Raw genomic sequence first — 70,487 nt, forward strand, 5'->3', positions numbered from 1 at the left:
GCTGGCCCCTTATTAAGAAGAGGCACTAAGGAAGGCCGGCAGAGGGCACTGTTCTGTTGGTGACAGTGGCCTCTGCAAAAGCACACAGGCATCTGGACAGGGAACAGGCAGCAAAACCCAATGCGTTAGAATCAGGAGTGGGCTGTCAGCCCCCTCAGCCCTGTGGCAAGCCCCAAGCCCAGCATCTCAACTGCAGCAAACTGTAAGGAATTCCAATCCTCCCGTGGGGTGGGGTTTGCTCTCAGGGAAAGGTCCTTCAGGGATGGTGGGACCACGTGTACGACGGGCACCAGCCCCCCACGCGACGCCAGCCGGTCCACGTAACCAGCCTGACTCCAGGGCTGCTCTGGCACCGGCAGCCAAAGTGCAAAATGGAAGCAGGATTGCCCCCACCAAGAATGGAAGGAGCTGCTTCTCCATCTTCTCATTTTATTTAATGCTCAATTCAGCCTCCTCTCGTCTTCCAGGGAGATGGCGCACTGCCGGGCCGCCAGCAACACCCCAGCCCCTCACACCAGCGCATGGAAAACCTCCAGCTTCTCCCGGTACAGCTCGTGGAACTGCCTGGCCAGACACTGGAAAGGGGCTTCGTAGTTCTCCATCTCCTTCTGTGGAGACAGGTGGAAGAGCAGGTAGTGTGTGTCATCACAGAGCACGCACTCCTACCTCTCGCCGGGAGCTACACACAGTCACCTCATTTGACCTTTACACCATTTGGGGATGTTACTATCATTGTGCCCATTTTACCAGAAGGAAACTGACACGGAGAGATTAAGTAACTTGTCCAAAGCCACACATCTGTCAATGGTGGAGCTGGGTTTGAACCTAGATCTGTTTCTACAGAGCTTGAGACAGGATGTTAAAAGACTTCTTTCTGGCCCAAAGGCCACACAGCAAAACAACAGACAAGAAGGATCCCATACTCCTAAGGGTGGGCCGGACAGGACAGACCAGTGGCAGGCGGGCCAGGTGGGAATGCCAGCCAGGAGCTGCCTTAATGGGACTGCAGGGACAGCTTCCAAGAGGATGATGGGTCCCGACAAGAACAGGCAGCCAGGCCAAGGCTGCAGCAGGGGAGAGGAGGTATCCTAGCCTGAGGAGGTATCACCTGTCAGAAGGAAACTGCAGGTGAGAGAGTGCCACTGATGGGGGGTGAGGGGGTATCTCTGAAGTGCTCATAGATCATCAGCCTGAGACACCTGGCATGACTTGAGGGGCCACAGCAGGTCCCAGCAGAGATTTCAAGCCCCCATCTCTCTGCTTTCCCTGCAGGCTGTGAGCTGAGCTAGGGGAGGGCGCGGGGGCAGAGACGCAGAAGCGGCCAGCCTGGCCCTGCTTCCCACAGCGGCTGGGGGAGGTACTGACTCTAACTCAAGTTAGGAATTTTGAGTCACCCAGGACTGGTCATCTTAATAACCGAAATAATACTTTTTGTGCCCAAAGGACTTTCTCTCACTCTCTGTGTGCATATACATTACTTAAAAAAATTCTAATTCCATTTATTTAAGCTAAAAACAACAACAACCAGTTCACCCATTTTTCCCACTCCTGCCTCTGGTAATTGCCAATCCGTTCTCTGTATCTATGAGCTTGGGTATTTTTTTAAGATTTCACATATTGGAGAGATCATACTATCCTTTCTCTGTCTGACATTTCACTAGCATAATGTCCTCAGGTTTCATCTATGTTGTTTCAAATGGCAGTTTTTCCTTCTCTTTTATGGCTGGATAATATTCCATTGCATATTTATATTATATATATCATAATTTCTTTATCCGTTCACCCATCGATGGACACTTAGGTTATTCCCACATCTCGGGTATTGTGAATAATGCTTCAATGAACATAGTGGTGAAGATAGCTTTTCAAGTGAGTGTTTTCATTTTCTTCAAATAAATACTCAGAAGCGGAATTGCTGGGTCATATAGTTATATTTTTAATTTATGAAGAACCTCCATACTGTTCTCCATAGTGGCTGTATTACGTGCACATATTTTTAATTTTTTTAAAAGAAATAAGCTGGCAGGAGAAAGAACCCACTACTTCCAGTGCAGCAGCTCAGCTAGGAATCAGTTTTCAGACAATCCTTAGCACCTGGCAAAAGTGCAGCCTTGATAAGAGGCAATGAACTATCCCCAATGAATGGAAGAATTTCCAAACCAAAGAATGTGACAAAGTCACCAAGCTCATTGTGTCACAGACAGCAGTCTGGGGCCTCAGGCCTAAGGGGTGCAGGGGCCCAGCTGGTCTGTGCAGAATCCAGCCTAGAATTCAGAGCCCCCAACTGAGAGGAGCAGCCTCCCTACTAGGCCAGCTGAAAGAAATGCACAAAGGAAACCACTTCCGGTGGAGAAAGTTACCTGGACTGTCTAGCAAGGGAAATAAACCCCAGGGTGGAGGACACAGCTGGCCAAGAGGAGGCAGATGTGGCAGTAAGGGCTGAGTGTGATCAGGACACAGGATGGCTGGTAGCCCAGAGAAGCATCTGCACTAAGCCCATGACTGCTGAGGACAGGGAAGCCGTCTCTCTCCAGTAGGACATAAGAGAAATAACTCTGTTACACCTTCAAGGCACTTGTTGTGCAGAGCATCAACTCCTATCCAACGCTAATGTCAGAGAAATTGGACCTGTTTTACACCGTTCACAAAATTAACTCAAAATGGATTAAAGACTTGAACTTAAGACCGGAAACCATAAAACTCTTAAAAGAAAACACTGGGAAAGAGCTCCTTGACATCGATCTTAGCAATGATTTTATGGATGTGACACTAAAAGCACAGGTAATGAAAGCAAAAACCAACAATAGGACTAGGTTAAACTAAAAAGCTTCTGCACAGCAAAAGGAATGATCAACAGTGCAAAGGTAACCTATGGAATGTGAGAAAATATTTTCAAACCACACAAATATACTGCTCAAAAAAATTAGGGGATATTTTATTGCTTCATATTCATTTTGAAATATCCCCTAATTTTTGTGAGCAGTATATAAGGGGTGAATACCCAAAATATATAACTCAGACAACTCTTTAGTAAAAACACAAATAATCTGATATAAATAAATAGGCAAAGAACCTGAATAGACATTTTTCAAAGAAAATATTCAAATGGCCAACAGGTACACGAAAAGGTGCTCAACATCATTAATCATCAGGGAAATGCAAATCAAAACCACACTGATCTCACCTCCTGCCCATTAGAATGATGCATAAAAAAGACAAGAAACAACAAGTGCTGACAAGGATGTGGAGTAAAGGGAGCCTTTGTGGTGGGAATACAGATTGGTGCAGCCTCTATGGAAATCAGCATTATGCTAAGTGAAATAAGTCACACAGAGAAAAAAATAGCATATGATCTCACTTATGGGTGGAATCTTAAAAAAAAACCTCATAGAAACAGAGAGCCGATTGGTGGTTGCCAGAAGGGTGGGCGATATGGCTGCAGGTGGTCAAAGGGTACAAACTTTCAGCTTTAAGATGAATAAGTTCTGAGGTTGGAATTACAAAAAAAAAAAAAAAGTCAAGCAATCAAGTAGGCAGGCACCACCTTTAGGCCTGCCTGCCACCTGCGCTGCACTCAGGAGAGAGGAGATGGGCTTGGTGTCAGGGGCTGGCCATGTTGCAAACAGCATTTGGTTATATTTCCTCTTTAATTACAGCTTTCTTTTTTTTCTTCTTTTTTTTTGTATTTTTCTGAAGTTAGAAGCAGGGAGACAGTCAGACAGACTCTGCATGCGTCTGACAGGGATCCACCGGCATGCCCACCAGGGGGTGATGCTGTGCCCATCTGGGGCATTGCTCCATTGCAGCTGGAGCCATTCTATTGCCTGAGGTGGAGGCCATGGAGCCATCCTCAGTGCCTGGGCCAACCTTGCTCCAATGGAGCCCTGGATGCGGGAGGGGAAAAGAGAGACTGAGAGGAAAGAGACGGGGAAGGGTGGAGAAGCAGATGGGTGCCTCTCCTGTGTGCCGTGGCCAGGAATCGAACCTGGGACTTCCACACGCTGGGCCGACACTCTACCGCTGAGCCAACCGGCCAGGGCCTAATTACAGCTTTCTTAACCACGCTGCCTCAGTGGGGGTCTAGTTAACTTGCACAGTTAATACCAAGTGCGTACTGCAGCCTTGCCAAGTGCAGTCTATATCACCCGTGTCCACAGCGCAGCACAGAGCTCAAACCGCAGCTCAGTGGCCTCTGAGGAATGTGTTGGGATGGGTGTTAATTTTTGAGTTCCATCAAGAGCTCTGGGGAGTATGGAATGGTGGGGTGAGGGGGCAGTTTCACAATATGCATGTTGGAAGGAGAATACTAAAATATTGTTTGCTGTGGGTAGTAAAAGCTCTCCACTGTAAAAGCTCACTCATTTGAACTTCATTAATTTAGCAATTGTGATAATTGGGCCAGAGGCAAGAGTGGCCTTTGTTTGTACACTCTATGAACTCAAGGATTTAGTAAATAATAATAGTATAAGATTACTAGGGGAGATACTTATACTGTAAAAAGCTCACGTACATCGAGTGTTGACTGTGCACTTTGTGCTAAGTGGTTTCATATTCACCATCTGACTTAATTCTCATGTCACTACTCAGTGAGGGACATGCCTCATTATCCCCACTGCACAGGTGAGGAGCCCGACCACCCTTCCCCGTCTCTTTCCTCTCTGTCTCTCTCTTCCCCACCTGCATCCGGGGCTCCACTGGAGCAAGGTTGGCCCAGGCACTGAGGATGGCTCCATGGCCTCCACCTCAAGCAGCATGCTGAGACCCATAGCTAGTTCTGCCACTCACCATGGAGGGCTGAGCACGGCCTGGACTTGCTACCCCTTCCTTAGAAAACCATGCTTTTGGGGGAAGATTTTAAAAGTTCACATCTGCACAGCAATTTAAAAGCAGCATTTGTCAGGTTTCGTAGATGCAACAACAGAAGGGCCTATAGCTTAAGTAGATTTCAAGTAGAAAATAACCTCCAGGTTATTTATTATTTGGGCCACTGACTCTTCTGGAAGGCCAAAGAGTCAGGTCCAGAGGCCTACGGCCAAGAGTGAGGTCCTGGTTACAACCATGGATGTGCCGGGTCTCCAAGTCTCCCCAGCAACCCTGCAAGGGGCACTGCAGCCAGCACCTTGGCACTGCAGCCAGAACCCTGGCCCTGCTAGCTCTGAGATGATGTCCCTGGGCAGCTCCTGCAGGGGTATCTTCATTTCACCCCCCTCTGTGGAGAAGTGTCACACAAGCACATCTTGCCGGTATAGCCTGGGTCACATGCTTGCACCCTGGCTGCGGGGAGGCTGGGACCTAAAAATTCCCAACACAGGAAGAGGGCTCACCAGTACTGGACAGAAAATATCATGAGAGGTGTGTGCTGAGGGTGGGTAAGGAGGGTGGCCTGGAGTTACCAGGGCCTGCAGCAAGGCAGGACAGGGAGCACTGATGGGAATCAGAAACTGGGGATCCTAATCCTGACTCAACCCTGTAATAGTCATGTGACCTTGGGCAAGTCACATGCCTCCTCAACATGGAAGTGGGAACTTGGGGACCAGCTCCTGGTTCAGAAGACTGAACATGGGGGTCTATGAAGTAATGTTCCAGCAATACCTATCCCACAGTATCTCATGCAAATGTCCAGCATCACTGTAATCAAACACAATCCACTTGTATTTTTCACTAATTGAGATACAACTTTTCCCAGGGCTGACTTGCTGATCTGCTTTATTGAAATTAATGAGTGACTCTTGCTATATTGAGAAAAATTCTTGGGCTAAGAATGTAAACATCAGTTCCAAATTCATCTCTGCATATGGTAGACTAACAACTGATGCATGTGAAGTCATGTGAAAAACCACTTCCAGCAGAGGTCTACTCCCAGCTTGGTTACGGAGAAAGGAAAGACACTTACCACGGATGTTTCAAAACATTCCAGGCCTTGGCTCAGCGCCCACGCCTGGGCCTGAGCAGATTCCACCACTCGTCTGCTGGCCAGGTCTGTCTTGTTGCCCACTAACACACCTACTCAGAAGACACAACCAAAGAATCACAGTTAACTGGCAGCCAGGGGGGCCAGCTGGCGAGAGAAAAGGGCAAGCAGACTGATTTTGAGGGCGCAACTAATCATCTCAGAGGCTGCTTGGTTCAAGGTGGTGAGCAAGACAGGGACAGGAAGGTTCTGACCCTAGGGCCACAGTGGACAGGAAGGTTCTGACCCTAGGGCCACAGTGGACAGGAAGGTTCTGGCCCTAGGGCCACAGTGGACAGGAAGGTTCTGACCCTAGGGCCACAGTGGACAGGAAGGTTCTGACCCTAGGGCCACAGTGGACAGGAAGGTTCTGACCCTAGGGCCACAGTGGACAGGAAGGTTCTGACCCTAGGGCCACAGTGGAGCTGGCTCTGCTCTTCACACAGCTTTTGCTCGGCCTCTTCTAGACTCCATGCACATCTGTTTGCCTTGTCTCCTAAGGCTGCAAGCGCCCTGGAGGCGAGGGCCAGATTTATGCGCACATTTGTGATAAATTCCTAGCTCGTGGAGCAAACTTTAAAAATGGTCATTAATACTAATCTAAGGACTGGGCTCAGAGTCAGGGATTCGGAGGGAATTTAGTTCTGTCCCTAGCTGCATCCGCTGCAGCTAATTTTTGAGCCTTTCTCTGTAGATCGTTCTCCTGGTCTATAATGAGGAGAATTTGTTGATCTCACTTAAGGGTGAAAAATAAACTGATTTAAAGCATTCAGAAGTGACAACAGGAGTCGCATGTTTACTTCTGCCCCACAGACAGGAGAAAATGAGGAATTCTTCCTGGGTGGGCTTTCTGGAAGTAACAACTCACATTCCTACCACAGCCCCTTCCCCTGCTACCTGAGTCTCCCCACCACTGCGAGGTGGGTATCATCATGCCCATTTTATAGACTCAGGTGTGTGAGAACTCACTGAGGTTTCTGTATATAAGCCATATCATTCTACTCAAAGCCCACGGCACCCACAGCCAGCTCTGCAATGACCCTGTGCTCTTGAACTTGAAGGACAGAGAGGTGCCCAGATGCCTGCAACTCCTACCTGGGAGGGGGGTGCCTGGAACCTGTGACCGTGCCTTCTCCAGCCATTTGCTGCAGTTGCTGAAGGACTCCTCACTGGTCACATCATAGACAAGACACAAGACATTGGGGCTCTCCCACTGTGCAAGAGGGACAGGATGTGCACCTATCAGTAACAGGGAAAATGACTTCTAGGCTGGGAGAAAATTGGGCCAGTTTTCTGGGAAGGGACATTTGGATGAAGGGACATGAAAGACTGTAAAGGCCACAGATGTGAGTCAGAAAACAGCCATACCCACAGAAAAAAACAGTTCACCCAGAGGCATGCATGGCAGGCTGGGCTAGGCACAGTGATGAAGTCCATCAAGGGCGAGATTTCATATCCATGCCAGGCTCTCTGCTGGGCACTCTGGGCATCATTGTGAAACCTCCCAACTTTGCCAGGCTGGTCTCAATGTCCCTACTGTGCAGCTGTAGTGTGGGGTGACTGACTTGCCCAGGTCAGATATGCTTTCAACACCAGGGTAGGACTGCTGCTTTTCTCCACCTTGAAATGCTTTTGCCTGCCACTGGCCTCAGGAATTCATTCTTCCACTGTTCTTACTGACGGCCCGCTATTATGCAAGTGGTATGCCTTTCTGCTCTGCAGGCCTAGAGCAGCATCCTTTCTTCCATCAGCCAGCTGCCGGATGCTTGTTTGCTTGCATCTCCTTAATAAGGGCTGGCTTTTCAAAATGCAAAGGATGCTTTCTGCTTCTCCTGCAGTGGATCAGCCCTAATCCCAAGCCAGACCACTGGACAGGGCTTACTGTCCCAATCAAGAAACAGGGCTACGTTCTTGGGGTCTGTCACCTTCAGGGGATCCTCAGAGTCCTGGGACATCTGCTGCTTGGCACAGGGCCATAGGAGAGCGCTACCCAGGCTTTGATACATGTGACTTAACTCATGGCCACGCCTTGGTCTCTGGAGACCCCTGCCCTGCGCAGTGAGAGCCCGGTTTATTTCTGGGGTGTCATCACCTCCCAGGTGTAAGGGAGAATCCTTTTCCCTCCAGTTGTCCTTGGGAGGTCAGCCCAGAGTCGCTCTGGAGGGCTCACTTCCCTACCCCCAGGCTACCCTGGCTCCCAGAGGCCTCCAGGTCAGGGAGCACAGACTAAACGGATGATTCCTGACAACTTCGCTCCACAGACTAACTCAAGAGCTTGCGCTAGAGCTATAATGACCACCCCGTTAGCCTGCAGGAGGCTCCTCCTTCCTCCAGGCCTCAGTGAGCGATCAGGACAGATCTGGGATGGAGCTGAGCTGAGCTGTAGTGGGGGAGCCTCGAGTCCAGGTGGGAGCTGATCAGGGCCCTGACCGGCTGGGCACACCTCTCTTCTGCCGAGAGGGCAGCACCCAGTGCCAGGCTGTGCACTTAGTAGGCTGGCAGGTGGTAAACATGATTGATGCATGAGGCCAAGCCTGTGTGAACCTACAATCATTAGCTCTGTTTCTCTCAGACAACAAAAAGGGGGCAGAGAGCAGTTTCCATTAAAATGTAGCCGTTCTTGGAAAGGCAGCGGAGGGCTCTTGAGAGTGCAACCCTTCTAATTAGCTCAGTGGCCCAGATTAGCTGAACCGTTACCTGGGACAGTACAGCAGGCGGGACCCTGACAGGACGACTAGATGGGTGTGTGGAGTCCTGGGCGGAGGGGGCATGGCCCAGAGCCAGGCCCATGGGACCAGGGTGTGACCCGGAAGGGGAGCCACAGGATTGGCCTCTGGGGCACCCCCACCCCCCAGGGAGGAAGGAAGTGTGCACTCCTGCTCCGGAAGGAGCTCTGGGAGGTTGAGGAGGGGGGCTGAAAGGACACCCTTAGGAGGCAGTTACTCAAAAGAAGGGAAGCCCCAGAGTGGGCGGCTACAAGGACTGAGCCACAGAACTCTGGCACATTTGGAACCTGGCCATTCAGAGACGAGGGCCGGGGGGAGTCACATGCAGGAGCCCAAGGGTAGGAGTGCCCCTTGCAGAGTTTTGCCACAATAGCAGCTCTGGGCAGCCAGGGTGCAGTGACATTTCTGTGCGAGCATTGTAAGGGGGAGGTGGTGGTGGTTAGGAAGTAAAACTGCATGCTACTTGCCAATTTATCCAGCATTTCAGAAAACACCTCTTTGCCGGCAGAGTCAAAAATGAAGAGCTCCTAGAATCAGAAAGGCATGTTCCAAGAATGTCTGGGGGGTGGGGGGGCATGGGCACTGGCTGCGAGTCAGTGGTACTGCCCTCAGCTCAATGCACATGTGCACACACACTCACAAGGGCTACACCTTCTCCCCAGGGCACAAGGAAGATGATGGGAAGAGGAGCGACCCCCAGCACCTGGCGAGGCAGGACTGCGGTTTCCCACACCGACCAGCACTTTCTGTGCGGCGCTCACCTCTCCTAACCTCGAGTGCAGAAATACCAGGAACAAGCTGCCTTCCCACCTGGCAGAACAGAATGCTAAACAGGCTGACAAGTGCTCTGGTTTCCAAAAGGTCATTCTGCACTTTGTTAACCAAATTGATTTTCAAATCTTAAAACCATTCTTTTTAAAGGAGGTCACTGAAAAGGCCTGGGAAGGTGTGTAAAGTAGGACAGTCTGTCATCATTCTGGATGGCTAAGGTGTGTTTCTGATGGAGAACACAGGATGACCCTTGCTGCCCCAGTGCCAAGCCCATGGGAGAGCCCCTCCCCCATGTTGTCGTCTAGAACGTCTCCCTAATTTCCCCCTTAAGCTCCCTCCAGGCCCTGGACAGCCCCTGGCTGGCTTCCCACATGGGCACATGCCGTCTACACATCAGTGCCATAATCGGAGCTGCGCACAGGTTATCTGTGCACTTGTCTTACCCCTTCTCACGGCATTAGGGGTACTTAAAATTGTTTTTTGCTCATGGATCTCTTTAAGAATCCGGTGATTCTTAAACCTTCTCCCCAGAAAAGCACATAAACATAACATCTTGCAACTCAATTTCAAGAGTCGGGGGGAACCCAGGTAAGAATCTTGATGGAGAAGTTCTTCCGCCCTCCCTAGCAGGCTTCCCCTGTTCCACAGTTCTGTTCCCAAATGCTCAGGCCATGTCCTTGTACCATGTCTCTCGTAGGGAGGATGATGGTGACCATGGAGACCCTGGGCCAGCTGCAGGGGTACGAAGCTCCCTCGGGTCAAGGGCACCACTTACCACACTGTCCCCTGTGTCAGGAACTGGCACCGTCTTCACCACCAAGTCTACCCCTGTTGTCTGCCAAGGAAAACCAAGAATGTGTGTGTGTCAGAGGGCCCCCAGCGGCGTGCTATAGGGGGACATGACAAGCACCTGATGCCCAGGAGACAGAACCCCAGCTCAAGCATTTGTGTTCTGGACTCACTTTTGGTGCAGATGTCAGAGAGGACCAACTAGGCTTGTCCAGCTCTCTGCCCAAGAGCAAGCTATGCGTGGTGACAAGGTCGACCACTGGCTGGTCTGCTCTGCACAGACCCACGCCCCCTGGCTTTTGGAAAAACAATTCACATGTGGCCATTCAAGCAGCCTCTTCAGACCCCTCAGGGCTTCTGAAGCCTTTTTGAAAAGTGACCTCAGGGTTATCTGATTGCCTCACAGGCCGCCCGGTCCCGTGTCTCACCAGGGTGTAGTTCTTCTGGAAATGGGCTCCATCGCTGCGGAAGATCTGCGCCAGGGCAGTCTTGCCCACTGCTGGGTCTCCTGTGAGGATAGAGCATGAGACAAACATCACTTTCACCCTCATCCGACTCTAGAACGCTAGTCTAGAAACCAGATACTTCACTGAGTTTTCAGGGGAAATGTACTTGATTCTCATGGGAACGTCTCTGAGGTTGCTGGCAGGGCAATGGCTCCATGAGACCAATCTTTAAAAGCTATGGTGGCCAGAGTCACATTTCTTCCAGGCTAATCCTTTTGTCCAAAAGAACTGACCCAGAAGGTAATGGGGTGTAAGGAGGGCTTCAGATCCCTGGAAACATACCCTATGGGAAAACCTGTCACTTTCAAACTGGAATTTACTTTGAAGTCTTGAAGGTAAAGAGGGGTGACCAGGCACAGATAGGCTCAGCAGACTGAGCCAATTTGAGTTTAGAGCTTCCATACTTAGGACCCTGCAGACTTTTTATGGTGGGGGTGGGAAGTGGGAGGGTTTCTGCATTTATGGGAAACAAAGAGATGCTACACGCACCATCCTGAAATCCATTTCCGAGGGATCTACTGCCCTCCACGTCGGTGTGCCCATCTGTGACCAACGTGGGCCCATCTTCCCAGGGGCCAAGGCTCTCTGCAACAGCCACCTGTTTTCTCCAAGCTTGCCTCACACTTAACAGGCTTACCTCCTCTGCGTTTCTGTTAGTCGAGAGCCCCATAACTTGGTATCTCAAAACTAAAGGTTTATGTCATAGTTTGAGTCTGAGATCTGGACATCTCACAAGACTGTTGGGGGCAAGTTAATTGGGAGTTCCTCCTCCTGTGCCCCGAAGGGAGCTGGAAGCTCTTCCGTGCCCATCCTTAATTGCCCTGTGCCACCCTCACTTCCCCACCGATGGTTCTGCTTGGCCTCCTTCGAAGCACTAAGACCTTCTCCACCTTGAGAGTCTGACACTGCTTCTCCACCATCACCCAGCCCCCCAGCAGGGCACCGTTTCCGCCTTCTCCCCACAGCGTTCGCATCCCCCTCGACTTGACTCCTTTGGTGCAATCTCTTCACCTACACTTCCTATTTCAGTCGTTTCAAAGTTTCTCTTTACTTGGCTTCTCGATAGCCTGCCACACTGTTCACTTTTCAGTTAGTTTTGACTTTTCTCACCTATAATTTTCTCTCATGAGACAATGATTTGACTATTCATGGCATTTCATTTCATGTTAATTCCTCCAGGTTTGAGCAAGCTATTCAGGTCTTGCTTTTCTATTTGCCACCACGTCTTACAAAGGAACCAGCACATGTGGAGTCTCCCTCCTGAACCCATTCGCACAATCTCATTCAATTCCTCCCTTCCCCACCAGGACGGTCATTAACTCCATCTGACAGGTGAAGTCCATTGAAGCTGGGTAACCTCCCCAGATGCTGATGTCATGCGCTCTCAGCCAGACCCCATACCTCTCCTTGAGCTCAGGGACCCCTCTGACCCATTAACACTAACCCGACAGGTCCTCGTCACCACAGCCTTTCATGACACTGGGGGCAACCACAGGCTGGAGTGTCACCTGGAGTACCCCCAGTCTCAGAGCAAAGAGCACACCACTCTCCTTGTGTTGTGACTGCATCCACCCTCCTGACTCCGATCTGGTTTCTGAATCCCCAGTTGGAAACTGGCTTTTCCCGGTTGTGAAATTCCCCACAGATTTGTTCTGGTTAATTTCATAAATCTTTCTTCCGACTGCCAGTCAAAGTCACCCACACTCATGAAAAGCCTCCTGTGTCGGCTGAGGCATCGGAGCACAGTGAGAGGAAGGAACTGATAAACACATCTGCAGAGCAACAAGATGACAAGTGCAAATTCAAACAGCACAAGCTGAGAACCCAAGTGTCTGAGGGCACATCAGGGAAAGAATGAATGAGTCGTTTCATCAGTGGGCAGACTTCCCAGGGGCAAGGCTGAGCCTGGGGGTGATGGCAGGGTGGGTCACTGCTTGACAGAGAAGGTGACAACTGCAAAGGCACAATGCAAGGGTGACCTCACCAAGTCCAATGGCCTTTTTCAGTCCTCATGTTCCTTGACGGAAGAGTCGGCCTGGAGCCCTCTGGCCCTGGTGTCCCCGCCTGGTTCTCCTGCCTTCCAAACAGGGGCGCCCCTGTGGGTCTCTCCTTGGCCCTCTGCTCCCATCTGGTCTGTCCCCTGTACTCTCATTACCTTGACTGCCACTCCTGTGGACGTTTCTTGGAATAATGGGTGTAAGTCCAGGGGCTGTCATCATGGCCATTCATATGAAGGTTCGCATTGAATTCGGAAAGATGGTAAAAAAACAGTGAAGCCAGAGGATGGGGGGCCATTCCTTTATTAGTCTTGCACCAGCCCACGAGCAAACAGGCAGGGAAAACACTTCCCTTTCATTCATTCAGAGCCCAAAGCCCTGACACATTCTCCAGTTCCACAACTAGGAGAATCTTCTCCGGTCGGTTCCTCCTAGAATCAAAGCCTCACCAGTCTCAGTGGAGCTCGCAAAGCCCCTCAGCTCTGGTTCCCCATCTGCACTCCGTCTCTTTCCCTGCCAGCATGGCTTCCCCTTCAGCACCCTGCATTCTCTCTGCTCTCCCTGCAAAACATGGCTTCTTTCTGCCTCTTCTCCTCCTTCTCTTTTCAAAACTTTCTGGCAGGAAAACCTCTCCTCCAGCAAACATCAGCCCTTCCCAAGCAGGAAGGTAATTTGCAATTTCACAGACCACATATACCTGGCGCTGCCCAGCCTCCATTTTCTAACAATAAAAGTGAGCAAACTCAAAAAATACAAATTTTACAAACTCATTTGCCCAACAATGGGCCTTCACCCAATCTCAGTTTTTCTACACTCAGGGTCAGGTTGTGTTCCCCCCAATCTGTACCGTTCATAATGTCACCATTTATTCTCACTGTCCCACAGTCATCTCTGACTCTCCTCCTTCCTTCCACATTCAACCAGTCTCCTCTTCATTCCTGACACCCTTTGCTGTATCTTCAGCCACATGACCTTGGTTGTCACTGCTGACACGACCCTGGTTACCTCACACCTGGGCTTCTGTCACAGCCCCTAACCCACCCGTCCAGGCCCTGTCATGATGCTGGGGCTGGAACAGGGTAAACATGACCCTCCCCTGCCAGGAGCTTCCTGTCAGGCCCTGCCGATGCACGTGCTACAGAAAGACTGGAAGGAGGAAGGCGGCCTAGCTCCCACACACGTGCTTGTGGTTTCTCTTCACAGCAGCCTAGCGATGGCCTTCACCCCAGCAGCACTAGTTAGCTGCTGTCCCCAGGTTTTGTATTCCCAGACCAGTTTTATTACATCCCCTCAGAGCTACCAGTGGCCCCTTCCCAGAGGTCTGCCTCTCAGCTCCCCAGGATCCTCCTGAGCCTCGACGTCCTGAGGACGCCCCTTCCCTGTTCCCCAGCCCTGGGGCCAGGATACCTTCTGCAGTGACTCTAGGTTGCCCCACTGTCCCCCTTTGTCTGCCAAGTCCTCCATTTTGGATGAATGTCCCACACTAAATCCTTACCGCTGAAACACTTAGTGCAGTTTCTGCGTTTGGCCTGGACCGACTTCTGGAGCACTTTGGTACCAGGAATGGTCCTCAAGCCCTCAGGATGGTCTGAGATTGGTTCGGTTGTGTCTTGCCCTGAACACATGGCTGAGCTCCTTGCTAGTGGGCAATGGGTCCTAGTGATCTGTGGCATAGGATGGCTTCACACGCCAGTGACTGAATTCCTGAGGTACCACATGAACTGGGCAACCTCCTGAGGTCTGGATCCTGGTACCACACGACTGGGCAACCTCCTGAGGTCTGGATCCTGCTCTGGGGGGGGTTCTCAACCCTCTGGCGACCCATCTCTATCTACCAGTTCTGTGTCACCTCAATGTTTTCCTCCTGTTTTTTTAGGTCTTCAACACTTGTTGAACCCATTCTATATATTAAAATTTCTCTGGTGACATGCCTAATGTATATTCTGTTTTCTTGGCTGGGGCTTGCCCCAAAACACTACCCAACTGGCCTTCTCTCCCTTTTGTATCCTCCCCGTTTCGGCCCACCCTGAGCTCAATGACAGCAGATGGACCTTCATGACATCACCGTTCATCCTGTCACTCTCACACAAAGCCCGCCCAGGGTTTCTCCCACCACACACCTTCAAACGGAGGCCAGGCTGGAGGTCAGGAATCACTCAGGCACTGGCTGAAATCAGGCGAAACAGTACTTGAGGGAGTGGGTGCAAAGAAGGGTGAAGAGTCTAGAATCAAGGCTTGTGGGCAGTGCAGCCTGGGGCCAAGAACAAAGCCCTGGAAATCAGATCACCCGGGTCTACATCCCAGCTCTGCCACATCCTGCTGTGTGGCCCAGGGCAAGTGCTAACCCCTCTGGGCCACATCCACCCAGCTGCAAATGACGATGACAATGAAATTGACCCCAGAGAGTTGTGTGAGGCTTCGGGGAGATGACTTCAGTGAGATGGCTGCAGTGAGGGTCTAGCACAGTGCTGGCACGTGGAAAGTGCCCAGTAAGTTAGCTCCAGGATGGAAGTTGAATTAAAAAGTAAGAAGAACAGCCATAGAAGAAGCCCATTAAAAAAAAAAAAATAACTGCCCTGGATGGGGAGGTCAGTTAGTTAGAGTGTCATCCCGGTATGACAAAAAGTTGTGGGTTCGATCCTCAGTCAAGGTACATACAAGAATCAACCAATGAATGCATGGATGGGTGGAACACAAATCAATGTCTCTCTCTCTCTCTCTCCCATTCTCTCTCTAAAATCAATATATAAAAATGTAAAAACTCTAACTTCAGAAAATAAAAACATTTCCACTTTATCCCTGAGGAAACTGAGGCTAAGAGAAGTGCTCTGTCCAAGAGGACACAGCCATCGAGAAAAACAGGATTATTTTTGTTGCGCAACACTGCCTCCCCTGGAGCCCTGGAAATGAAAAACCTCTCTTTTGCTCCAGTATGATTTGAGTTACTGTTGTCAATCATCTTCTATGTTACCCTTTTATTTCCAAGTTAGAAAAGTCATTAAAAATATCATCTATTTCAGTCTGGAAGAAATGAATAAAAAGAAAATCTCTTTTTCTTCTTTATAATTTCTCACTGCCTCTTTCCTGAGCTGGTCAAGGAACCCTGGAAAGATCACATGTTTCAAGAGTAACACAGGTTAAGAGTTTTGGAGTTGGGCAGATCTGTAGGTTGAAATCCTGCCTATGACAGTGCTTCACTAGGGGTGACCTTGGGCAAGAGACTTCAGCTCTTAGCACCTCAGTAAGATCAAAACAATACAGCACCTATCCTAGTGTGCTACTCCTCTAGTGTTAGAGGATGAAATGAAATATGTGCGCCCGGCATGCAGTAAGGACCCAATAAAGCACAGATGTATTCTGTGGTCCCAGGTCTATCATCCAAGCAAATGTCTTTCTAAATGTGCAGCCTGATACAAAGACAGCACCACAAATGTGAATGCCACATATTCTCATTCATTCTACAAATACTTACTGCAGACCTACTAGGTTCCAGATATTGTTCACGGTGCTTGGGCTGCATCAGCCAACAAAACAAAGACACTTGCCTTTAGGGGATTCAGTATTTGACCCCCTGAGCATGGGGCAGCACAGGAGCTTTGGGTTTTAAAAACACACATGCGCTTTTTGCAAACTTTGGTCAACTGTACATCCCTCTCTTTAATCCCTGTTATCAGAGAGGGTCAGGAAACATCCCATAAGAAATGAATAACCAAGTCACTGATGCCTTACTTTGGGGTACAACACGCGGGTTAGTTGGAGCACCTTTGATGTGCTTAGTCTGATGTTTAACGAGTCTACGCCTCCTGAGTACAGCTCAAACTGGTGAAGGTGGTCTCAAAGTACGACAGGGAGCCGGGAAAATCAGCCGGAGCTATCAGTGTGCTCTAAAAGATAATTCGTCTATGCCTAACGGAATTTACACTATTAAAAATTGCATTAAGTTACCGTTGGGAGAGAGAAAAGAAAAGAGGGTACACAATTTACGTGAACAAAAGCTCTCGCTAACTTATGAGGTCTCTGGACTCCGGACACTATATATTTCAGACTCACCTGCCAGAATGCATTTGGCTGCCAGTTTCACCATGGTAACCAACCACCTCCACGGACCAGACAGGGGAAGAGCGGCCGCTAGAGGCGTTTGGGGCCTTGGCCGCGGTGAGGACGGGGACAGATGGGGCCTGGACCCTTTGTGCTGGACGGGGGCGTCTATCGGACGCTAGGGTTGGGGCGGGGGCATAGGGGAGCTCCAGATGGGGCCCGGCTCAAGGCCTCAATAGGCCGCCTGGAAGGTGCCAGCGAGGTGAAGCGGCTCTTGTTCCCCGCCTAGCCCCCGCCAGGTGATGATCGTCAGAAAAAGTGACCCCGCAACCCTGAGCTCCAAGCACCGCGCCAGACGCACCAGCCGGGTAACCACCGCCAGCCTGCCCCGCCTCCTCTGCCTTCTCGTTGACCCTCGATTGGCTGCTATCAAAAGCTCCCACCCCGAAAACTATCGAAGACCAGTGGGAGGAGGGGGCGGGGATAACACGCTTTTCTTCAATACAATTCGTAGTACTATCTGCTCCTCAAGCCTTTACCTCTTGGCTAATGGTTTTTGGAGATGTCAATTACTTCCAATTCCCACCCCTCCGCGCTGCCGGGAAGTTCAGGGAAAAGGTGCTCCAACATCAAGTAGCCAGAGCGGTGATAAAAGAAGCTCTCTGATTGGCCAGAGGCTGGCTTGGCCCGTCTTCGGGAGGAATGGGGATTCGCCGTATCTCCTTCCTTCCTGGATGTGGATTCGCCTACTAAGGGTCCCGTCGAGAGCGCGGGAGACTGGGGTGGCGCCTGCGCAGTAGACGAGGCCGCAGTTACTGAAGCGGCTTTTGGAGCGTGTTTGACGAGGTGAAGGTTCGTGTTGCTTCCCCAATTCCCAGGTTCTGGGGAGCGCGGCCATGAAGTGCATCAAGAAATCCAGTCCTTGCCCCGCATCCCGCAGGGAAATTCCTTTTTAAAAATCCAGGGATGTTATGCGCTTTAATATCTAAAATATGAAAGTATTTAAAGTGATGTCACTGAACAAAGGGAGAACATGTGAACTTTGATGGGATTGAGTGACTGGACTGAGGACCTCGAAGTTCCTTTCTCTTAGCCAACTCCTTTCTTGTAAACTAGAGAACGTATGACACCGCGTAGTGAACGACAGCAGGCATCTGGGACAGTGTGGTCACACAAGGGAGATTCCACTTGCTTGGCGGTAAGGAAACCTCATCCCTGAGCCTCTTTCCTCATCTTGAAAGATGGGCTAGTGGGACCCACATCATCGGGCTATCCTGAGGCTTAAAGAGAAAGTACGTAAGTGGGACATAGTAGGTGCTCCACACTCAATGGGTGAATAAGAAGAAATTTATCTGGATGGATTTGGTTTGTCGCTGTCATGACAGGTTGGCCAGGTGCACCCACCCCTGTGCTCACTCCCGCTCCCCTCCCCCCAGCGGCCGATGCTGAGAGAGGGGAGAGCGTAGGCGCAGAAGCCTGCATTCAGGATTTGCCACCACATGTGTTTCAGTACCTGGAACGTTTTGCTCTCTCTCGGCTGCACTGTGTCTCAGTGTCGCCACCAGCCCTGGGCAGGGGAATGAACACACGCCCCCGCTATAAATGGCTGTGGGAGTTTCAGCCCTGAATCCGCAGTAAAACAATGCAAATTGTCTGGAATTCTCTCTTCTTGGGAAGTATTTCTGGTATTCTGATTAAAGTCAGTCTTTCCTTCATTCCTTTTACCTATATATTTATTTCCTTTGGAGACCTCATTTGCCTCTGTCTCAGACACCCCAGGCCTGGGTGAGTCAGAAAGCCTCTGCCTGGTCTCCTGCCTCCCCCTCCAGGCTGTCCTGTTCACTGACTTCATTAGTCCTATAATGGACCTCTTGAGTGAGTCAGCCCTCTGAGACAGCTCGATGGAGCTGAAACACTGAGGCATATCTGGGGGTCTCCTCTGAGCCTGTTTCCCCGGAAGAGGGTAATAGCACCTGCCACACAGAGCTGCACTCCACTGCACCACCTCCCCTCTTTACCTTTTGTGGCTGCTATTCTGTGTGCTTTAGTCAGCACCATTATAGGACGTTCTGGGTCTTTTCAGAGGAATGGCAGACGCTGTACACTGAATTCTGCTCACCTCATCCCAAGGGCCTCTTGATGACCAAGTGACAGCTGTGTGATTGAGAGTCACTGGCTTTAAGGTGGCCAGAGAGTTTTGGCACCATGAAAGGCCTTGAGAAATTCTAATCTGACCCTTCTCTGAGCAGCATGAGAAATTCTAATCTGACCCTTCTCATAACAGTGAGAGCTGGCATGAGTTGAGCACGTGCGGAACGCTAGCCCCATTCTAAGTACTTTAAAGGATTAAGTCATTTGATCTTCATGCTCATACTTGATATTCGCAATAACCCTAGGAGGCTCATATCATCCTGGTTTGATAGATGGGGAAACTGAAGCCCAAATGAAGTTAAGTCAAATGCCCAGAGTCACATAGCTAGTGAAAGGCAGAACTGGGGATTGAACACAGGTAGTCTATGACCCCCCCTGACCCCAGCAGGGACCTCCCCTGCCTCTGACGCCTCTCACAGTTCCTCCCATCCCGGAGAGTAAATATGGATTGAGTCCCTTGCAGTAATAGTTTATGCTGATTGAACATTATTTGCCAGGCGCGTGCTAAACACTTCACATCCTCTCTCTTGTTTGATGTAATGACCCTGGGAAGTGAAAACTGTTCCTTCAATTTAACAGGCAAGGAAACAGAGGTCCAGAGAGAGCCCACGCTCATGCAGCAAGTCAGCTAGAACAAGAACCAAGTTCAGGTCACCCAATGTTTTTATTTTTTAATTACCTAGAGTATTCTTTTTGGTTTCATTAATAAGATTTTCCTGAGTGCCTACCCTGGACCAGGCAGGGTGCTGGTTTCTAGGGCCACCAAAGTGAAGGTGACAGAATCCCAGGCTACTCTGGCAGATCATAGCTATATGAAGATGTTGGCCCCAACTTTTCTAGAGGAGCATAGCATCTGGATTTTTGTGTGAGATCACCTGATTCTCAAAATTTGGCAATGAACTTAAATTTAAAACACTGCAATCCCAGTAGTTGACTGTTTTACCCGGGGGAGGATACCCAAACTGTGACCTCTAGTCAAGAAGGGAAGACAATTGTATGAAAATATCCTTGTGACATGAGTGGATACAGGACCCCAAAGAGCACTCCTGAATAGGGGGAACGGTGTTGGGAAGTAGATTAAGGAAGGAGCCGTGAAGAATAGGTAAGGAGGCCCTGGCCGGTTGGCTCAGCGGTAGAGCGTCGGCCTGGCGTGCGGGGGACCCGGGTTCGATTCCCGGCCAGAGCACATAGGAGAAGCGCCCATTTGCTTCTCCACCCCCCCCCTTCCTTCCTCTCTGTCTCTCTCTTCCCCTCTCGCAGCCAAGGCTCCATTGGAGCAGAGATGGCCCGGGCGCTGGGGATGGCTCCTTGGCCTCTGCCCCAGGCGCTAGAGTGGCTCTGGTCGAGGCAGAGCGACGCCCCGGAGGGGCAGAGCATCGCCCCCTGGTGGGCAGAGCGTCGCCCCTGGTGGGCGTGCCGGGTGGATCCCGGTCGGGCGCGTGCGGGAGTCTGTCTGACTATCTCTCCCCGTTTCCAGCTTCAGAAAAATACAAAAAAAAAAAAAAAAAAAAAAAAAATAGGTAAGGATTCACGAGATGCACAGAGAGGAAAGGACATTCTGGGTAGAGGAACCAGCATGTGCAAAGGCATGGATTTGTGTGGGCCGGGGAGTACATTGAGCATTTGAAGAATGGCAGGTGACAATCTTTGCTTGGGTGGGAGATTGGTAAGAAATAGGTCTGACCCGGTCACTTGCCAAGTACACAGCAGAGTAAGGAATTCATTCAACAAATATTTTATTGAGTGCTTAGCTGAGCACCATGGACAGACCCTCTATCCGTTCTCTGGGCACATTCAGCCCAGTGGAGAGGTACGTAGTCAAGCAATGACGACCTATGACTGATTGTGGTGAGTGTTGAGCAGGAAGGGACTTGTAGCCTTAACACTAAATACCCTATGCCCTGGTCCCTGGACCGACCAGTGGCATCACAGTGACTTTTTAGAAATGCACATTCTTAGGCCTCACCTCAGACAGCTGAACACTGGCAAGGGAATGACACTCTGTTTTCAGAAACCTTTCTGGCGAGTCTGGTGCATGCCCACGTTTAAGAACCGCTGCTAGCCTGGCCTGTGGTGGCACAGTGGATAAAGCGTCGACCTGGAAATGCTGAGGTCGCCGGTTCGAAACCCTGGGCTTGCCTGGTCAAGGCACATATGGGAGTTGATGCTTCCAGCTCCTCCCCCTCTCATCTCTCTCTCTCTCTCTCTCTTTCTCTCCTCTCCTCTCTAAAAATGAATAAATAAATAAAAATTAAAAAAAAAAAAAAAAAAAAAAAGAACCGCTGCTGTTTGGTCATGCCTGGACCTTTATCCACTTTCTCTGGTTGTTTAACTGTGTGTCAGTCTCTCCCAACCCCCTCCTATCTCAGGGCTTTGCACTTACTGTTCTCAGCGTGGCTGCAGGACACTTTCCCTCACGACCTTCTGACTCAGGCTCCTTGGAGAGGCCTCCTAAGCACTCACTTTAAAGAATCGCCCCCAATCTGTCAGTCTCAATCTCCTTGTCTTACTTTACTTTCTTCATAACACTCACCACTGCCTGATATTATATTCCATATTTATTTGTTTTTAATATATCTGTTTCCCTCCACTACAAGGTTAGCTTCATGAAAACAGGGACTTGGTTTCTTTTCTCCCAGCATCTAGGATAGTGCCCAGCATGGTGAGACACTCAGTAAATATTTTTGAATAACTGAATGAAATCTCATAGTGTTTAACTTTCTGGTCATTCATTCATTCATTCATTCAACAAGCACCAATTCCTGAGCACCAGTTCTTATATACGTAATGGGCTTAATGTGGTGGAGAATGGAGGAAAAGGTGCCATGACCATTTACATAGGGCAGCCTGATATCTGGGTCTTCCATCCCACTCCCTCAATGGCACAGCCAGCTTCATACCCATAGAACCTACAGATTCTACAGAACCTCCGACCGGTAGGCTCCATGGAGGAGGAGGAGGGGTTAACAGTGCTGCTCCCTAAAGCTGGGGACTGGGCTGTTTGGGCTGATTTGGAAGTGCAGGCTTTGAGTGAGAAGGAAGCAGAGAGGCAGCTGCTGACAAGTTGTTCCCAGGGACTGTTCAATCATCCTGGGGTTGAATGCTTCCCGACAGTGCTGACAAGCAGCTTGCGTCTGAGATGTGGCTCAGTGCCAGGGACAGCCGTAATATTCCACGCCGGGTGCCTGGGCTCATCGCGCCTGCTGCAGACACAAGTCCCTCCGCCATTGCTCCGGGGGCTTCTCTTCCGCCTGGGCTGCTCCTCAGAGCCCCATCACTTGTGGAGTGTGTTAGCAGATTTGTTGGACCACACAACGACCCCTTTGGGTAAATAAGAGGCTTTAGGGGAAATAGTGGGAAAAGATCTCAGCATGAATCCTCAAAAAGAATACCTTTCACACACTAAAGCAGATTTGACTAATGCCCTCATGTCAGAGGGCAATGCAAAAGGGAAGGCTAGTAGAGTCATAAGAATTTTATATATTTATATTTAGATCAGGGTTTCTCTACGTTGGCACTATTGACATTTTGGATTGGATAATTCTCTGTTGCAAGGGCTGTCCTGTGCCTTATAGGATGTTTGGCAGCATTTCTGGCCTCTACCCACTAGACGCCAGAATCACCTCCCTCATTGTGACAAACAAAAATGTCTCCAGGAATAGACAGACGTCCCCTGGGGGGCAAAATCATCTGTGGGTGAGAAAGACTGACATATGAGTAGGAAATAATGATTTTAGAATTGAAATTTGCAAGGACTGGGACTCAGGCTAGCTGGGTTTGAATCTCTCTTTGCCACTTAAGCTCTCTGTGTCTGTTTCCTTATCTCTGTTCCCTGGGAGCCCGAGGGTCAGCGGCATTAACACTGGTAAGGGGTCTAGAACAGCACCTGACAAATAGTAAGACCCAGGAAACACCAGCTCTTAGTAACAGGAAACAACAGCTCCTACTGGGAAGCTGTTGACTCCTCCAAGGGTGATCTTTAATGCAGTGGTGGCAGCTGTTTTACAATTTTCTATAATGCACTGTGTCGCATCTGCTTCTGGTGCACTGCCTTCTCATGGTAATGACTTTGCTGTTCGGTTTTCCACTGTTCACGTGGGCCTGGTTGTTTATGCCTCCGCTGATGCAGTGCTTGGCATGGCCATCACAATAAAGGGCAGAGGAAATGTGACTGACTCACCTTCCATGCGCTTGGAATGCAAAGTGAAGCCCTGAGCCATGGGCTCAGAATTGACGGAGGCTGTGACATCCTGATTCCGTCAGCAGGGGGCAGCAGCAGCCGGAAAATGTCTGCTGCCGAAGGGAGCCAAGGGCTGACGCGTTTTGATTTACTTCGCAGCTGCCTGTATTTAAAGTTGAGCAAATCATCCCTCCAGAGTCATCCGAGGCCTCCTTTAACAGCCCGCAATAGCTCATCTGCAGGAGCCAAGAGCTGCTTTTCTAGAACATTCCACATTTAGCATGTCTGTTCATTTCCTGCTGGTTTAGTTTGAACCTAGGCCAAATTCAGCTAGGGGCCCAGTTAAGCTGGTTCCTATTGCTCTAGGTTCCTTTCCCCTTACTGCTCACCCATCCCCCCCAACCCTTCGCAGCCCCAAGTCTCATCCTCTCATAATTTCCCTGAATCCACTCTTGCCCCCTGCCTTGCATTTTCCTCCCAGCAGCCACATCATTTCTAAAAATTTTAAACCTAGGCTCTTCCCTAGGTTTAAAGTCTAAACGAAGGAGACGAGCATACAGAGAACACCTCCTCCACCCCTGGCCGTGGGCCCACATTCCCACCCCCAGGGGCTACCACACTGAGTAGTTTCTGGCGCGCCTTTTCAGAGATATTGTACATACATTCCGACAAATGAGCAGGAACATTCCTTCTTATTCTTCCTCTCCTCCTTTCCCACATAAATAGAAGCTGTCACACACACTCTTCTGCACTTTGCTTCTTCCACCTAACAATATGCTTTAGAGAGGTTCCATGTCTGCACTCACAATGTTCCTCATTCTTGCTTAAAAAAAATTTTTTTAATGACTGTGTCCTATTCAATTGTATAGTGTGGTATTTTTGAATCTTGTCCCATTTCTACTGCAACCCCTCAAAGACTTCCTAGTGTCTTGGGTGGGGAAGTGGGGAGTCTGCTTTCCTCCAAAGAGCTGGCAAGCCTGGTGAGTGGGCCACCTCCCATCTCCAGCTCCATCCCGTACCTGGTGCCTTGGGCAGGCTGGCATTTCCCCATCCGCCTCTCTTGCCCCAGGGCCTTTGGTCCTGCTATCCTGCCCTAACCTAGTTTGTGACATCACTTGCTCCATGTGTCTGGTACGTTCGAAAGCAGCGCTGACACCGCCTGCAGTTGCTGGCTGTGTAGCCCTGGGATGAAGTCATGGCCTCAGAGGCCAGACTGTTGGGGTTCAAATCCCAGCTTGGCCATTTCATAGCTGTGTGACCTTGGGAAGATTGCTACAGCTCTCTGCCAACTGGAATGGGAGCCATAATAGAGCCTTTGTCCTGTGGTGAGGATTCAAGGACTGGTGAGTCAGCACAGAGCAAGGCGCCATGACCCTGGTGATTGGAGACCCCTGAGGGCAGGTGCCTCCTCTGCAGGAGTCAGATTCTAGTGCCTGGAGTGGAGTGGGGATTCTGTAAGTATGAGCCCCACCTACTGGGGTATTTCCACATTAGAAAGGTCTTAGCAGGAAACATTGTCTTGACTCAGTCTTTTTAAAATCGTGCCCCTTGTGATATTAGTTAAAATAGTAGTCAACAATAATTGACCTGGTGCCAAGCTCATCCTTACATTATTTCATGCCATTCTCACAATGGTCTTGATAGGTAGGTAACATCATTATCAATATTTTCTGGGTGAGGAAACTGAGGTATGGGAGGTTAAGTAACCTGTCAGAGGTCACAGGGGAGCAGAGCTAGGAGTCAAACCCAGGGAGCCTTCTAAAAAACAACATTTGAAAAACATATCTTATGTCAGAGACAGTTACCTCTGTGGTTGAGGGTAGGCTGTGCTCAGGGGTCCTCTTCTCACCCATCTTTGCCTTTTTCAATTCTGGGCAGGTTTTGAGACCCAACTCAGATAGCTAACTCCTTCCTCCAACTGGCAGCCCATGTTCTGATCTACCGCCGGGCCCTCAGGACGGGGGTGGCCAGTCCTTTACCAGGGATGGGACTCCCTGCTCTCCCCTCCTGGCTCTGCTCTGGTAGTTGTCCCTTCTGGCTCCTGGGCCTTCCGCTTCCACTGCCCACTTGCTCCTATCCCCCACCCATGCTGCCTCCACAACCTCAAGTCCTCCCCGCATTCGCCACACCTCCTGTCAAAGCTTGGCTTCTCCAAGAGCCTTTGCCCATTCCTCCTTCCATCCCCTCACCTCCCATGTGTTCCATTATCTACAGCAAACAGCCATCACTCTGAACCTGTGTCAAGGGTCACACATGGCTGAGTGGTCAACTGTAGTGCCAGGCTGCAGGAATCAGGTCACCATGCCCTTCTATACCAGGCCCTCGATAAGCACTCAGCCTCATGGGAACCTCGTGAAGCAGGGACTATTGTTACCCCATTGTATAAAGGACAAAGCTGAGGCACAAAGGGTTTAGCAATGCGCCTAGGATCATACACTTGAAACCATGAGGCAGGATTTGAACCACACTCGTGTCCAGTCTGCTGCTCTGTCTCAGATGGGGCATCTCCGCTAAGTTGTCACTGCCCACCTCTCCTCCCTTCTGGCCTTTCCTCCACCTTGATCAGTGACGCCCTCTGGTTCTCCTCCTGCCCCCTAGCTGGTCTTTCTCCAATACTTTGGAGGCTGCTCTGCCCCCCCCCCCCCCGAAACAGTGGTCACCTAGGGCTCTGTGCTCCACCCTCCTTCTGGGCTCTCCCAGGTAAGTGCACTCAGGATGTGACTTACCTCCCACTAAAGGCCACTTGACATGGCTGGACTTGGGGACAACAATGTCCCATTCCCTTTTCTGTTAAAGAGTTACAGTGAGGGTCAAAATTAACACAACGTGTTACCTAAGACACGCCTTGCAAACTGTAAGGGCTGTCACTGCTCGAGCATTCATGGAGCATGTCATCAGCACCTGAATGTGGCATCCACTAGTTGGAACCCGGCAGCCTTGAAACAGACCAGAAGTGGTTGATAGCCATTCAGACTGAGAAGTCGAGGGGCCTCTTCCAAATGGAACTGCAAGGTAAACACAGGCTGCCAAGCCTGTTGCCTGACTAAGCGGCCTCCTGAGCCTCTGGGGCTGGAAACGGGCGCGGCTGCTCCTAGACACAGGCGTGTCGCAGATGGGAAAGGGAGCTGATGCGACACGGCAGCACAGAGCCTCTCGACTCGTCACCACTGAGGGCAGTGTGCCCTGCGGTGCCACAGGAGGGACAAGAGGGACAGCAGGACTGACTTCTAAGTCAGCAGAGTCTGACTCTAAACAACAACTACAAAAAGGTATCTCTGGTCCATCCTCTCAGTAGGGTGACCCTCAACCTCCCCAAGACAGTTCTGACATCTCGCTTACTGGGACAGACTTGAAAAATCTCACTCGTTTAATCCTGATTGGGAGGGAAGTAACCAGTTTTGGGAAATGGGAAACTGAAGAGCAGATACCAGATTGTGTGGAGTGTCCCTCAAGGTGCCGGCCCTTCACCTCTGCTAGCCCTGCTCTGTTCTCTGCAGCTTTAACAGTCGGGACGCCCCTTTTCCAGAGGAGAAACCAAGGTTCAGTGAAGACGCATCCTACACAACAGGGATAAGTAAGAAGGGAGAGAGGGACCAGAATTCAGATCTCTTCAAATCTGCTCCACTACTTCCTAGCTGGGTGGCCTTGGGTAGCTCATAAACTTGGCTGAGCCTCTGTTTCTTTGTCTGTAAAATGGGACCAATGACCTATCTCCAAGAGCTGTGAGGATTAAATGCATCTAAAGCACTTAATGCAGCCGCAGAGTAAAACTGCCAAATACAGGCAGCTGCTACTACTCTAGAGCTCTGAATTAATTAACTAATTAATGATTTAAATGTACTCCTGCCATCTACCAGAGAGAGGAAGACTTCCTTCCTTACAAGAAACCCAAGAACCAAAGGCAGTTTTCTTTCGATGGAAATAAAGTGCCCACTGAAGCAGTTTCTTGTGGTAGAAGAACCGGCCATCACTTCCCCTGCATTATTCATATTCTTGAAGGATCCCCAAAGCAGAGAAAGCGCTGGCCTCCCGGAGCGGACCATCCACCACAATCCCCCTGGCGATGCTGACAAGGTGGCGTATTGGATGCAAGAAACCATCCAATAACCGACCCTCCACTCCAGCAAAAGGCTTTGAATGTTGAAGAACTGCTGGGCCATAGCAATTTCTCGCCTGGCGCTGGCCTGCCCAGAGAGGTTCGCAGACATCCCTGAATCATCTCTGAAGCACTCTGCCGGACTGATTGCCCTCTGCTGGCTTCTCCAGAGCGAACAGATGTGAGCGTCAGAGGAGGGGGTGACAACTGGCCCCGAGACCTGGAGGAGCTGGAGTGGCGAGAGAGGGCAGGTTTCCCGCTGGAGCGCGGCCAGGCCGGCCCGCCGGCACCTCGGTGAACACAGAAATGTTAGAAGGCTCTCTGTTTCAGCAACACTGTGTCCAACAGTGGCAGCAGCCTGGTCCCCTGGGCTGCTCTCCTACACATCCTGCTCTCCGCTCAACCAGCCAGCTGGCTCTTTCTACTTTGCGTCCCTAAATATGGGACTGGGACGCACATTGGGCTGTTATGCATATACCCCACAGGGTAGAGGAGTTTAGGGAGTCTGAGGTTAGGCTCTGAGGTGGAATAAACCAGGGATGGGCCTCAACTCCAACACTGTCTTGGTCTGGGGTTCACCCAGAGCAGACCCTGAGCAAGGGCCTGAGTACAGTGGTTATTGTGAGCCGGTTCCTGGAAGCACCACTTGGGTAGTGGGGACATGAGCCAGGGAGGGGAAAGGAAGCAGGAGGGCCTACCACTAAGCCAACTGCCGCTCTGGGCAGCCCAGCCCTGCCAGGGACTCGGAAAGACTGCGTGGAGGGCACCTGGAGTCACCCCAGCTGAGGGCTGAGGGAGCTGGCAAGTCCTTATCCAACTCAGCATCCGGACAGGGGCACAGGGCGAGGGCTGCTGTCCTTACCCGCTAAGCAGCGGCCTTGCCCTGTGCCAGGGCTGGTCGTCCACAGCCAGGGACAGAAACCCCTTGGACAGCGAGTCACAGGTCGTCAGGGTGTGGGGTGTGGGCAGGGCAGCATCTGCTCCACCACTCCCTGCCCAGCACCGTCGTTTAAGCTCTGCGCCAGTCTCCCGAGCTGTTAGGGATGATGGCAGCTATCACTGGGACTGGAGGAGGGGTTCAGGGGATGGGCACAAGACACTCAGTAGAGAGGGCATTTTCAACAGCTGTAGCTGTTACTATAATTATAGTTTGCTACTTGTGTTTTTAATTTTTTTCAATTACAGTTTACATTCGAGATTATTTTGTATTAGTTTCAGGTGTACAGTATAGTGGTTAGACAATCATATACTTTACAAAGTACTTGCCTCCCAACCCCCACCCCTGTATTTTCAGGCACCGAACATAGTTATTACAATATTATTGACCTTTTTTGTCTTAACCAAAGAACTCTTATTTGTCTTTCAAAAGCACAGCATTGTTGTTGCATCATCTGTGACACCTACTTTCCTGCATATATTGTGTCCTAGGGTTGCCATAACAAATGACTGCAAACTTGGTGACTTCAAATGACAGGAATTTACTCTCGCACACTGCTGGAGGCCAGAGAGTAAAGGTAAAGCGTCAGCAGGGCCATGCTTCTTCTGAAAGCTCTGAGGGAGAATGCTTCCTGCTCTCCGGCTTCTGGTGGCCCCTGGTGTTCCCTGGCTGGTGGCAGCATTGCTTTAACCTCCGTCCTCACATGGCTTTCTTCATCATGGTCTTCTCCTCTTCTATCTCTCATGATGACACTGGCCATTGGGCTTAGGGCCCATGATAATCCAGAATGAATTTGCCTCGAGAGCCTTACATTAATTACATCTGCAAAGACCTTTATGCCCAATAAGAAACACATTCTGAGGTTCCAAGTAGACATATCGATTCAACCCATTACACTACATTTTCTCTAACTCCTATTAAATTTTCTTTAGCTACTATAGCATCAGAATGCTTTTTGTTTCATGTACTAACCACAGTGATTTAAACCAAATGGGGGCTTGTTTCCTCTGTCACAAGCTCTCTCAAGACTGGCCACTTCCACGCTGTTGGGCAAATAAGTTTGTAACGTTTGTGTTGTTTGGTTTTGCTCACTTTTATTAAAAATGGTGCTGCCCACGTAGGGCAGCTGATTACCTTCATGCTTGGGAAGGGGCTTGGTTATGCTAATGTGTGCTGGAGGAGGGGGTTGTCCCGACAAAAAGTTTTAAAAGGAGGAGCTAGGAGGCCATTTTGAGAGGAGACCAGTTGTTGCAGAGAGGAGGAGGAGACCACGTGGTTGTAGGGAAGAGAGGCCACGTGGTTGCAGGGGAGAAGGCAGCAAGATGGAGGCATGCAGATGGGGAAAAGGAGGTGGCTGAGACTAGTGGGGCCTTTGATTCTAGGAAAACTTGGATGTGTCAATAGCTTTGTGCGTGCTGAACGAGTGAGTTTTTGAGCCCAGTGTGTTTGTGTTTACTCACTTGCCGAGTGCAAGCTAGGGATAAAGGTAATGGCCCACCAGTTCTTGGCTCTGTTGTTTCATTATGATCTATCTGAATTAAATGGGAACCTGCGCAGGCCAGGTGTCTGTGGTGGTGGCCGCGGCTACTGGCTTATACACATGCTCATCAGGGACCAGTGTCCTCCGAGCTTTCTAATGCTGCTGTCACCAGCTGCGTCTTTAATTCCCATAGTTGTAAGGAGGCGTCCATCTTTGCACTAAAGCTACATCCTAGACAAGGTGAGGAGGAAGGCCAAGGCCAAAAGACGAAGGGGATCTTCTTCTCTAGAAGCTTTCTGTAAGCCCCGCCCAGGGATGTATGTTTGCCTCTCATAGACCAGCACTGCATCCCTGTTCAGATGAGTATTTTACACGGGGTACACTGCTGTCCTGCCCCCCAAATGGGATTGTGATAGAAAGAAAGAGGGAGAATTAGTGCTACATAGGCAACTATCATGATGAGTAGACAAATACAATATTATAATAAAATATGATGTAATAGATAATATAATGTATCATCTATCACAAATTAAAAGTCACATCATAGATCTCTCCCCATGTTATTTTAGAATATCCACAATGTCCAGTTTAAAGGACACAATAGTACGATGCCCCATAACTTTTCTCAACCTTGTCCCTCCCTGATTTGCAGGCACCTCTTTTCTGGTCACCAGTGCCTCGCCCTGAGGGACAATGGGGCCAGGATGTGGGAATTCAGTTGATCCCAGTGGAGCGACAGCTGGTGGCGATGCTGACAGTAGGTGTCAGTGCTGGGGCCAGCAGGGGGTGAACACACCAGGGGACAGCAGTGGGGACATTAAATGAGCTTGGTGACATCAGCACATCAGAACCTTCCCAAGTGGTGTTCTGAACACTGGGTCAGATGGGAGGGAGGAAATAAAAAGAATGACCTGAAACTTCTCTGCCTCTTTAGGACATGGCACCCTCTTTGGATCCTTTCGTGTGACATCTGTGCTCAATAAATATCCAGTGGATGATTGATTCAACAAGGTAGCAAGAAGCCAGCAGGAGGCTAAATGGATTTCTAATGGCCTGTAAATAGGCTCAGATTACAGCATTGCAGAGTTGGAAGGGACTGGCTGTCTAGGGGAAGTCTCCTGCTGATGCATGAGTTCTTTCAACAAGTTCCCTCCATTTGAATGCTTCTCTTGACAGGATGCTCACTGCCTTACAGGACAGCCTATTTTACTGGGCAGCATCTCTGAGGGTAGACAGGGCTTCCTGGGGTTTAGTCAAGAGCTGTTGCCTTGTTAATCCCCTGAGTTGGTTTGATTTTGTGCCTGCTGAATCACTCAAAATAAACCCAGGTCCTCTTCCAGCTGCATGCCCTGCCCTTAGTTTTGGAAAGGTTTAACATTCTCCATATATGGATGCTTGGCTTTCTTTTTCACTTGTGAGTGTTTTTCATTGTTTTATGTGTTTATTTATTCTGCAAAGATGTATTAAGCACCTCTTTTGTGCCAGGGACTGTATTAAGTGCTGGATTCATAGTGGTGAGATAAACGTGATTCCAGCTGACACAAAACCCAACAACCACCTGGGAAACATAGGTGATGATGACGATGACGATGATGATGATGAAGGGAAATTTACATAATATACAACTAACCATTTTAATGAGCAATTCAGTACATGTAGAGCATTTGTAGTCCTGTATAAACACTACCTTTCTCTAGTTTCAAAAAGTTTTCATCAGTCCAGAAGAACACTCTGTACCCATTATATAACCACTCCTGTTTCCCCCTTTCCATCTATTCATCCATCCATCCATCCATCCATCCCCTGACAACCTTTGATCTGCTTTTCATCTCTATGGATTTACCTATTCTGGACATTTCACATAAAAGGAATCTTACCATATGTGACCTTTTATATCTGGCTTCTTTCCCTTAGCATAATATTTTCCAGGTTCATCTGTGTAGCATGTGTCAGAATTTCATTCCTTCTTAAGGCTAAATAATATTCCACTATATGAATATACAACATTTTGATTATTCATTCATCCACTGATGGACATGTGGCTCATTTTCACCTTTTGGCTATTATGAATAACGCTACTATAAATATTTGTGTACAGGTCTATGTTGGCCTTTCTTTTTTTTTTCTTTTTTTTTGTGTGTATATTTTTCTGAAGTAAGAAGCACAGAGGCAGACAGACAGACTCCCACATGCCCAACCAGGATCCACCTGGCATGCCCCCTAGGGGGTGATGCTCTGCCCATCTGGGGCATTGCTCCCTTGCAACCAGAGCCATTCCAGTGCCTGAGATGGAGGCCATGGAGCCATCCTCAGCAGCCAGGCCAACTTTGCTCCAGTGGAGCCTTGGCTGCAGGAGGGGAAGAGAGAGACAGAGAGAAAGGAGAGGGGGAAGGGTGGAGAAGCAGATGGGCGCTTCTCCTGTGTGCCCTGGCCAGGAATTGAACCTGGGACTTCCACACGCCAGGCCGATACTCTATCACTGAGCCAACCAGCCAGGGCCTATGTTAGACTTTTTGAGGTACCGCCAAACTTCTTTCCACAGTGACTGCACCATTGTCTTCTCACCAGCAAGACCAATTTCTCCACATCCCTGCCATTAATTCTTTCCATTTTTTGGACTATATCTATCCTAGTGGGTGTGAAGTGCTATCTCAATGCAATTTTGTTTTTTATCTCCTTAATGAGCATCTTTTCATGTACTTGTTGGGCATTTGTATGTCTTCTTTAGAGAAATGTCTGTTCAACTCCTTTGCATATCTTCAAATTGGGTTGTATGATAGTTAATTTTATGTGCCAACTTGACTGAACCATGAGGTGCCCAACATCATTCTTGGTGTTTCTGGGAGGGTCTTTTTGGGTGAACGTAATGTTTAAACTGAATAAAGCAGATTGCTCTTCCTAATGTGGGTGGGCTGCATCTAATTAGTTGAAGGCCTGAATAGGATAAAGAGTTGAGTGAGAGAGAATTCTTCAGCCTGATCGCTTTCAGACTGGGCCGTTGGTTGTCTACGCGCCTCCAGACCTGAACTGGAACTGCACCAGTAGCTCCCTGGGTCTGCAGCTTGCAGGCCTTGGGACTTGTCAACTTCCATAATCATGTCAGGTAATTCCTTGTAACAAATCTCTTTATATATCAATATTGATATCTATATCTGTATATCTATCTATATCTCCTATTGATTCTGTTTTTTTCTGAAAAATCCTCACTAATACAAGTTAGTTGTCTCTGTTGTTGACTGGTAAGAGTTCTTCATATATTTATGATGCTAAACCCTCACCAGATACATGATTTAAAATTATTTCTATCCCTTCAGGAAGATGAATTGTTAAAAAATAAAAGCACTAAACAATAAGTAAGTGGAGAGGGTGTTGAAGGAGACATAAAGCACAAAGCAGGAGTCCCCTGGAATGAAAACTCCATGAAAGTAGGTCTCATCTCGTTCATTTATTGTGGGACCCTCATTAGGCCTGACACATAGTAGATGCTCAATAAAGAATTATAAGTACAAATGAGCAACTAAACTTGGTTATCAGTGGGAATAGAGAAAGCTTTGGAGAGGCAGCCTAATTTAGCTGAGGCTTGAGGCTTGCATTGGATTGGCCAGACAGGGAAGGAACGGTGGTCCAGGGGAGGGGAACAGCCTGAGTGAAGGCCTGAAGGAGAGAGAGGACATGGCGATGTTGAGGACTGGAGCATGCTATCTAGTTAGAGCAGAGAATGCAGGGAATGATGTAGGGTCGGGGGTCTCAACGATGGAGGGAGAGAGGAAGATACAAGCAGATGGTAAGAGAAAGGAATAGCGAGATAGGAAGGGATTGGACATGAAGGGCTTTGTGGGCTGTTAAGGAGTTTGGAGCCCTCTGAGAAAGAGAGGCAGCACAAAGCTGTGATGGGTGAATGAAAGAGTGGGAGCCACAAGAAGGCCCAGGGATGCTTCCAAGGCACCCTGCAGGGGATGGAGGGGAAGCAGAAGAGCATGGGGTCTGGCTTAGGATCCAGCCTCCTTGAAGTTTGAATCCTGTCTCTGTTCCCCTTCAGGCAAAGTGTGGGGTCAAGAAAATGAGTCCTGGGGTAGCTGCCAGGATACCTAACCTTAGTTTTTTTTCACTTGTGAAATAGAGACTGTTCTCTTCCTTGGAAGGTATGGTATGAACCAAGAGGTGGTATAACTAACCATCTGGCAATCTGGCACTAAGATGCTCTGGAGACAGAGGCAGATTGGGAAGGCAGCTCTGTCCAGCAAGCCCGTGGTTGAAAGAGGGGAGTCTCCAGTCCCTGCTTTTCTCATCCATTCCTCCCCACACTGCTCCTTCCTCCCGACTGCTCTCACCCCCCCTTCCCCACTTATCTGCATCCTCTCCTTGCTTCGGGATATTCAATCCATCATTCCACCCTCTGCCCACATGCAGGCTGATCCCGCTCTTATCAAAAGCCACTCAGGAACAGATTTGCCCGCTCCTCCTCCTGCCCCGCTCCCCTTCCCTGCTCCTAGCCTCTCCCGACAGAAGTGGGACTGAGATAATGAATGAGGCTCCTCTGCGCATAACAATGGAGAGGAGGAGACTGTTCAGCCGAGGAGCAAGCCAAAATGGGGTGTGTGGAGGGTGGGGACAAGGTGCTGGCCGATGGAAACTGGGAGGCTGGTGGGTGCTGGAGTCCAATGGCACTTGGCCCCTGGAGGGGGTGCTGGGCACGGAGGGCTCCCCATGCCCTCCTTCCTTGCTGAGTTGGGAGATTGCTGTGTAGGGATAGGAAGGAGGAGGTTGGGGCTCAGTTCTTGTTCTTCTTTGCACTTCTTTTGTGGCCTTGAGCAAGTCCCTGGCCACATCAGGCCTCTGTGGCCACATTTCAGTCATGTCCCCCTTTTGGGTGCCAGGCTCTGGGATCCAGCAGGGAACCCCACAGATGTGCCCTGGAGCATCTTATGATCTCAGGGAGACAGGGCTGCAAATTAGATTGTCACACCTTCCCCTCCCATTTCATCTGTGACAAGTACTTGCTGTGGTGTGGGGGGAGTGGAGGGGCTCTAACCCAATGGGGGACATCCATTCTGGGTGACTTTGCTGAGGATGAATAGGACCGAGCCAGGGACAGGGGGTGGGGAGGCAGGGAGAGCAGAAAGGTCCGGGCTGAGGGAACAGATTGGAAGGGAGGAGTGCAGAGGGAGAAGGCCATGATGGAGGCTGGGTGGGAGACAGGGGCTGGGTGCCCTGTGAGCAGGGAAGGCCGTGCCGGGATTTTTATGCTATAAAATGACTTATATAATAATTCATTATAAATATATTATAAATAATAAATATGATTATTTATTCTATAATGGGACAGTTATTAGACAGTTTTAAGCAAGAGAACAAAGTAATGGGGTGTGTTTTGGAGAAAGCCCTGGATTGGGGAGGGCATGGGGAAGTTAAGGGCTGGCTAGGAGGCCACACGCTGGTCCAGGGTCTGGTGCAGCTCCTGTGAGTGAGCATCTGTCAGAGCCTGGCTGAAGCCAGGCCACCTCCATAAAGTGGTGAAGGTCCCAGTCTATGAACATGTCAAACCTGAGTTATAAACAGTGACCAGAGGTAACACCTCATCTGAAAAAATGCCCCACATCCCGACCTAGGCTGTGGTGGGGCTTGGATCCCAGGGGTCGTGGAGGAGAAGGAGGGCGAGGGAACCTGGGAATGGAGAACCCTGTGGGAGGCAGGAGGAGGGCTTGGCACTGCCTGCGCTGTCACTGGCCGTTATACACCCTCTGACCACAGCACTGTTTCCCTCCCACCCCACAGGGTGCCCCGACCCGTCCTGACCTTGTCCAGTCCAGGCTCCGAGTAACTTCTTTCCCAATCGAGGGCTCTGGATCCAATGTTCTGTGTCCCAGGGGCCCTGCCCTCAAACATGCTGGGCTGCCACGCTCACACTGCCCTAAGTCTGGACTGCAGTGTGCGGGCTGTCGTCTGGATGTTGGGCCTGAGGGACTGACAGCCACCCGGGCCACGGGCAACAGCAGCTGTCACTGTTGTCCTGACCTGCCTGTCCTTGAAAGCTCTAGACTGGTTTTCAGGGGAGACGCTCTGGCTGTCCAGCTCCACCCTGCCCTTAGTGTCCAAAGGCAGGCCCCCTTAGACCCCACCTACAACCCGGGTCAGTCCTACTCCCAGAGTCGGATGAAGGTCGATTGAGGTCCCCTACACAGAAGAAAATATTGGGCCCCGTACATTAGAAAAAAGCATAAAGTTGGGGTTTTGTGGGGCCCTTCAGAAGTCCGGGCCCAGAGTGTGTGCCCGGTGCGCCCAGCGTTAAATCTGCCTCTGCCTGTTCCTGACTGTTGTTGCAGCGTGTGGGTATGCATGTGCCCTCTCTCCCGCCTGCCTACTCAGACGCGCCATCTTTTGTGCCCTACCCTGCAGCTCCCACGGCCTCGCGTCCGGCTGAGCCATGGCAGGGTGGCCCTTCGGGCCTGCTGCTGCTTTAGCCCAGTTCTGGCCCCCAGGCCCCTCCCAGGCCTGGGCTGCTGGCTGTTCCTGCCCCTCAGCCTGAATCCTGGTGGGATTTCCCACTCTGAGCTTTGCCCTCAGTGAGGGCCTTCCCTGACATCACTGCCAGGGCGACACCTCGGATCTAGGGGATGGGTTGGGTGGCAGCATTCTATGTGGGGCCTGGAAATCCAGCACGTGGGAGGGAGAATGCCATGTCTGCTCCTTCTCCAGGGTGTTGTGGGAAAGAGCAGAAACCACCCTCCCGGGCAGCTGCTGTGTTCACCACTAGGCTTCCGTTCCCACCCCTGCTTTCCACTGGGATGTTCTCCCCAACTCTCAGGCCATGAGCTGTCAGTGTGATTGAATCCACCCGTCTCTACAGGTGGGCAACCATTGGAATGGGCCAATCAGGGCTCCCATCTGTGACCGGTTTGGGGAGGGACACAGGCTCTGGACGTGGCTGCCAAAGCTAGAGTTCTGGCTGTATCATTTACTCACGAGGGGATCTTGAGCAAACATTTGGCTTCTCTGTGCCTAGGTCTTCTCATCTGTACAATGCAGGTACTCATGGTCCCTACCTCATAGGGTTGTTGTACAGATGGAATCATGGGGAGGGCTCAGCACAGAGTAAATGCTCAATGAACATTAGCTACTGGTGCTGATGGGACTAAATTTGGGGCCTTCTGATGGAGTGAATGGGAAAGAAGCTCTTTATTTTATTTTACTGGCATTGCTTAATGTACACCTGGAGCTGCTGGGGGAATTATCAGGATTTAATCCAGAATGAAGGACAGCAGTGCTCAGAGATGGGAAAGAAGGACTTAATCCTGAGGTATCACTAGAGTCCCTTGATCCAGCTGTTCCTGTAGACCTACCCCTATACTATTTAGGTACTTAACCAATTAAGTCTTTGTTTTTTCTTCTCTTTTTTGCTTAAGTCACTTAGCTTTGGGTTTCTGTCATTTGTAACAAAAAGAGTTATAGTGGGCATCCATCCATCCATCCATCCATCCATCCATCCATCCATCCATCCATCCACAAGTCCTACCTGTGTGAATTTAGACGAATCACTTTCTCTCTAAGGATCTGTAAAATGGAAGTTCTGTCACCTACCTTATGGAGTGGTTTCAGGATTAAAGGGCAACTCATGTGGAGTGCCGTTCTCAGTAACCCATGCAGGGGAGAGGCTCAGGGGATTTTTCTTCTATCCCCTCTTTCCTGTCTGAATCCTGCCCCCACCCCTGTACAGGTGTGTCTGGAAAGCCAAGGCAGGATGCATGCGCCTCACCCCCCCAACCAACCTCTTGCCCTGGACCCCCCCCCCCAAGCAACAGAATCCAACTGGTACAGCCTTTATTGTTTCTCCAGCATTTTTCAGAAGAATGGTGTCATTTGAGGGCCAAAGGGGAACAGGGGGAGTAAAAAATAACATAAACAAACTGAACAGAAACGCAGAAGGGCAGCAAGAGGGATTAGGGGTTGGGAGCAGAGAGGTGGAAGACCTGGGGAAGCCAGAGCCTCTTAGCTTTCAGCCACCAGAGTGGAGAATTCTGCAAGAGAAAATGACAAAGAGCTGAGTCAGAGGTGGGCCGTGCAGAGAAGACTGGCCATGGCCCAACTGCCGGGCCCCTGCATGGGGCTTGCTCTTGGCTCTCACATCTGCTGCAGAGGTTCTGGAGTGATGGAATGAGTGAGTGTGGGCATGAATAAAGGGAGGGAGGAAGGAAGTAAGGAGGGAGAGAGGGAAGAAGGAAAGAAGGAAGGAAGAGAGGGAGGGAGATGGGAAATGGTGAGCCTACTATACTTTTATTTCATGATGTCATGCAGCCCACAAATTATTAATAACTACAATAATAATAGCAACGATAATTTTCTGGATGTTTATCACATGCCAGTCGCTATTTTTAGCAATTTACATGCAATATATTATTTGACTGTGGTACTAATCCTATAATGTGCATTTTAGTATTATTCCCATCCCACAGATGAGGAAACTCAGGCTCAGAGTCCAGCACTTTTTATGAGGTCACACTGCTAGTAAGAAGTAGGGCCAGGATTCAGCCTTGGTCTGTGTGACTTCAACTGAGCCTTTTCTTGGCCACCTATCCAGTTGTTCTCCCCATCAGGGTCACCAGCATCATCTAAGAGGCCACGGACTCCCAGACCCTTGCCTTGGAATTTCTGACTCAGAGGATGAGTTATTTTATTTGTTAAAAGGTGATTCTGGTGAGTAGCCAAGTTCAACAACCACTGCATGTTCCTCAAGAGGCCAGAGCAAGACTCTGGAGCACCCTGAGCACGTGATGTCTCCGCACAGCTCAGAGGAGGGAGTGTGTACAGGTGCTCAGAATGAGTTGAGCTCTGTCTTCCGCAGCTCCTCACTGAACATCACAAGTGCTTGAGAAACTGGGAGGTATTCTCCCCACTTAACAGGAGGTACAACTGAGGCCCAGAGAGGAGAAGTGACTTTGCAGAGCCTCCAGGTGAGGGGAGGCATAGGGGAGCAGGATAATGTCCCTGCCCATCAGGAGCTCCTTTGTCTAGAGGGGAGGAAACCCTCTTGGCAGGAAGGGCTCTGAGCTGCTGGCCTTTTCTCTGAGTCTCAGGAGTGCTGAGGGCATTCTCACCAAAGGGCCTTTGCACCTGCTGTTTGCTCCACCTGGTACAGGCTCCAGACTTTCCCACCACTAGTTCCTTCTCATGTGCTTGGTCTCAGCCCACACGTCACTTTTCAGGGGCCTTCTCTGACCACTCTTGTGGAAGCAGTGGTGCTCTTTGCTGGCACTGCTTGTTATATTCACAGCACTTACACTCTCGAAGTACTGTTGAGTGTTTCTTGCATACTCTTCTGTTGTCTGCCTCTCCACTGGAACATAAAGAGCTGAACCCACTCCCTTGCTCACTGCTCTGTCCCACCCTGACATTGAGGGGCCGTGGGTATTGTGAAAGGTCAGGAGAGGCAAGGAGATGTCACTGTCACGGGGAGAAGAGGTGCCTTCTATTCTGGCACCAGCAAACCTTCAGAGGGAAGGTAGTTTTGTAAGAGTCCTGTAAGCGGACGCAGGGTCCCCACAGAAGAAAGCAGATGGAGGGGACGGGGTCACAGGTGGGGCTCAGAGTGCAGGAAGCAATAGGGTGTACTTAGGGGAAATCCAGAAGCTGTCCTGGGCTTCAAATCTGGCTCTGTCGCTTACGGGCTGTGTGACCCAGTCTCTCTGAGCCTCATGTCATCCTCCATAAAGGGAAGAAGAATCAGCCCTGCTTCCTGACTGGGAGAGGGTCAGAGAGGTGGCGTGGTGCTTGGGCTCCTTGGCCCCCAGCGTGAGCCCCGCAGCCCCTGTTCCCATGCCCTCCCAAGTGCAGGTTCTTGCTATGGTGGTTAGAGGGGTGCTGCTCAGCAGCCGCTCTTCCGAGACCTTCATTTGACATATAGGGGACCCGGGGAGTGTCTTCTCTGTGGTTTTTCTCCCCAGGAGACAAGAGAGAACAAGAAGGAGTTTACCACTCTCTGCCACCCTGTGTCTCTGAGATGCCATGTCCCCAGCCTGTCAGAGAGTGTAAGGCCCCAGGTATGTCCCCATCACCTCTGGAAAATACAGTGTCATGATGTGAGGACAGCTTGGGTGGGACCAGGAATCCAGGTTCCAGGCCTAGCCTGGCCCTGCGTGTACTTCCCTAGTTGGGAGTCAGTTGTGTGCCCCCCCACTTCGTGTCTGTGGAGTGGAGGGGTAGGGACAATTCCTCCGAGAGACAACAAAAACCTGGATGGGAAGTGGCTTCAAAGAGAGGCCGAAATAAGTGTCTGGTGCTTCCTGGAGGTTTGCCCTGCCCTCCTCAGACTTTGGATGAAGTTCATACTGGTTTCTTACTTTTCACCACTGGACTATGGTTATGTCAAATGCTAGCGCTAGGGGGTGCTGGGTGAGGGGTACGTGGGACTCTGTCCTGTTTTTGCAGCTCTTCTGTAAAGCTAGAGTTACTTCCAGGTAAAAAGTGTAAAAAAAACCCCAGCCAGACCACATAAGTGGGACAATATGTGCTATCATCACGGAAATAACCTGGCACTGACCCCCGCCCAGTGGGAGGACCTGGGTTCCTCACCTGCTCGGGGGTCTGACCTGGGAAATGGACAGCACCCTCTCCTGTCCCGAGCTGTAAAGGCAGGTGACCAGATGTGGGGGCCTGGGTATCTACTCAAGGTGGGAGAGTAGGAGGGTCCTCCAGCTGTTCCTGAGAATCCCCAGGGTCATGGGCTGGGCAGTAACAGCCAGTGGCAGTGATAAAACCAAACTCTAAAAATCCCTCCCACGGGCCAGGTGTCAAAGCTTCCATTTTCTCAGCCATCTGCAATCCTGCAGTGCCCGGGAGGCACGTCGTTATTTGGAGAAGTCTTTATCATTAGTAGTTTGATCAAGGTCTTTATCATTAGTAGTTTGATCGACATAGTCCATTTTTATAGAACTTAAAAATTCTTGTTTATTGAGTGCCTACCTAGGAAGTGTTTTGCATATATTATTTCATTAAGGTCTCTCCACTATCCCACGAGAGAGATGCTTCTGTCTGCATTTTACAGATGGGGAAACTGAGGCCCAAGGGTGCAGTAGCGCGGCCAGGATCACACAGGAACATGATTCAGGCTGCGCTCTTAGGCTTCCCTTTGCCCTGGAGGTTCCCGACCTACTTTGACCTAGGTATAGAGTGACACCAGAGCCAGCTCAGATATCGCCACCCCCATGACTTGTCACATCAGCCCTTTTTTATTTACTTCTTGGTACTTAACACTTTCTGAAATGATCTTATTTATGTGCTTATTTTTATCAGTCTTCCCCTACTAGAATGTAAATTGCAGGAGGGCAGGGAGCTCTGTCTTGTTCACTACCCTCCTAACAACAGAACAGAACTGGCCCACAGCAGGTGCTAATAAACAAATGCCAAATGGACTGATGGGCTGATGGATAGAGGGGTGGGTGGATGGGTGGATTGTTGGAGGAGGGGATGGATGGGTGCATGGCTGGCTGGCTGGCTGGCTGGCTGGCTGGCTGATGATGATTCCTCCTTAGGGGTCAACAAGTACTGACTTACCTCATATGTTTCTCACGTAAGTGGGACTATTCCCATTTTAAAGATGGGAAAATGGAGGTCTGAAGAGGTAAAGTATTTGTGCCACGCAGAAAATAAGAGGCAGTGGCAGGATGTGAACACCCCTTCTGTGAATGGGCAGAAACCATTCCTGATGGGGCCAGCATCTCAGATGGACTGGAAGCATGAACTCTCTCCAGCTTTAAGCTACTATTTAGTCTGGAAAACTGTCTGTAACCAGTACATCCTGTCCTTGGGCACTGTCCTGGCATAAAGGAGACACAATCTGTCTGCTAACGCCAGCTCATGGAGAGATTGTCAAAAGGGGGACTTGGTCCTTGGTCGTCTGACCTGCACTGACCTCCCTGACCTCATCCTAGAAATGCCAGGTTCTCGGCTGCTTATCAGTATAAAGTCCATTAATCACCTTGACACTGGACAGTATTTGGTGCAGTCAGAGTGAAGGGGACCGAGGGACGCTGACCAAGGAACTCTCCAGGGGTGGAAAATCAGGCCTTTTGGAGTCTGACGAGAGAGATATTCTAGATGCTTGGGGTTTTTAAAAGCCTATGAAAACAGACCCCACTGCCCACCCTGGGCTCCATCCTGAAGCAGCTAGGGTGTCACATGGCCACACGCCCTGGCTTTTGCGGAGAACACAGGATTCTAATTTTATCCTCCCAGAACCTGGAGAAGGGCACTTTGTGAACAAATTGAGGGCAGGGGTCACCTCTTCTGCTCAATTTGCATCTCCCTCAGGGCAGAGCTCTTTGGAACCAGCCAATTAACAAACTGCCCCCCTATTAAAAAAGGTCTCCTCTAAAATGTCCGCATCCCTCCTTAGCAAGAGACAAATGAGCAAACATACAAAGATTCTGCAAAGTCTAGGTCAGCTGACCTGGCAGTAGGATGCTGGTTTGCGGAACGGGGTGTCAGAGGACGGGCTGAAGTCTGGCTCGCTGTTACTCATGTCCCTGGACAGGACCCTTCACCCTTCGGCTCCTGAAGCAGTCTTTCCCATCCTCCCACAATGTCCGGAGCAAGGGAACTAGGAGTTGACCCCCGATTCCCACTTCTTGCCTCTGTGACCTTGGATCAGATTGTGCCGCAGCTTCCCCATCTATAGAAGGTGTTCTTTGGGTTGTTCAGAGCGCCCAGCAGGAAAGTTCTTGTCCCAGAACATTTGGGAGCTGTTGTTATCGAGATGCTTCTACAGCTCCAGCTACCTTAGAGCCAAGCTGGGCTACTGCCTGGCGTGGAATGGCTACAATCTTTACTTCTTGGCCTTGTTGCCCCTACCACTTCTTGCCCCTGCCTGGCACCTGTGTACAACTATCCAGCAACCTTGGAGCTGGCTCTGAATCTTGTCCCATCACTTCCTGGCTAGGTGGCCTTAGGTCACCACTTTCCTCTCCGAGCCTTGGTTTTCTCATCTGTAAAGTGGGTAGGATAATACCCACTTGCACACCTATTGGGAAGACCAGCTGAGCAAATACAGAAAGGGCACCCAGGACGTGGTCTGTACATGTTAGTTCCATCCCCTCGGATCTCCTCAGCATAACTGACACAGGTTGGAGCTTTGAAACACAGTAATAACCACACAGATCCTGAAACCAAGACAGGAAAGAAGTAAACTGGCAGAGGGCGTGGGAAGCCCAAAGAGCAAGCCGCTGACCTGGTAGAAGTTTCTGACGTTATCTATCCAATCTGAGTTAGGATCCCACCTCTAGCCCATCCATGGAAACTCAGTCTCTGACCCTCAGTTTCCACATCTGTAAAATGGGCCTGCTGAGAGTATCCCTTCGTGAGGTTATGGTGAGGGCTACATGAGATCATGAAGGAGAAGTGCCTCGTAGGGTGATGCTGACATAGAGAGAGCACAATGAAATAAGTCTTATTGTCAAGGGAGAGTGTGCCTCTTGGAGGGATCCAGGGTCTTTCCTCTTATGAGAATGCAAGGACAGCCCTGCCTTTGCTCACTGGGGCCCCTGGGGCCAGCTGGCTAGGTTCTTCATAATCCAGTCACAAGAGATGAGAGGAAGGGGTGGGGGTGGGGAGCAGCAGACGCAGGGTCAGAGAACCGAAGGACTCAGTTCTTGCCTTTGCCTTAGGAAACTGAACTGAGCCTAATTAGGTCTGTCCCAGTCCTGGGTGCTGTGGGGATTGGACAAATTTAGCAGTCATTGACAGGTGAGACCAGCACAGGCTGATAGCCCTAAGTGAAACTGAGACAGACATTGAGTCAGCGCCTGGAAGGCTGTTTCCTTCCCTCTGTCGTGATGACCAGGACCAAGGCACAGGCCTCCTGGTTTATCACCTCGCCTCTAAATAGCTCCCAGGCTGGGTTTCTTATAAGTTGCTATGCAAACAGGGATCACTTTCCGAGCCCAGGAGAACGGGGAGGCGGGATCATCCGGGGTCACACCAGGTGGCCTGCAAGGAGCCTTCGTAAACAGTTCTGGGGGCCTGGGCCATTCCAGCCACTGTCCTGTGTATCAGCCTGTGTCATCCTCACCCACTCTCTTATCCCCATTTTCCTTACAGGGAAACTGAGGCTGAGAGTCCCTTAGCCAGGAGGATTCTAACTTAGGCGTGGCTCAGGCCAGGGTGTGTGTCCCTCTCAGAGGCTGGAGTTGAAGGGTCCTGGGTTCTGACTCAAGCTGTGTCCCACAGAGGCCAAGAGGGACCAGGGGTGAGGGACGGCCTTCTGTCTGCCCTCACGACTGCGCCTGTTTACAGGAGGGCAGTTACATAAGGAGTTCCATGCCTCTCCCTCTGCTAAACCGTATCTAGTGCAGCATGAGGCCAGGCTTAGGGAGGTCCACGCGGGAATTAAAGCCAGCGTCTTGGCCAAGCACAGAAACCATTTATAACTCGTATGGCTCCGTTCGGCCTGGTGAAGGGAGGGGCAGAGTTGGAGACCCGGTTTCATCCAACCAAGGATTTACCGACACTTACTGTCTTACTGAGCCTCAGTTTCCACATCTCTCAGTGTGCATCACAGGCTGCATGGGGCTGGTTGAGAATGCAATGAGATGGGACAAAACACTGCACTGTAGGGCCCTGCCATCAGGACACAGATCATGGCTTGGAAATCGAACCCCAGAGGGGCTGGAAGGCTGGAATTACAGGGAGGTGGGCGGGGGCAGGTGGACTCCTTCCATCCTTCTCACTTTCCTCCTGTCTCAGACTCAAGTTCATCTCCTCTGAGGACTGGTATTCCACTACTTCCAAAGAGTTTCGAGGTGGCTTGTGAGAGAAAGCATTCACATAAAATGAAAGGAATCATTTCCAGGACACTCACTTATTCGAGCTGCCACCTTCTGAGGTGGGTGTGTGCAGCCCGCTTTGGGTTGCCATCTCTGCCTGCCTTCAGGGGTTTCAGCCCCAGCTTCCTCCCGCACTGCACTCCCGCCTCCCTCCTTAAATAGGCTTCTTAAGGATAAAAGGGAACAGATTTTGCCAGAAGGAAGCAGAAAAGACAAATGCCTTGAGGCACGTGAATGGGGCGATTGCAACTGCAATGGTTGCGTGATAATCAGAACTACAGTTTTTAGTAACAGAAGCAAAAAGCAAACCACGATCTCTCGAGTTAAAACAGGCCTGGAGCACAGGAAAAGGGGTCCGGTTTCAAGGAAGAGGTCAGCGGGATTGCGGGTGTGTGCGTGTGCACACCTGCACGCGTGCCTGTGTCTATAGGGTGTGCATACTCATCTGCAGCGTGGTGGGGAAGAGTGAGATATTTGGAGTCAGGGTCAGCGTTTGAATAGCTTGGGCACCAGTGCTGAATAGCTGTGATCTGGGTGAGTCGCCCCACTTCCCTGAGCCTCAGTGTCCTTGTCTTGTGCAGCTATTGTGAGGACTGACCAAGCTAACAGAGGGAAGGCCCACGTGCAGCCCCCAGTGCATAGGCAGTGCCACCCGGATGGTAAGCACTGTTTCTATCCACCAGCACATTCCATGTGGCAGGCACTGGGGCGGAGGGCCCGGGCTGGGGACACATGCCTGTGTGAGGGGCAGGGTGGCAGAGGGTCCTGGCTGGAATCGTGAACCACAGTCCTGCCTATGCTACTGAGTGCCCCTGGGCATGTTATTTTCAGTGCCTCAGTTTCCCCATTTGTAAAATGGAAAGAGTAATGGCACCTACTTTCTAGGATTATTGTTAAGGCAGTGGTTCTCAAAGTGTGGCCCCCAAATTACCAGTGTCACCTGGGGACTTAGTAGGAATGCAAACCTGTGGGCCCCACTCCAGACCTAAGGAACCAGAAACCCTGTGAGTGGGTCACCACTTTCTGTGCTGTGAAAAACATTCTAGGTGATTCTAACTCGGGCCCCACCATTGCTCAGGACAAGTACTTGAGAAGGAAGCTGCCACTTAGTGTCATCTACTATTTGTGCCCACAATTTGCAACTGCAGCTGGGTTCCAGGACAGCCGCCACCTCCGTTCAGCCTCTTTTCTGCCTCAAAACACTCCTTTACCAGTTCTGCACTTGGGTGGCATTTGCGAATCAATCAACCACATCTATAAAAGTCTGAGATTCCTGTAAGTAGTTGCTCAAAGATGGGAGTGCAAAGGATTATTATTAGAACTTTGTCTCTCCGTTCCCTCCCTGAGTCTGGGATCCCAGAAGGAACATGGTAATACTATTGCCCTGCAGAAGGGCAGACAGCGCTGGAGATGGCAGCTGTCCCTGTGTCCAGAACCCCCGCACCTGCTACACACCAGCCCCCAGCCCACACAGGGCTCCAGCCTTCACCAGCAGACCATTCCCAACACACCATACTTCCTCATCATTGCATCCCAGAGCTAGATGTGTAGTCATTAACTTAAGTTTTCATTCAACAAACTTTTCTTGTTCTATATTTCTAGGTGCTGGGGACAGAACTAAACAAGACAAAGTTCCTGCTCTCATGGGGCTGACAGGCAAGTGGGGGAGAGAGAAGCAAGCAATAAGTCAGTAACTAAGTCCTCTTATGGTAGAAGCTCATTACACTTTGAATGAATGAATAAGGCAGACAGACCTGAACTCAGACCTTGTCCTTGTCTCTTCCTAAGCATGGAAGCTTAGGCCAACTCTTAGCCTCTCCGAGCCTCAGTGTCTTCATCCATAAATGTGGATAGTGATCGTATCCACCTCAAAGGCAGCTGGGGAGATTCAATGAGCAAATCGCTAGGCACTGTGCCTCACACACAGTAAGTGTGCTGTGAGCTAAACGTTACCGCTTTCATTATTCCAGGTGGCACAGCTGAGCCAAAGAGCCAAGCTGGGCCTCCTCTAGAGGTGTATTCACTGGGACGCTCATGGAGTCCCCAGAGCTAGAGGGGGCCCCAGTGATTGGTTAGCGATCTGACTCCTGATTTTAAAGAGCAATCATGTGAGGATCAGAGGGGTTCTGGGACTTGCTCCAGGCCCCAGCAGGAGTTGAAGGCATCCTCTGGTGGGTGAAGACCCATCAGTCTTTAGAGGGAGCAGGTGGCAAAGCAGAGCACCTGAAATAGACCCTCTTGGGGCCCCTGAGTGGGCTCTGCATCCCGGCTTGCTGCCGGGGCCAGCATCATCACACTCCTCCCTCCCATCATCCTCCAGTATAAGTTCTGTGAGTATGGGTGGAAGTGAAGAGGGAGAGGCAGCTACATTTTTTCACCACAAAAGCGGGGACCCACTGCCACAGGGTGATCTGCTCTCTCTGCCTGTTTTATCTCTTGCCCCCTGCTTTGTTCTCTGCTGACCCTCAGACCTTCAGCAGGTTGGCCCAAGCCTGCACGGTGCTGGCAGACAGACCTGGGTTTGAATCCACTGTCGCATTGGCCACTGGCGCTGCTCTTTCTGTATCTACACTTGTGTCCTCTGTCATCTCAAGGTCAAATGAGGTTACAGTTGTGCAGACCCCAGCACTGGATTGGGCACACATTACACACTCTGGTAATATTTTTCTGGTCAGATACCACTCTGAGCAAATCAATCATCTTGCCTCTTTGTAAGGATGCCCGAGACTTCCCAGCCTTAATGCCTTTGCTAGTTCTAATGCCCTTTTTGCGTCTCCCTCGCCTGGCCCTCCCAGCTGGCAGATTCCTGGCCACGGCCTGTAGACCGGCCTGCGGTCTCCCTCTGCACAGAGCACACCTGCACTTCCCCACCTCTGCCTGGTGTGATCGCTTGTTCGTGTGGATACACACAGAGCTGTGAGCAATGTGCAGGTAGGATAGAAATAGACCTCAGTGCCCTTTGCTGAGCACTTCCTACGTGCTGAGCACTTCACTCAGCACTCCCAGACATCGTGTTGTGGATGCCTCACAAACCCCCAGAGAGTTACGGATTATCGTGCCCAGTTTACAGACGAAGAAACTGGGGCTCAGGGCCGCTGAACTGCTGCAGGGATGCTGCCTCTGGGAGTAGAGCCTATTTAACTTTCCCTCCGCCACTGACCAGCACAGGGGGACTGCCCAGTAAACGTTTGTTGGAAGAGTTTAGTGAGATCTTTAAGATCTGAAGAAGGAAGGGAGGGGGGAAAGCATAAGGGAAAGAGGGAAGCAGGCCAGGGTCTGGCCTGGTTTTTCTCCGGAATTTAGGCTGTTGGTGAGCAGCCAGCCATGAAGACCCTGCCGAGGGCTTCTGAGCTGAGGCATATTGGCTGCAGATATAAATAGGAGGCTGGTCTGGAAGCCTGGGCTGGTGTCACGTGGGGAACACAGGCTCGGATGGAGCTATCTGGTAAGTGGCCTGGCAGGGATGGGGTGTGGGGGAGATGGGCCACTTTCTGGAGTCACCAAGACCAACCACCGATTTCTCTTCATCACCTGCTGCTCTGGCTCCTTTAATGCCCGCTCTCTCCTACCCGGCCACAAAAAGGGCAGCTGGCATCACAGCCCAGACAGTCACTGCGTCTGACCTTGCTAGAGGTTCTCTATTCTTGTTTCTGACATAAAACTTTAATAAACTATATCCACGGTCAAAACCCTTGTACCTTTTCCAAAGCAATTTTCTGTCTATAGCCACTTAATTTCCACAACGAGCCCAAGCAGGTCGTAGGAGAAAACTGTGCATCCTAGTTATCTGGCCAGGCGACCGACGTGGCCAAGGTCACAGCTGGTGAAGGGCAGAGAGGAAGCAGAGCATGGGGGGGGGTTGCTGCACTTCACACTCAGGCAACAGATGTTTATTAAGTGCCTGCTTTGGACCAGGTGTGGGCTAGACACGGATAACAGGATGAATACAATTAACAAACACTTTAAGCACTTACTCTGTGTCAGTCACTGTGCTAAACACTTTACACATTGACACATGTAATCCTCATGACAGTCCTGTGAGATAAGAACTATCATTATCCTCAGTTCAGAGATGAGAAAACCGAGGCCCAGAATAGTTACTTGAATTGCCCAAAGTCACACAGCTAGAAAGTGGCGGGGCTGGAATTTGACCCCAGACAGCCCAGACCTGGAGGCAAAGCTCCTACACACAGTTTTCACTTACACTGGCAGAAAAGATGGTCCTAAGAGCAGGTGTTGCGAAGAGTGTTGGAAAGAATTATTTAGACCTGGTTTGAAATCCCTGTTGCACTACTTGTGTCCCAGCTTTCTGAACAGACTAAGGCACCTCAAGCTCAGTTTGCTGCCTGCAAAATGGAGATAACTCCGAGGGACATTGTGATGCTAAGAAAGAGAATGGTGTGGGGACGTGCCCTGTGAATGTGGGTTGGATCTGAGTGGAGAAGGATGCGAGATGCTGGACCACCAGCCCTCACCAGTTTTGACAGCAAAGCTTGAGAAGCATGATACTCTGTTTCCTAATTCCCAGCCGATCCCTGGCGGGCTATTTTTCCTGGCTCTCCTACAAAGCTGGAATGGTCTATTTGTGGGAAGCCAAAACAGGTTTGAGACTTGAAGTTATAGGACACCCGGACAAGATGTTGAGGAGGATAGGAGATAAGAAATTTCCATCCCTGGAATCTGAGAACGTGAGAGCCGGCAGGGTCCTTGGGGATCAGTTGGTCTCATCTCCTTGGGTTACAGATCAGAGACTGAGGCCCAGAGAAGGAGAGAGAATGCCCAAGGTCACACAGCCAGTTTGGACAGAGCCAGGATCAGAAACCAGGTAAAAATGCAGGCAAAGTTCATGGAAAATCCCAAATCCTCTTGGATTCCCTCCCTACAAGGTAAGGAGGGGGGGAAAAAGGATGTGTTCCTTTGGGATTCTTCAAATTTAGAAAAAATGTACCAGTTTTTCTTTGCCTGTCTTACATGACAGAGCTCTCAGACCTAACAGACTGCCTTTTTCCTTCTGATCCTGGGAGCTGTGTGACCTTTCTTCTCCCTCTCATGTGACAGACACAGCTCTGAGCTTGTAGCATCCGAACATCCCCATATCCACAATGTGCCCGGGCCCCATGCCACAGCGACTCACCATCGACCCCGATCTTGCCGTCCCCATCCTTGTCCCCAGCGGCCAGCAGCGTCTTGGTTTCTTTAGCAGACAGGTCTCTGGCATCTGCAGAGAAGCCCTTCAGGATGGATCTGGGAAGAAAATCCCAGAAGTCAGGTCAAGGTCACCTTGCAGAAACACTGCATGGATGGTGGGCTGGCATCTGTGCAGGGGAAGTGGGCAGCTGGGACAGGCAGCCAGCAGCAAGCATGCGTGCGCCTGTGCTGGGCCAGGCAGCCCAGGCTGTGCGGGAAGGACAGGCTGTCCTCGGCAAAGGGCTGACCTCACTTCAGGCAGGGCACTCGCACTTGTTTATTTATTCAGTCAATACAGCCAACACAAAGTATTTTCTCTGTGCCAGGGGCATGCTGGAAAATGGGGGCGCAGAGAAAATGCTAGTAAGCCGCCTAGAGAAATGAGGAGGGGGTCAAATGCTCTGAGAGACCACATGGTGTGATGGATACAGGGATGGGGAGAGAGGGGTGTTTGAGGGAGGCACCCATCACACCTGGGGTGAGGGGAAGGGGCAGGGGAGGCTTCCTAGAGAAGGCGATGCCTGGAGGACAGGTAGAAGTCAGCCTCTGGGCAATGTGTATGTGCACACTGGGCACAGGTAGGTAGAAGGAGAAGGTTCTGGACAAAGAATATACTTGTGGGATGGTTGAGGGTAAGACTGGATGGGTGTGGAAGTCCTCACTGGAAAGGCTCCTCTCCACTCCCTTCACTTCCTGCCAGAATTCAAGGCAGTCGTGCCCAGAGAGTGATGAAGGCACAGCTGGGTCTGCAGACATGGGCCAGGTCATCGAGAGAATTACAGTGGGAGGTTCCTTTGCTGGTGCCATTTTGCATTTTCCTAGTTATGACCTTCTCCTCCTTTACTTCGCTTCCTGGACTCCTGAACCCCCAAAGCTGGCTCTGCAGCCCTGACTCACCCAGAAACTGCTCTAGGCACACAAGGGTGGGGAAGGTGCCTTTCAGACAAATGAAGATCAATGAAATACTCAAGCTAGTGCTCTCTGCCTCACCTGTGGTGTCAGGCAGAGAAAAGCAGCCTCTTGAATTGTATTATAATATTAAGAAGCATCATTCCATTAGCAATATTAAGTAGCTATAATTTAACCTAGTTAGTTACACTTTCTGCTGCGGATGTTTTATTTTTCCGAAAGCAATAGAGGTCAGTCACGGTTATTTTCTGTGACAGGTGCAGAGAGAAGGGCAAATCTGATGGGAATTTGACAGCAAAGTAGCAACCCCTACTCCTTCCCCCCCAAGCCTCAGGCTGGGCAGCCCCCCCGCCTCAGTTTACCCCAGTTCATCCTCCTCAATGTAGCCACTCTTGTCTTTATCCAGGATATGGAACACCTTCTTCACATCGTCCATACTCTTCTTCTTCAAGCCCACCATCTGAAAGAACTTTTTGTGGTCGAAGGAGTCAGCAGCTGTGGGGGGGGGGGGGTGGAGAAAAGCGGGTTAAAGTTCAGATAAAGACAAAAGTGAAGCAGTTACCAGGAGGGAGGAGGAAAGGGGAAAGGAAGTAAAGAGGGCCAAATATACGGTGTCAGAAAATGAGTGAGTTTAGCCTGACCAGGCGGTGGTGCAGTGGATAGAGCATCGGATTGGGATGCCAAGGACCCAGGTTCGAGACCCCGAGGTCACCAGCTTAAGTGCGGGCTCATCTGGCTTGATCAAAGCTCACCAGTTTGGACCCAAGGTCACTGGCTCAAGCAAGGGGTTACTCGGTCTGCTGAAGGCCCACGGGTCAAGGCACATATGAGAGAGCAATCAATGAACAACTAAGGTGTCGCAATGAAAAATTGATTATTGATGCTTCTCATCTCTCTCTGTTCCTGTCTGTCTGTCCCTATCTATCCCTCTCTCTGACTCTCTCTGTCCCTGTAAAAAAAAAAAAAAAGAAAATAAGTGAGTTTAGGTGATGGGCACAACGCAATGAACAGTTCAAATGCTATTGAGATGTTTACCTGAAACCTATGTGTTCTTGTGGATCACTGTCACCCCATTAAATTTCATTTCTAAGTTAAAAAAAAGTGCAAAGAAGGGACAGTAGGGAAAGGAGAATGGGGAATGTCACTGAATAGTTGACTGATTCCCCTGTGCCAATCCTGAGGGGTGATGGGGGTGCGTCTCCATGGGAGGGCTGAGGGATGCCAGCCGGATGGGTGCTTTGCCCAAGGTCACATAGCTAGAGGTGGAAGAGGTGAGCTGGCACCCAGATCCCCCGGCTCCCAAGCCTGTCCCCACCTTTCACTGGGCCCTTTGCTGAAGGTGGGGTAAACTTGGAAGGCAGATGGTGGCTGAGTGGCAGTGGGCAGGGACCTGGAGGGGATGTGAACATGGTGTGTGTCTTTTGGGGTCGGGAGAGTGGGGCAAAGGGTGGGGGAAGAGGCAGTCTTTGTCTTGACCACAGATTGTGTTGCCAGAAAATCAAAACAGAGGACAAATTTCTCTCAAGGTCACACTGTGGGAGGAGGAAGGGGAAGACCCAGAAGTCCTGGCTTTGCTGCAGAAATCCATTCTGGTGGGAGTTGGGGGTGGTGTTAGAAGGCTCCCCAGGAATTTCCAGTTAAGTTTCTATATAAAAGGAGCAAGGTGGGTCAAGGAGAAGTGGCTGGGTTATCTCAGCACCCTGAGAGGGTGGTTTCCCTCAGTTTATGTCCAGGGGAGGAGGCACCAAGCAGAAAAGAAATGGCATCCCCCTTCCCAATTTTCTCTCCTGAGCTCCTTTTTAAGAACACCTCGGAAAGGGCACAATGTTACATGGAGTAACTTATGTGTGTGGGGGGAGAGGGGTCTTGTTAAGAGTCATGTTCTTTTCCCTTCACCCATTGCTGACACTAGGTTGGGGGACCAAGACCCAGTTCTAAGGCTCCCTGGTGCCTGCCAGGTGCCCTTGGGCAAGTTTCTGACCCTCTCCCAAGCCCCGGTTTCCCCCAGCTAGGTGATGAGAGGGAGGAGGAGGAGAGGCAGTTAAGCACCCAAGTCCATGGCCGCTAAGAAAGGTGAGACAGCCCGCTTCCCTCCCTGGGCAGCCAAAGGAGGCTGGAAGTTGCAAGCGCTGAGGATGCTCGGACAGGGTTGAGCAGGGCAGAATGCTGCCAGCTTCGGGAAGGTCACCTCACTCGCGGATCCGCGCGTCGGTGGGAAGGGGGCTCTAAGAACCGGGGTGAGGTGTGGGGCAGTGGTGGGCCAGCCCTGCCCACCGCTGGGCGAGAAGAGCCCTGTCCAGAACGGGGGTCGAGGTAAGGGGTCGGAGAGAAGGCGTACGTGCCTGCAGTCCGTTCCACGTGCCTTAAAAAGGAAGTCCCGAACGCCCACAGGGACCCGAAGGTCCTATCTTAGATCCCGGTCTTCGCCCTTGGTCTGGGACCTCAGTCCTCATAACACGGCCACCCAGCCTTTAGCGCCCGCAAGTTTTCAGTTGCTCAGGCAAGGAGGGTGCCCGGCATCCCCACCCGATCCAAGTCCCGCCCGGACGAGTCTAGGAAATGCTGAGGACCCCCACTCCCCGCCCCGCCGGCGCCCGACGGGATGATGGACGAAGGGGTGCTGGGGAGGACGACCGACCGCGGTGGGCAGGGGCCAGGGTGGTGGATGAGGGTAGAGGGCTGGGGAGGGGAGCGCGCTGCTCACCGGCAAAGGCCCCCACTGCCTTCTTGATGTCTTCAATGCTGAGCAAGTCTGTCATCGACATCCTGCAACTGTTTGAGCGGGCAGAGCAAGTGCGAAAAGATTAAAAAGTGCTTTTCTCATCATTTCTGCTCATATGACCGACGCTGCAGTGCTGCGCGCCGGGCGCACGCGGGCCGACCTGGCGCAGAGCCAGGGGGCGCAGGGCTGGGCGCGCAGCCAGAGCAGCTCGGTCCCGCCGCGCGTGCCGCCGCCGCGCGCCACGCCCCCGCTGGGGGTCTCTGCGGCCCCAGGGGCTGCGGCCTGGCGCCAGGGGAACGGTGGGAACTTTGGACTTTAAGGGGCGCCCGCGTCACCAGCCGTGTCTGGAGAGTTTGCCTGCCGTCAAGGGCACACAGGAGGCGCCAGCCTGGTGCAGCGCGGGGTGTCGTGTCCATGTACCTCGGAAGATGTCCCGCCGCTTCGGGGAGGACACCGACAGGCAGGGGTTAGACCTACACTATCGTGGGGCCCCTCGCTGTGCTGCCATTCTTTCTCCGCTCCTACCTCAGCCTCCGCTCTTGTCTGTCCTGGATGCAAATTTATGCTACAAAATCTGAGCTCTGAGGTCTGGAAACCTGACCCACGGGACGCTGGGAGGGGGTGGCACAGGTAGGCGGGCATTCCTTGGGCTCTTTGCCGGTGTCCCATCCCGCATGTGGTCAGGGAGCGCATACTGAAACCTATTTTTTTTGTTTGTTTGTTTTCTAATCTAACTTTTTGTAGAACTCTTCTCAAATCCTCACAGCTACTTGCTTTCCTGATCTCCTGAGCAGGTGTGTGTGTGTGTGTGTGTGTGTGTGTGTGTGTGTGTGTGTGTGTGTTTAGTGAGGTCTCACTCCTCCTGCTCCTGAGCAGGTGTGTGTGTGTGTGTGTGTGTGTGTGTGTGTGTGTGTGTGTGTGTGTTTAGTGAGGTCTCACTCCTCCTGCCCCCACAGAACTTTTGGAGGAGGGCAGGACAGGAGAAGCTACTTGGGACCTCTGTGCACCCTCCCCTGTCTTGGAGACCAAAGGTGCAGGTTTGGGGAGAGGGTGGAACCTTTAGACCACACTTTCCAGACAACCTAAGCAGGTTTCATGACCTGAACTTCATCTCTGGAAATGTGACACTTTCTAATCTTTCTGTCTTAGAAACCAGTTGCATTCTTTCCCACGGTCTCCCAGGGATTCAGGCTGTAACCAGCTGCATCTAGAGTGTGTGGAGCACTGGACAGGAAGTAAGGAGGCTTGGACTCTAGATCTGGGGCTGCACTAAGTCCCAGAGTGTGTGACCTTGGGTTGTGACTATCACCTTCTCTGGTCTTCTGTCTCCCTCCATTGTGCTGATAGTGTTGGTGGTCCCTTGTGATGGCATCTTGAAAGTTTAATTTAAAGTGTGTGGGCAGGTGAGCAGGGCTGAGACTGGTGGCCCTTGGTGGTGGTGGCAGTGGGAGGGTGGGGAGAACTACCCAGCTGCCTGGTAGCTCAAGTTCCGTTGCGCTCACTGTCAACACTGTTTCCCTCAGCTCGGCCCTGGACGGCTGCCCTTCCTGGAAACCTTAGGATGCTGCTGGCTCTGGCTGCCCCCCTCCTTGTGAGTCAGCTCCTTCAGGCAACAGCCTGCCATCTGCCACTCCTGACCTGATCTCTCCTGGTGGGAGGCCTTCTCTGGACCCTCAGCCTCTGCGGCCCCTGCCCCAGCTGGGCTGTTAACCTGGACATGCTGGGCTTCTGTGCTATCATGTCAACCCCCGGACTCAGCTCACTCCAGAGGCCTCAGCTGGAAAATCTGTTTCCCCAGCTGAAGGATCCTTACTTTATATTGGTAGGGAAACTGAGGCTACAGAGAATCAGTGAATGGCCTAAGGACATGCGAAGAGGCAGTGACATAGAGGGGCCCACTCCCGTGGCTGCTGACTTAGAATCAGGGACACCTCCATGGGGCTCCTCCCCGGGGCCCAGGACCCAACTCTGTGAAATCTCACCCAGCTGGTTCCCCAAACACTGACCTCTGTGGCAAAGGTTCAACAAGGGCCCACCCTTCTCCTCCTTCCTCCATCTCTCCTGCTGCAGAAGCCTCCCACCAATTTGACGCCAACTCTGGGCCGAAGTGCACCCACCACGGCATCAGACAATATCATGTCAGCCCATCAACGTTCCGTACCCCTTGCTCCTGCCTCTTCTAGCTACTGATGGCATCCCCAGGTCCAGATGTCTGGCTGCACCCTTGTCATTTTACAGGTGGGAAATGGGAGGCGCAGCCAGGCAGAGAAATCTGCCCAGGCCACACCAGGAGTTTTGGATGGAGATCCCAGGAATTCATACACTAGGGCCTCAACTCCACGACCTCTAACCTTTCAGTACCCCTCAACCCAGCCCTGTGTCACTGGGGGAAGGGGAGAAATGGCTGTCCCTTCCAGCTGGCTTCCTCCCCACTATATCCCTCCATCCTCTTCCAACCTCAGTAGCTGCCACTCACCTCAGTTGTGGGTGGAGGCCTGGAACCTGCAGTGAAAGGGTAAGCTGGTGGGAGGTCCTGTCAGGAAGTGAGCCTAGTGGTGGGATAGCCACCTATATAGGCTTCTGCTCTGGCTATTTTGGGAGGTACTGCTCCCCCCAGCCTTCGGCCCCCTCCCCTTCCGGTGTCAGGTACTTCCCAACTGTGGTGCTGGATGTCTGTATCACATTCAGCCTCCCTGGGCCCATCAAGCTAGGCCTATTAATAACCTTGGCCCCTGCCTCCCTTCAGCACCCAAAACTGAGGCTCAGGCCAGGCTCTCCTCTTCCATGAAGCCTTCCATGGCCGCCTTAGATGACGGCAATGCTTTTGTCCTCCAAAATCCTACAAGGAAAGGAAGCGAGACATGAGCATAGGATGAAACAGGAATTGTCTGCCATGCATGGGCCTGGACAGGGTTCCTGTACACACATCATCTTACTATGGCCTCACAGTTCAGGCCTGGTCCCTCTGGTATGGATGAGGAAACAGCACAAAGATGTTCGATGTTACAGGACTTACTACTCAAATTGTAGGTCTGGAACAGGAGTGGACTCAGCCCTTACCTGAGATAATATAGTGCCTGGCAGGAAGACATGACCTGCATCTTCTCTGATAAGTCCCTTCCTATCTTTGCAGCTCAGTCTCCCATCTATAAAATGAGCTCAATCAGGGGCAAACTCTTCTCTATAGATGGCCTTCAGAGGAACTATGAACCCCTGAAATATTGATATGAAAAAAGTCATGAGCAATGTGCTTTTGTAAAGCAAAGGCCCATAGCTTTCACGAAATTCATACAGGGATCTGTCTTGGTTTGGGGATGACTGTCCAGGGGTGTGTTTTGAGAAGTGTGAATGAATGAATGAATTTGAGAAATATGTATTGTCTAATATGAACACCGTGAAAGGTTGCTCTCCTCATCCCCAACCTTAAAAAGAATCTCCAGGGCACTAACATTGTCAACAGTGAAGTCTAATCCTTGACGGTTTCATGCGAAGGCCCAGCTTTCATGCAGAGGCTGTTGGGGAGGGGAGCTACACCAGCCCTTCACTGACAGTGGCCCCATGGGTGGAAAGAACAGAAGGTGGGCTGGATGGGGAAGCCAGTGCTGAAGCCTGGATGCGCAAGTGGTCCAGATTAGGATGATGGCGACAGAGAGGGGTGTAGAGATAGGGTAGCATTTCTGAGAAGACTCTCCTGACTTGGGGGTTGTAAGGAATAAGATGGACAAATCCAAGTTAACTCCAAGTTTTAAAGCTGGGATCCACTGGAGAATGGAGGTGCTGCTGTTGAAGGTAATGAGTCTGGGCCTCGAGGAGGTGGGGACAGGTTGGGATGATGACATATTGGAGTTGAGAATCTTAGGGTGTTAGGGCCTGGAGAGTCTCCATAGTGATCAACTATAACCTGCTCATGTTGAAATGTAGAAACCAAGACCAAGGTGATACACCCAAATCACACAGAGAGTAGCGGACAAGCCAGGATGCTGTGCTGGGTTTGAGGAGCCTGGAAGACATTCCAGTGGAGACGCCCAGGAGGTCTGAATTCTGGTGAGAAGTCAGGCCAGGACACAGAGCTTTGGTGGTCATCAGGGAGGTCCAGGAGTTGAAGTCATTGCTACAGCTGAGTTCAGGATGGCAGGGATGTGGCCGAGTCTTGAGGTCCTATCCTTGAGGAAGGCCTGGGACCTGGGAAAATAATCACACTTGCTTGTTGAGGAATGTGCCCAGTATGGAATATACTGCATTATGTTTTTGGCCTTGAACCTCCTTTCAAGGTAGGCATTGCTTTCCCCTATTTTACTAACGAGGGAAAAAGGCTCAGAGAGGTTAGGAAACTTGCTTAAGTTCACAGAGCATAGGTAGGACTTAAACACAGGTCTCTCTGACTCCAAAGTCCTTGTTCCTTTTTACTCTACAGTCTTGTTTCTTGATAAGACCAACATGAATGAATTCTCTGGAACCAGCATGCCCTTCCTCTCTGTCCCTATATGTCTCCTTCATATACTTATAATTAAGCAGATTTAAATAGACTGACCCATATTGTGGGGGGTGCACTTATTGTAGACCGACTGTATACTTAGTGTTGTATCAAATGATTTCATTTTACCCTCATTATAGCCCTTAGAGTTTTGAGGAAATATAGTCTCAGAGAGGTTTAGTGACTTGTCCAAGGTCACACAGCTAGTAAGTAAGTGAGAGAGTTAAGATTGAAAGTCAAGGCTTCTGATTCTGAAGAACCCCCTCCTCCCCCATAACACCGGAAGTAAGGCAGGGATAGCCTAAAGCAGCAGTTCTCAACCTGTGGGTCGCGACCCTGGCAGGGGTCGAACGACCAAAACACAGGGGTCGCCTAAAGCCATCGGAAAATACATATTTTTTAACAACCAAAACACAGGGGTCGCCTAACGCCATCGGAAAATACATATTTATTATACAATACATTTTTAAATAAAATATGTATTTCCGATGGCGTTAGGCGACCCCTGTGTTTTGGTCATTCGATCCCTGCCGGGGTCGCGACCCACAGGTTGAGAACCACTGGCCTAAAGCCTGAGTAGAATATCTTGAAAAATTATTCAGTCCTTTTTGCTCTGAATCTATGCTAATTCAGGCAGCTGTCCCTTTATTAATTTGGTTTTACAAAGGGTCTTGGTGCCAGAGAATAGGTTTATCCAGCAGCAGTTTTTGGACTGTAAGTGACAGAGAGCCTGACTCGGGCTGGATTAATTCTGTAACTATGTATGGGAATGGACGTTAGATAGACTTATTGTGGTGGTCATTTTGCAACATATACAAATATCGGATCATTCTGTTGTATGCTTGAAACTAATGTAATAATGCTGTATGACAACTATATCTCAGTCAGATAGGAAACATTCCATGCCTTGCCCCAAAAAGGACAAAAGGGAGATTCATTGACTCATGTAACTGGAAAATCCATGAAGGTTCAGGGGCTGCTTGAGGCAGAACTCAAGTGCTGCCTTAGAATGCTGTTTCTATTTCTCTGCGTTGGTCACCTTCTCAGACAGACTGTCCCCTGACAGTTCCCCCTGCAGTGCTATAAGCATTCAGGTCCATTCCTATGGGGAAGAAGGGGTTCACTGCCCCAAGATCTTGATCAAAAGTCCCAGAATGGAGTTTCATTGGCTGTGATTAGCTTGGTTTGGTCACCTATCATCTTGACACTGGTCACTATCAATTGCAAGAGCGTCACAGCCTGGGCCACCAGGCACCATCAAGCTTGGACAAGGCAGAATGTCAATATCATTGAGATGCTTGGGGTGACGACTGTCCCTGACCCTCTTGAGAGGTAAGGTAATTTTAGGTCAAAGCTCATAAACTGTTCATTGAGTGGGTCTCTGGGGGACCCAAGTGTGCCAGGCCAGGGAGGTTTATGCCTGAAGTCCTCAGTGAGTGTGATGACAGTGTGCATTGAACTTCTGAGAAATGATTCACTCTGGGGCCAAAGTTGTATTTCTGGACTTGAGATCCCCAACCCCATCTTGTCCCTCGTGAGGCCTAATAAGCAGCTACTCCCAGCCCCTGGACCTCTGCTTAAGGCAGAAATATCCAGTGGAGGTCTCCCTTAGCTGTAGGGTTTCTGACTCTGAACAGTGATGAGGTTGTTGGGTAGATAGATGGATGACACAATGTGGGGACATTGACTTCTTCTATCCCCAGAGTCCAAATACTGTGGCTAGCCCTGATCTGGATACTTCCACATATATGTTGCAGATGTGGATCCCATTATTCTCTTTTTAAAGACATAAAAACTGAGGTGCAGAGGAGTCCAGTCACTTGCCCCAGGTCACACAGCATGCAGAGACCAGAGCCTGGTCTGTCTGCCTCCCCTCCTGTTTCGTGCTCTCCCCGCAGCTGGTGGAGGGGAGGAGGCTATTGTGTGTGGATCAGCAGTCTCTGAGCTGCTGCCATCTGCCAGGAGACTGGCGGTCAGCTGTCGGCTTCGCTGGTGGTATTTCATTAGTTCACACTATTTCCACCTGCTGTGGCTGGGAACAAGATAGACTTCCTCACTTCCAGGGACTGGGAGGGCTGGGTGGATGCTGCAGGATCTAATGATATTCATGAGCTCATCCTGGTGAGATGTGCATTAACTCAGAGGAACCTCGGCCCCATTCCTGTGGCCTTGTTTTCCCTCCCACCCGTCACCACTAACAGAGTCCTAGGGGGTGGTAAGGGCACATAAGTAGACAGCCATGGGTCCCTACCCTGGCTCTGCTACTTACCTGCTGTGTGACCTTGAGCCAATTGCTTCGCCTCTCTAGGCCTCAGATTCTTCATCTATAAAATGGAGCTGAAAGGGAAGCTGTGTTGAATGCTAAATGGTATCATATCTGAGTAAGGGGCTTGGAGGATACAAAACCCTACACAAAGGATAATCAGGGTGGTCGTCATTGTGCAGTTTACTCTTGACCTGTCCTGCTGCTAAATGAGAGGACCCCAAGGTGTCTTTGTGGATAGAAACATGCAGAAGCAGGGGTTGCCAGCCCCCAGTCAGCCCTGGCTTTCCCTTTTCTCTGAGGCCAGAACTTGGTGTTCCTGCTGGGGAAGGAGGAGGAGAGGAGAAGTGGGGAATGTGGCACATGGAAGGAGCTGGCAGTGGTCTCAGACCCAGTGTGGTCCCAGATGGCGCCAGGCTCCGGAAAGAGAGCTGGGCGGGGACTGTGCCAACGGAGGTGATTACAGCTCATGGCCACCTAGGTTTGTGTCCTTCCCTTGAAAACTCCATCTCATCTTTGTGGTGCTCAGAGGAAACCAGGGAAGAATCTGGTCCCTGTGTGGGCTGAAGTTATGAAGGGAGCAGGGCACCCCAAGATCATGGTTGTGGAAATCGGAAGACCTGATGGAAATTGGTGATGGGAGTCTCTGGGAGTCTCCCTTCTTGGGTTGTGCTGGGCGATGCATGTGGAGAAGAAGACCTGCTGACATCAGAGGAGCAGATGACATCATGTCTTGAGTCCAGCTCAGATGGATAACGTGGTCCTAGATTCTAAAGGCAACAGTCCTTCTCACATCATCATCTCCTTAGACCTCTTCCAGCTCAGTCCCATCACCATGTCGACTCATTTCCCATAACAAAGAGAATGGTTATTGAAAGAGGTGTGTGTATGTGTGTGTGTGTGTGTGTGTGTGTGTTTGGTATTTGTGAAGTGATGTGATGTGTGTATGCGTATGAGTGTGCACATATACCTGCAGGGGTAGGTGATAAGTTGCAATGTATCTTTTTGGGACTCCCAGCCAGTGCTCTCTTAACTGGCCTTGGAATGCCCAGTGCCTGAGTGCCTGACCCCACCCCTTACCCCATCCCAGGTAGGCCCAAAAGCTCTAACAATCCGCGTGTACCTTCTCTAGCAGCCAGCATCTTTGCATCAAAATCAGGTCAGGACTAATGTTCTGAACTCTCTTATAGCAAAGGGGGAAACAAAGGACTCATCTAGAACTTTGTCCCTCATAGTCATGGACTGAATTGTGCCCTCCCCAGACTGTTGAAGCCCTAAACTCCAGGAGCTCAGAATGTCACTGTATTTGGAGATAGGGTCTTTGCAAAGGTGATTAAGCTAACATGAGGTTTCTAGGGTGGTCCCTAATCCAACGTGACTGGTGTTCTTGTAAAAAGGTAAAATTAAGACCCAGACACACATAGAGAGAAGACCATGTGAGGACACGGGGAGAAGACAACATTTACAAGCCAAGGAGAGCCCTCAGAAGAAGCCAACCCTGCTGACACCTTGATCTGGACTTATAGCCTCCAGGACTGTGACAAAATAAATGTCTGTTGTTTAAGTCCCCCAGCCTGTGGCAGCCCCAGGACACTAATATACCAGAGATGGAAAGAGGCTGATGGAGGGGTGCAAGAGGAAAGGAAGGGCTCTCCATTCCCCTGGCGACATAGATGCTGGACCACATTCTCATGAAAACTCTCCAAGTCTTTTGAAATGATGATCTTTCCTTTCTTTTAATAAATTTTATTAAAAAGTGACATACACTCTTTAAAGAAACAATGGAAAATAAAAAGGCTAAGGGACAGGAGGAGCTGCCAATAATCCTTTCTTATCCAGGTTCAACCACTGTTATTATTTCTGGAGGCATTTGCCTTTTCACTCCTGCTGGGCCATCCTCCTGCCAATCACCCTTGATGACTCACTTGGGTGCCACTGCTTACTGGAAGCCCTCCTGGGTTTCTTCCCTTGACCTCATGCTCCTACCACCTGCATTGACTTTGATCACTACCTCAATAAAGACCCCATTATTCCATTATTCTACATTAGTCTTTGCAGCTGGGAGTTTGAGGCACCAGCACTGGCATCCAGCTTCTCTCCAGGAGGGCCTCGAAGGAGAATAAATCAAACTGATGTTTTTATTTTTGGTTGTGTGTGGACAGTGGTGGCTGTTCTCGAAAATAATGTTGGATCACTACTTACAATGCTGCCTAAATCTATATCTTCAGCTGCACTTTAAGGGCAGCTTCTGGTATATAATTAGTTTTTCAGGAACTGAGATCTTCCCTTGGGGTTCAAGCCTCATATCTTCAGGGCTCTCTCTTCCTGACCCAAAATTACAGCTCATAATGTGATAAGAGCAGGCACTTTGGGGAACAGGAAACTGGATATTGAAACCAGGCTGAGCAAATCTGGAACATGTCCTGGTAGCCCGTCAGTGGGGGCGGGGGGGGGGGGTAGGGGGAGGGGGAGGGTGCCTTGCTGTTGGCACTGAGTGTGAAAGCCCTAGATGATGTGACCAACATGGTTGGAGGACATGACTGAATCTTTTTTTTTTTTTTATCAAATATATATTGCCTTCATCCTGATTCTGGGTCTAATTCTACTGAAAACAAATTTAAATTAAATGACAGGAGTTGAATCAAGTAAAAACCCAGTGGTTCCCATCAAGCTTCAGTACAGTATGTGGACAGACCCACAGGCCCTGGTGGAGATTAGGATGGAGGTGAGAGGACTGACAACAGCTGAGAATCGGGGAGTAAACATCTTACTCTCAATCATGAGTCCCTGTTCGCGTTGGTCTGTAGAATGAGGGGGCCCTTAGCCATCAATTAATCAATTCAGCCATCTCATTTTTCTAAAGCTTTTTCTTTGTAGTGCTTTTTGTTGTTGTTGTGATAAATAAATACATAATAAAACCTACCATTAACCATTTTTAAGTGTGCAGACCAGTAGGGTTAAGTATATTTAAGTTGTGTGTCAACTGTATCTCATGGGAAGGCTGAGGATTAGAGAGGTCATAGCTAAGGTGACTTTAGGGAGGACAGTCCTTTTGTAAGTTCCGTCCTCCCTCGAAAAGTGTCCTTCTACGTGTCCTTCTTTTTGATATTGGAAGACTAATCTGTAAATGTCCTTATTCGATCGATGCAGTCGATCTCTTGCGTGTGATGTGACGTATTTGTATTTGACTTGACGATTCGTCAAGGATCAGTACAGTGTGGTGAGACACGATTATGAGGCGCATGCGCTCTGCACAGGAGACTTTGAGAGAGTGTGAGATATACTGAGTGTGCAAATGGCTTTGTGTACTTCTTACTGAAACATAACACAGCACATACGACATTGTAGACTCACGATTGTTTCTTGCTCAGTGAATATTCAATCATAGACAGGTAAGCACAATTCACGTTTTATTAATTCATTATCTATTTAATAATTTCCAAATACAAATAATTTCCAAATACAAGTATTTTCTCGAAATTTGAGTTTTAAAGTGGAAATCTAACCTCAAACCATATCTATTAATAACACATTTTGATTAAATAGTTGCATAAAACAGATGTTTTTAAATTAGAAAATGATAAATTCACCCGAATATCACTCCAAATTAGTGGTTTTGTTTGATATTTAGTTTTACTAAATGAGTACTTTTTTCTTACAATTATTATTAAAAATTAATAAGCACGTAGGCATAATTACAAAATAAACTATTACAAATGTTTTTATTATGCATTTATCATATTATAGTATATTATTGTTGCAATGAATAAAATGTTTCTTTTATTTACGATATTGTTTTCTTCAATTTATTTTTGTCCTCCTTTTCATTGTAAAAAAGTTGATCACCTTATCATAGCCCACCACGGAGAAATGGCAAAGCCAGGACTCACACCCAGGCCTGTGGGTCACCTCCCGGGCCCTGAGTGAGGGCAGGAGGGGAGGCTCTGCCCACAGGAAGAGCAGGGGTGCAGGGAGATATGCTGGATCGTATTTAGATTGTGGTCCAAGCACTGCTCTCTGCAACTAGAAATCGTATAAAATAGCAAATGAAACTTTGAAAACATTATATTAAGTGAAAGAAGCCAGGCACATTCCATTCATAGGAAATTCCAGAGTAGGGCTGGTGGTGGCCAGGGGCTGGGGAAAGGCCAGAATAGAGAGTAACTGCTTGATAGGTACAGGGTTTTATTATGGCTGATAAAAATGTTTTTGAACTAGATAGAGGTGGTGGTCACTGTGAAGGCGTTAAATGCCGTGAAATTGTTCACTTTAAAATGGTTAATGTTCTCTTACGTGACTGTACCTCAAAAACATTTTCTCCACAAAATTTTTAGTGAGCCTTGTACATGAAGAAATACCAAGTGATGGTTGTTTTACTGATATTGTCACGTGGGTCACACTCAAGGGCGACATTGCCTTTGGTTTGCCTTAGAAGATTTTACAGACTGCTGAAACAATGGCTTGTGGAAGTGACAGTGTGCTCCCTCCTCTGGATGTTTTCTTGCCTTTTCCTTTCTACAGATTCATGAAAACTGCCACTCATCCTTCATGGTTTAGCTTAGGCATCACCTCTTTCAGGAAGCCCTCCTTGATTTCTCCCCCCTGATTACATGCTACTTGCCTGTTCCCCTGAATTTACCATGACCAATACTAAAGCAATTACCCATTGACTTGTCTGCTCCCCACCCTGTCTGTAAGCCTGTTGAGGTCAGGGCCCATCTAGAGGCAGTGTGAAAAGCAAACTACATAGATCTTGGTGCCACATTAATGTCAGTTCAAAACCTGACTCAGCCAGTCTAATAGCTGTGTGACCTTGGGGCAATTTGCTTAACCTTCAGGAACATCAGTGTCACATATGGAGAAGGAAGGTAATATTCTCCTTATAGGGCTTGCCAAGGAGTCTCGGTTATTTGTAAAATCCCATTCCCTGTGAGACTTTTAACTTTATCTCCTCCTCCTCCTCCTCCTCCTCATTATTATTATATTGCTTTTAATTTTCTCATGGTTTTAGCTTTTCTTCTGAATATTTCAAACTATTTCACTGACTATATGGACATCAAACTATTGCAGAATCATGGCATGTAGCAGAGAGATAAACATACTCAACTTTTTGCTGGAGTCTGAACAGATTCTTCAGTAAATGAGATTTCAAGGACTCTAAATGTCTACCCAAACTCTTCAAGTGATGCACAGACAAGCAAAAAAGGAGAGCACCTGTTGGTGTGGCTGGTGCCGGGTCAAGTTCATTTCACTTGACACAGAAAGAATACCAGGGGTCCCCAAACTTTTTACACAGGGGGCCAGTTCACTGTCCCTCAGACCATTGGAGGGCCGCCACATACAGTGCTCCTCTCACTGACCACTAATGAAAGAGGTGCCCTTCCAGAAGTGCGGCAGGGGCAGGATAAATGGCCTCAGGGGGCCACATGCAGCTCGAGGGCCGTAGTTTGAAAATGCCTGGAATAGACTATAGACTATAATAGTCTGTTATATTGATCGATCCTGATGTGCTATGCCTTTTAGTATTCATGGCCTATCTTGTCACCTCCTCTTGACTGTGGGTGGTTGCAGTTTGCTTTAACTAATGGAAGGGTCTGAGCCTGGAGAAAGCCTGACACCTCTGTGCTCTGGAGCCCTGAGCTGCCGTAAGTTCAGGTAACCTGTTGCAGAGACCATGTACGTTCAGATACCCTGCTGGGGAGACCATGAAAAGACATTACATGAAGAGGGAGAGGTCCAGACACCATATAGAGAGATAGAAGCTCAGCTTCCTGGTACCCCCAGCCCTCTGGTCAACCTGCCAATGAATGCAGCCATGTGAGTGATCACAGGCAAGAGCAGAAGAACCACCCAGTTGAGCCCCATTCATTTATGAAATTTGAAAAGATACTAAAATGATTGTTGTTTTAAGCCCTGTGTTTTGGTGTCGCTTGTTGCACAGCCACAGATTGAAGCACTGACTAGTATATTATTTCATAGGGTTGTTATTAGAACCAAGTAAGATGGTGCATGTAAATTGCTTAGCACAGTGCCTGCCACGTAGAAAATGCTCTTTAACTGTCAATTACTTATTTCATTGTTGTTATTACTTTTGTTGCCCAAATTAGATCATGAGCTCATCAAGGGCAACAAGTATGTTATAACACAGCATTGCTGTGTCCCCAGAACCCAGCACAGGAACCACATATGGTAGACATTCTGTCAGGGTGGTTTTCAATGAACAAATGCATGAATGCATGAACAGCAAAAGGAAGTGTTTGCAAAGTGCGAAATCCAGAAATTTATGCATAGTTTATCCTTAGCATGTCTTTTTAATTTTTATTTTTTTGTATTTTTCTGAAGCTGGAAACGGGGAGAGACAGTCAGACAGACTCCCGCATGCGCCCGACCGGGATCCACCCGGCACACCCACCAGGGGTGATGCTCTGCCCACCAGGGGGCGATGCTCTGCCCCTCCGGGGCGTCGCTCTGCCGCGACCAGAGCCACTCTAGCGCCTGGGGCAGAGGCCAAGGAGCCATCCCCAGCGCCTGGGCCATCTTTGCTCCAATGGAGCCTTGGCTGCGGGAGGGGAAGAGAGAGACAGAGAGGAAGGAGGGGGGGTGGAGAAGCAAATGGGTGCTTCTCCTATGTGCCCTGGCCGGGAATCGAACCCGGGTCCCCCACACACCAGGCCGACGCTCTACTGCTGAGCCAACCAGCCAGGGCCCCTTAGCATGTCTTTTTGATCTAAGCATACTTCAAATGGAACTCACAAGGACATATGGGCCACTGAAAGCCCAGACAACTTCCCAGGGCAACTGATCTCCTTGTGGCAACTCAGTGACCCATACTGAGGGAGGTCCCACCACTCTGCACCATTGGAACATGGGCTCTCATTGGTCGGTGCATGAGGGGATACATAGGGCATGGAGAACACCACATCACTTCTTCAATTCTTTCCCATAGAAGGGACAGTTACATTTCATTGGCTGAAGCCAGTCACATGGCTCCACCTAACTTCATAGGCAGGAAGTTCAGTCCTCCATAGCAGCCTGAGGAGAGGAGAATCAGGAATACCAGCGAGCAGCAAGGATATCCCTAGGCCACGCGTCCTGGGGGCAAGGCCATGTAGTACCCATGTGGCCTCTGAGGACTCAGTTGTGTGTGGCAGGGAGCTGTTCTCAAGGACAGGAACTGTTTTAAATCAGAGAGCCACCCAAAGACATATGGGCAAAACAGCTTATAGCTGTACCACTCAGATGAGCTCTGAGTACAGTGGATAACTGTAACACTCCATGTTTCTCATTTTTCAGAGAGAAAAATCAAGACTAATAAGCAACTTTCCTAGTCCTCAGAGATCAATTCATTTTTATTAAAAATGTAATATATGTAAGATAAAGCTAATAGAACAAGATGGTCATTCTCAGCAGTAGGTACATGGTATTCAGTAAAATTCAATTTTTCTGTACTGTTGAAAAATTTCATAGTAAAATGTTAAAAAACCCAAAATTTAAATTCACCTTTGGCATAGTTATGACATTTATAGGCTTCAAAATTCAGGAGGTATAAAAAGTTAAACAGTAGATAGTCTCTGTTCTTCTCTGTCCTGGGCACCCAGTTCCCTCCTCAAAGGCAACCAATATAATTGGCGTTTTTATTTTCTGCAAGAGATACTCTGTGTCTATACAACAATTCTGGGCAGGGGCAGCCTTCCCCTGTATCTATTACAGGGGGTCGCCGACTGCACACATGCACATGAACACGCATCGAGGGCTTCTGCTGCGCCAGCTATATGCTCATCCCATGACCTCTTTAATCCCTTGGAAGGGAGACATAATAATATCCCCATTTCGTGGATGAGAAAACCAAAATGCAGAGAATTAAGTGAATTATTCTAAATTTCATGACTAAGAAGTAGCAGCAGCAGGATTTGAACCTAGGATTTTCTGACCCCAAACTCTGCTATGAGCTATCCCGTTGCACTGCAGGTGTATAGGGCCGATGAGATGTTCTGATATCTGGTCCACAGGGATAGGTGGGCTGGGATCTTCTAAATGAAGCCAGAAATGAGAGCACGTATAGCAGCACTGTGTGAACCAGGCCCTCCTGGCGTTAATGAGGCTCTGGCACGTCCTGCTAATTCTCACTAGGAGTCTTTCCCAAGCAATGCCTCTTGGGATGGAATAGACTTATTACTGTCACATGGATAACCAGAAAGCAATTTAGTCTCCCTGCCCCACCCTGGGCTGTGGGCCTAGTTCCTGCCCCGCTCCTGGAGGAAATCACCTCCCTGGTAGGTAATCAAAAGCTCTCTGGTACTGGTGGCTAATCTGTCATTGCAGTAACTAGCGTGCTGAATTTTATTTAATAATCAAAACTCCAAAAATTTATTCAGAGGCAAAGCTTTGCCCCTCCTCCAGCTGGAGCCCACTTTATTCTATTCCTCTCTGTTTCACTTTTATCACTCATCCCCAAGCTTGCTCAGAATCGGCAAGGGGCAGAGGGGTTCTGACTGCTCTGGCATGCTTGGGAGCTGGTGTCCGTTCTTCTGGGATTGGCAGGGAGTTAAAGTGAAGTCTTTCAGGGAGCGATGGGTTCTTTGGAGATCCTCTCTGCTAGATGCCCTATTACATGGGTGACACTTCTCAGGAAGAACACTGAAGACTCCTCTCCTGACCCCTGGGCATCCAGTTCTTCCCCTTCAACAGTATTCTGCTGAGATGTCTTCACCTCTCCAGGCAGCTGTCAAGGGCAAGGTCTAAGATGACCTGATGCTGGCTTGCTCCCTTGTGTGGCCACATCCATAGAAGATAAACTCCCTGGACAGAAATAGACTTCCTGTAGCTGGGAGGCCAATTACTTTTCAGTCAGAGTCCTCTACTCTACAGCCCCTGGACACTTCGTCAGACAGCGATCCGCAGGGTCACAAGTATCCAAGATACTTGAATCAATCTTTGCAATTGGTCCGCTTGGAGCATCTCAAGCACTCCATGCTGAGTTCATCTCCATCTGTACGTGCACGCCATTGATCTCAGCAAGAGGCGGAGTCTATGTCTCCTCGCCTTTGATGGATGGAGATAACCATAGGACTCACTTTGACCAACCGAAATTGTAAAAGTGAACTGTGTAAGTTCTGGAGCCTGGACCTCAAGATACCCTGTAGCTTGTGTCTTTGCTCTTTTGGGACCCAGCTGCCATGGACGGGAACTCAGGCTAGATTACTCAGTGATTAGAAACCATGTGAAGACGGAGAGGGTTGACCAGTCCCTCACCATTTCTACCCTCCAGCTTTCAGTTGAATCCAGCCACATGAGTGACCTGAAATGACACTCCGTGGAGCAGAAGTGCTGCTCAGCTGAACCCAGTAGACCTACAGACTCCTGAGACACAATACATTGTTGTTTTAAGCCACTAGTGGCAAAAGTAGAAAACTGAAATAAAAGTCGGTACCAGGAAGTGAATGCTGATAGAACAAAACCTGGAAGACACAACATTGGTGTAGGGACTTGGTGGCAGGGCAGGTGGAGCTAGCAGAGAGGGAGGGGTGGTTGGCAGAGGCTGTGAGAGCCGTAGGCATGCTGGTCCTACAGGCAGAACGCTTTGCAGCACTGTGACTTCCAATGACACAGATGATAGAGAATGTAACTCATGGATCATCTAAGGAGGTTTTCAGGCAGGATTGAAAGTGAAAATTGGCTTCTTTTAAGGACATATCATCAGGTATTTCAAGAGAACAGTATGTTAAAGAAGAGACTGTTCAATTTTCCAGGAGGATTTTGAGGAAATGGAGGACATAGGATGGTCTTTCCAGTTAACAAAAAATTCTGAAAGCTGAGGAATGATAACACCTGAGGGATACTGTATATATGACCTCAAAATAAATACATATCAAGGCTGTAAGACCTCTTTTTAAGACTTCTGAAAGACTTGAGGTTGTCCTTCATAGACTATCTCAGCTAAACAAAAGGTTTTAAGAAATCTTAAAAGCGTTTTCTCCACATAGGCTGCCATGCTCAAAGTAGAAAAAAAGTCTGTCTTGGGAAGAATGATGAGGGGTCTTTGGGAGGCACATAGAAACTTCCTATAGGATTTATGGGAAACCTACAAAGTTTTTAAGGAAGGTGATTGGTCAAAGAACCATCAGTTTGGACTTAAAGGAACAGAGACAGCTCTCATTGAAAAGAGGTCTTTGGGATCTCCACTTTCTATACAGTTAGGAAGCAAACTGAGAAAGCTACTCTGCTGGAGAGGTTAGCAATTTCTTCTTGAAAAGCCAAGAACCCAGAGGGCAGACCACGAGCCAACGGGGACAATAGATTAGGGAATTACTCCTCAGTGAAGAAGCATCTCCTGCGTTAGAGCAGGAGAAAATGGAAACATGTAGCCAGGTGGGTTTTCAGATTTGCTACGGACTAGAGACTGCTCTGTGCTCCTCCCTCCTTTTCTTTCTGAATGGGAGCATCCCTGTCTCACCATTGCACGCCGAGTGTGTGGAGGACGGAAAACAGGTATTTTAGT

The 70,487-nt window shown here is 49.8% G+C and overlaps 2 protein-coding genes across 5 annotated transcripts in view; both read right to left on the reverse strand.

The window, feature by feature from the left end:
* The window catches only part of IFT27 (intraflagellar transport 27), a 19,611-nt gene extending 2,447 nt beyond the window's left edge, over positions 1–17,164 (reverse strand). The window contains exons 1-7 of one of the 2 annotated variants that reach the window (XM_066358298.1): positions 16,790–17,164; positions 10,665–10,744; positions 10,223–10,282; positions 9,144–9,203; positions 7,046–7,163; positions 5,894–6,003; positions 1–608 (exon numbers count right to left, since the gene is read on the reverse strand). The exon at positions 1–608 is cut by the window's left edge and continues 2,442 nt beyond it. In XM_066358298.1, the coding sequence (XP_066214395.1) occupies positions 510–608; positions 5,894–6,003; positions 7,046–7,163; positions 9,144–9,203; positions 10,223–10,282; positions 10,665–10,744; positions 16,790–16,823 (561 nt within the window). In that variant the 5' untranslated portion in view covers positions 16,824–17,164 and the 3' untranslated portion in view covers positions 1–509. The remainder of the gene's footprint in view (positions 609–5,893; positions 6,004–7,045; positions 7,164–9,143; positions 9,204–10,222; positions 10,283–10,664; positions 10,745–16,789) is intronic. The other variant, XM_066358299.1, reaches the window with a different exon arrangement.
* A 20,258-nt stretch (positions 17,165–37,422) lies between these two features.
* Positions 37,423–55,866, reverse strand: PVALB (parvalbumin). Of its 3 annotated transcripts, none has more exons than XM_066361248.1 (5): positions 55,729–55,866; positions 53,235–53,302; positions 50,893–51,025; positions 49,569–49,678; positions 37,423–37,636 (listed from the first exon to the last, which is right to left on the reverse strand). In XM_066361248.1, exons 2-5 carry the CDS (start codon positions 53,293–53,295, stop codon positions 37,608–37,610), a joined length of 333 nt encoding a protein of 110 aa, XP_066217345.1. In that variant the 5' UTR covers positions 53,296–53,302; positions 55,729–55,866; the 3' UTR covers positions 37,423–37,607. The 3 variants fall into 3 exon arrangements, with proteins under 3 accessions (XP_066217345.1, XP_066217346.1, XP_066217347.1); XM_066361249.1 differs by lacking the exon at positions 55,729–55,866 and adding an exon at positions 53,778–53,802; XM_066361250.1 differs by lacking the exon at positions 55,729–55,866 and adding an exon at positions 53,673–53,696.
* Positions 55,867–70,487: the final 14,621 nt, after the last annotated feature.

This window comes from Saccopteryx leptura, chromosome 1 (assembly GCF_036850995.1).
Source record: "Saccopteryx leptura isolate mSacLep1 chromosome 1, mSacLep1_pri_phased_curated, whole genome shotgun sequence".
In the NCBI taxonomy this organism is placed as follows: domain Eukaryota; kingdom Metazoa; phylum Chordata; class Mammalia; order Chiroptera; family Emballonuridae; genus Saccopteryx; species Saccopteryx leptura.

What these genes read in the sequence shown, in the direction of transcription:
- PVALB (XM_066361248.1), bottom strand. Translation starts at nt 53,295, where the DNA reads ATGTCGATGACAGACTTGCTCAGCATTGAAGACATCAAGAAGGCAGTG. An exon ending in GGCAGTGGGGGCCTTTGCCG is followed by an intron (nt 51,026 to 53,234) that starts GTGAGCAGCGCG and finishes CCCCCCCCACAG; the next exon opens with CTGCTGACTCCTTCGACCAC. An exon ending in ATTGAGGAGGATGAACTGGG is followed by an intron (nt 49,679 to 50,892) that starts GTAAACTGAGGC and finishes TTTTCTTCCCAG; the next exon opens with ATCCATCCTGAAGGGCTTCT.